Genomic DNA, 72089 nt, shown 5'->3' with positions numbered 1-72089 from the left:
ATTTTCAACCGGTTGAACAAGTTCGGCGCGTGCTGGCTCGCTGAGCTTCCGGCCGTGCTCTGGAGCCTAAGGACATCTCCTAGCCGGGCCACCGGCTACACACCCTTCTTCATGGTCTATGGTTCTAAGGCCATTCTCCCAATGGACCTTGACTATGGAGCACCAAGAATCAGAGCATACGACGAACAGGGGGTCGTGGCATCCCACCAAGACGCCATGGACTAGCTAGATGAAGCCCGTGACATCACCCTCCTCCGTTCAGCTAAGTACCAGTAGGCATTGCGATGGTACCACAGCCGATGGGTGCGGGACCAAGCCTTCAATGTCGGGGACCTCATCCTCCGCCTTGTGCAGAGCAACAAGGACCGCCACAAGCTCTCCCCGCCCTAGGAGGGACCGTACGTCATCACGGAAGTACTTCGCCCGGGCGCCTATAGGTTGAAAACCATCGATGGCGAGGTCTTTACCAACGCCTGGAACATTGAGCAGCTACGTCGTTTTTACCCTTAAATAAACGCATGTTTTTCCTTATCAGTTTTTGTCCTTACAAATCCCCGATCTTTAGTGACATCCAACCCCTGCAAATTGCTAGGGGCCGGACCTCACTTGGGGGCTGATACAAATAATACAAGCACATTCTGCAAACACATCCTGCATTGTCTTTACAAATCTTCATCTAAGTTTTTTTGGTTCTTCTCATAACAAGTCCAAAAAACTAAGATTTTGGGAGCAAGTTCTAAGTACAACTGGTAGGACTATGGGAGACCCATGCCCCAGCGGCTACAACCTCTTTGCTCACCAGCATAATCAGAACTACTTCACCCGCATTCCTAGTCTTTTGCAACTTGGGCCATGGGAAGGCATCAAAACCTCTTCACAAAAAGAGGGAACTGAAAAACTGTTACTGTTTTCTGTAACAAAACATGAAAACTTGTTCATTATTGCACAAATTCACCACTTACAAAGTGATTTCATCACACAAAGGACTAGGGTACTCCTAAAATCCAATGGACTGTTCACTCGGGGGCTTCCCCAAACTTATTCAATTATAGTCTCTGCTTAGCTTTACTATGAGTACTACTACGGTCGCCGCACCAAGCTCTCTATCGGCAGCATCCGGGCATGTACATGGACTAGTTCGTCTACTGCGGCCGCCATGCCAAGCTCTCCATCGGCAATGTCCATGCATGTAGATGGACCAGTTCATCTACTATGGCCACCACGCCATGCTCTCCATTGATGACATCCCACCGCTCCACCGGATCTTTGAAAGCGCCGTCATCTGCAACAACGAGCACCACGCCGGTGACTATGGTGTCCCTCCACCGGGACGCCCAGGGACTACACCATCGTCATTAGCCGCAACCCCGATGACGATGCCTCCGCTAGGACACCTCGGGACTATGCCATCATCATCAGCCGTGTGGGGGTATTAACCCCTATACCCTTACGGCTAAGCTTGGGCCAGCCCGGATCGGTGGGTTCGGTCCACCAAAAGATGACGTGTGGCCCGGCCAACCTGATCGGAGTCCCACGCAAGGAGTCAAGGCGGATTTGGCGATCAATCAAGATCCTGGTTGGTTAGAATAGGAATCCTTATTCGGCTACATATGGCAATTGTAACTGGCTAGGATTAATTTCCAGATCTGTAACCCTGTCCTCTGGACTATATAAGGCGGGCAGGGGACCCCTCTAAAAAACATCTCTCATTGACATACAGCAATACAAATCTGACGCAGGATGTAGGTATTATGCCTTCTTGGCGGCCGAACCTGGATAAAACCTCATGTCTGTCTTGCGTCACCATCTTGTTTGTGGCTTGCGCATCTGTCTGCCAACAATCTTCTACCTTGGGCATACCCCTAGATAGATTGCCGACCATATTTCGTCAACAGTGGCGCGACAGATAGGGGGTGTGCATACTGCTCTCCAAGCAAACAAGATGGTCATCATCTCTGGCTCCATGGCTATGCCGAACGGCCTCACGTTCACCGTTGGCCAGATCACCTGGACCACCAGCTCCAACAACTTCATCGCCATGACCCTGGAGGAGGCATGGATTTAGTCTACGCCGACCACTACTTCACCTGCATCGGCTACGGCTCCGACCACGGTGGATACGGCTCCGACCATGACGGATACAGCTCCGACCATGATGGATACGGCTCTGACCACGATGGATATGGCTCTGACCATGGTACATCTAGCTCCGACCACGCCTGCATCACCTTCAGCCATGCCGATAACTCATCATCTGCTTCCCTGCTACAAAGGGAAGCAGATCGACAACACCAACCTGCTCGACTCCATTGATCGGGTCGGTACCAAACTCGCTGAAACCCTAGCTCGGGTAAGTACGATTCAAAGTCAACCTAATGAGCAGATAACCGCTCCCCACAACAGATCTACCCGACCAGCTCGGACCAGTCATCCTGCACGACTTGGTACAGATCTCGTGGTCACATCTACTCCTAAAGGGCGCTCTACTCGTCACCAGCCAGCCTTCGCGACGGGTCTCTAGCTCTTCGAGTACGAAGCCTCGATGGAGAACCACCAGGTCCATCCCTACGGCCTACGAAACACTGTCTCTAGCTATGCCTACAACCTACAATGCCACTTGGATCTATGTTTTATGCACCGACCTCGGCCAAAGCCACGCAACTTCATCAACATAATCCGGATTGAAGATTATCAAGAAGGATCCATCCACACAGTCTAAGAGGGCGACTCTAGCTCCTCGTCTGGCACCGCATCTAATGCATCTGTCCACACTGAGCTTCAGCATCATGAAGATGAAGGCGACAAGTACGATCTGGATATCCCAGACCACGCCCCGGGGTTCTCACAATTCCTGTCTTTCCCGCCAAGACGAGGGGATTTGATCCATGTTGTCAGCAATAATGAACCGCCAGCAGTTGGCGAAACAGAACAAGAAAGGACTGCACGCGAAGCACACAATATTGACCGGTTTAATCACCGACAAATCGAAGCCGAAGCAGACTAGGAGGCACGACACATAAGGGTCCAGCCATGTGACCTCAACGATGCTTTCGACAGGGTGGGGGACAAATAGGTCTTTAGGACTCCAAGTGCCAACGTAGCCATCACCATGGCGATAATGCAACGGCTACCCAACACCCCGGAAACCCAAGCAGTTCGCGATGAAATACAAGCCTATCTAACGGCTGCTATGGCCCAGACTATGGAGATTGTAAACCAAGCTCGGGCTCCATCCATCTCAGTCGAGTCAAGCCACAGCCGCTAGCACCCAAGTCACTCACAGCCACTCAACCAACGTGGCTCGCGCAACAACGACCCATCAGACAACCGTCAAGGTGGAAACGGTGGCCATGATGGTGGCTAGGATGACAACCGCCATTGGGACAACAACCGCCGTGATGTCCGGGATGATAACTGCTGGGACAACCGCAACAATCGCCACGATAACCACGGTCACAGGGCTAATCTAGATGGCAATCGAGATCGCCGCGATGGCAATAACGATCTCCACCATTACCTCGGTGGACGCAATCTACGTGCTCGCATCAACCAGAGAGCCGACGATCGAGCATCCCACAAAAGTTATCGCCGTATGGAATATGACACTGCCCATGGCCCGCCGAGTTTAAAGCAGTTTACTCCACACCTTCGCCAAGTCATATGGCCCAAGAATTTCAAGCTCGAGAAACTTCAGAAGTACAACGGCAAGGAAAACCCTGAATTATGGGTCATGCTCTACGAGACTGCGTGCAGATCAGCCATGGCTGACGAGCACGTCATGTCTAACTATTTCCCAGTCGCTGTTGGCCATGCGGGTCACCAATGGCTGGTCAGCTTGCCGGCGAACTACTTCGACTCTTGGTAGGAGCTCAAGCAAGCCTTCATCAACAACTCCATTGCTACTTATGAACAACTAGGCAACAAATACGATCTGCAATGGATTCGAGATCAAAAAGATGAGCCATTGCGCGAGTACATCCGGCGTTTCTCGGAGATGCGCATCAAGGTCCCATCAATCTCTGACAATGAGGCAATCGAGGCTTTCATCACTGGCCTTTGCTTCCACGATGCCCTAAGGGACAAGCTCCTCCACAAGAGACCTGAATCGGTCACAGCGCTCCTGGCCACCGCTAAGAAATATGCGAACACCGACGACGCTAAGAAGATAATTATTGAAGAAGCAGCAAGGGTTCCACGCTCCGACCACCCCCACACCGCGACGACTACCACGGCAACCGTGGTCGGAACGACAATTTTGACCGCCGCAACCAGTGCAATGACTCCCGCGACCAATGTAATCAGCGGCGTAACCGTCGTGACGATTACAGGAGCAAGCGTGCTCGGGAAGACGACGGTGAGGTCAACACCGTTAAAAAGGGTGGCGGACGTCGTAACTATGAAGACGACTATGCCAAAGCATTGAAAGGGCCCTGCCAGCTCCATCCTAAGTCAAACCATACCATGGAGAATTGCCACGTCCTCAAGTCTATCTACACGCGTCAATAGGCTCCGGATACGTCTGACAAGCTCAACGACGTAGGGGAACAGAGCAACGAGGATAACGACGATGACGATGCAGACCCTCGTCACAAGTACGTCAAGCCAACCGATCACGTACACACCATCATTGGAGGCAAAGTGTCCATCAAGACCAAACAAGAACGCAAGCTGCTCGCCCGCGCTTGCTTGAACGTGGCCAACACCGATAATCTCCTCACCAATCCGTGGCTCCTTCCGTGGTCTCACCGCAAAATCTCCTTTAGTAGAAAGGACCAATGGGCCACAATACCTGAGCCAGGGCATTTTCCCCCGGTCCTCGATCCTTGTATCAACAAGGTTCAGTTCGACAGAGTACTGATCGACGGCAGCAGCTCCATCGATATACTATTCAAGAACAGTCTGCCCGCCCTAAAGATAGCTCAGGTGGACCTCAAGCCGTATGAGGCATAGTTCTGGGGTGTTCTCCCCGGACAGAGCTCTACACCTCTCAGACAGATCATGCTACCTGTGCAGTTTGGGACCCCAGACCACTTCCGCACCGACTACGTCAACTTCGTGGTCACCGACTTCGACGGCACCTACCATGCTATTCTTGGTCGACCATCGCTCACCAAGTTCATGGCCATACCTCATTATAGGTATCTGGTGCTCAAGATGCCTACCGAGAAAGGAGTTCTAACCCTCCGAGGCAACGTGTATGCAGCTTATACCTACGAAGATGACAGTTTCAAAATAGCAGAGGCTCACGACCTCTCTATTCGCATGGCCGAGACCGTGCTCGACTCCAAGAAGACCTCGACCTACCACCAGGAGATCCCGAAGCTCGAGGCTCCACGTAAGAACATCAAGTCCAAGGAGCACAAGGTGATCCAGCTGATCGATGGTGATCCTAGCAAAACGGCCCTTATCGGGGCCAACCTGGATCCCAAATAGGAAGACGTGCTCATCAGGTTCTTGAGGAGCAACATGGATGTGTTCGCATGGAAACCTGCTGACATGCCCGGTGTACCTCAAAACTTGATCGAGCACTCCTTGAATGTCAATGGTAAGGCCAAACCTATCAAGCAGAAGCTACGACGGTTCACTTGCGACAAAAAGGAGGCGATTAGGGTAGAAGTTACACAACTTTTGGTAGCCGGATTTATCAAAGAAGTGTATCATCCAGAGTGGTTAGCCAACCCGGTTCTTGTATGCAAAAAGAATAATGAATGGAGAATGTGCGTTGATTACACTGATCTCAACAAACACTGCCCTAAGGACCCCTTTGGCTTACCTCGCATAGACGAGGTCGTAGATTCAATCGCCGGTTGTGAGCTCCTTTCCTTTCTCGATTGCTACTCTGGTTATCACCAGATCGCTCTAAAAAAGGATGACCAGATCAAGACATCTTTTATCACGCCCTTTGGCGCCTACTGCTACATGACCATGTCGTTCGGGCTCAAAAACGCCGGGGCCACCTACCAACGCGCTATACAAGCTTGCCTCAAAGACAAGATAAAAGATGACCTCGTCGAGGCTTATGTTGATGATATAGTTGTCAAAACCAAGGAAGCTCATACCCTTGTTGACAACCTAGAACGCACCTTTGCAGCCCTTAATACATTCCAGTGGAAGTTAAACCCAAAGAAATGCATCTTTGGTGTTCCTTCTGGCATACTACTAGGCAACGTCGTCAGTCACGATGGCATACGCCCTAACCCAGAGAAAGTCAAAGCTGTCTTGGACATGAAGCCGCCCAAAAAGGTGAAGGATGTTTAGAAGCTTACCGGATACATGGCCGCCCTCGGCCATTTCATATCAAGATTAGGCGAAAAAGGATTACCGTTCTTTAAACTACTCAAAGCATCCAAAAAGTTTAAGTGGTCGGAGGAAGCAGACGCTGCCTTCACACAGCTGAAACAATACCTTACGTCACCTCTGGTCCTGACTGCTCCAAGAGAAGATGAAATACTCCTGCTATACATTGTGGCTACTAATCGAGTGGTCTCCACGGCCATGGTGGTCGAGCAAGATGAGCCCGGCCACATCTACAAGGTACAGCGACCAATCTATTTCATTAGTGAGGTACTCAATGAGTCCAAGACCAGGTACCCATAGATTCAGAAGTTGATCTACGCCATACTAATAACATCCTGAAAGTTGAAACAGTACTTTGATGGATATCGTGTGGTGGTCATGACTGAGTACCCTCTACGAGACATCATTAGCAACATGGATGCGATCGGGTGCATCGTCAAATGGGCAATGGAGCTATGCCCCTTTTCCTTGGAGTTTGCAAGCCACACTACAATCAAGTCTCAGGCACTCATCGATTTCATTATCGAGTGGACAGACTTAAGCACGCCTGCCTCTCCCGGATCCGATGAGTATTGGACGATGTACTTCGATGGCTCTCTCAACATTGACGGTGCGGGAGCAGGAGTCCTTTTCATGTCACCATCCAAGGAGCAGCTCCGGTACGTCCTCAGGATTTATTTCCCAGCATCTAATAATGCCACCGAGTATGAAGCATGCCTACATGGTTTGCGCATTGCGGTTGAGCTTGGCATTAAATGTCTCTACGTCTATGGAGACTCTGCTCTGGTCATCAACCAACTCAACAAGGACTGGGACACAACCAGTGAAAAGATGGATGCATACTACAAATTGATTAGAAAGCTGGAAGGCAGGTTCTATGGCATCGAGTACATACACGTGGTCCGGGACAAGAATCAAGCAGCGGATACACTATCAAAGTTAGGATCATCCCGAGCAAAAATCCCACATGGCGTATTCATCCAAGACTTGCTCACGCCTTCCATCGAAGAGGAAGATTCCATGGCAGACAAGCCTCTAGACCAGCAATTGGTGGCTATGGTTCTAGCGTCAAGCTCCGCTGAGCCCCCTTCGACCACTCATGAGCCCGACTAGAGAATACCTTTCATCAAGTACCTAATAGATGGCAGCGGTTACACTAATCGGATAGAGAATGAGCGCCTGATGCGTCGCAGTAAGCAGTACCTACTCGTTGATGGCAAGCTATGGCGCAAGAACACAAAGGAGGAAATCTTGATGAAGTGTATAACCCAGGAGGATGGTGAACATCTCCTAGACCAAATCCACTCTGGCTCCTGCGGCAACCACGCGGCCTCAAGAACGCTGGTCGATAAGGCTTTCCGAGCAGGGTTCTATTGGTCGTCAGCAGTAGCCAACGCAGAGAAGCTAGTCCGCCACTGTGAGGGTTGTCAGTTCTTCGCCAAGAGAATCCACGTACCAGTACATGAGATCCAGACAATACCAGCCTCCTAGCCCTTCGCATGCTGTGGACAGGATATGATCGGGCCCTTCAAACCGGCTCTAGGGAAATTTACATGCGTCTTTGTGCTGATCGACAAATTTTCTAAGTGGATAGAATACATGCCTTTGGTACAGGCATCCTCAGAAAAGGCTGTCACGTTCCTCGACCAGGTCATCCATCGTTTTGGCATACCCAACAGCATCATCACTAATCTGGGTACTCGGTTCACCGGGAACGCTTTTTGGGACTTCTACGATGAAAGGAGCATAGTAGTAAAATACGTCTCGGTGGCGCACCCTAGAGCTAATGGACAAGTCGAGCGGGCAAATGGCATGATCTTGGACGCATTGAAGAAGAGGATGTATAGAGAAAATGACAAAGCTCCCGGAAGATGGCTCAAAGAGTTACCAGCCGTGGTCTAGGGACTCGGAACTCAGCCCAGTCGTAACATCGGTGTCTCGCCATACTTTATGGTTTACGGCACTGAGGCAGTCCTCCCTACAGATATAGCTTTCAGATCAGCACGGGTAGAGAACTTCGATGAAGGCAAGGCCAATGAAGTACGGGAGCTAGAAGTGAATAGCATAGAAGAGAAGCGGCTCAATTCTTGTGTACGTACGGCCAAATACCTTGCTGTTTTGTGCAGGTACTACAACAAGAACGTTAAAGAGCGGTTCTTTGTGGTCGGGGACCTGGTCCTGAAGTGGAAGATGAACCAGGCTGGTGTCCATAAACTTGCAACCCCATGGGAGGGGCCCTTCATGATCAAGGAGGTCACACGACCAACGTCTTACAGGTTAGCTCACCTGGACGGTATGGACGTACCAAACTCGTGGCACATCGACAAGCTTAGACGTTTCTATGCTTAACTACTGAGATATGTACCCCTCTTGTACTTTTGATCTACTTCAATAAAGCTATTATGATTTCTCCGACCACTCTAATGTGTCACTTCGACTTTTATGGTTATTCTAACTTAGCCAGTAAAAGCCAACCACCACTCCTTCTACGGTTTTCGGAGCAGGACCTGTCTCCGGTTCCTCCCAACACATGCATGGGATCCGCTCTCTACGTTATGGGTGATCGGTAGGTCCCCCTTGGTTTGACTTGTCCGTGTCTGTGTGTGCACAGGTCACGCACCTCACACTCCGACCACATGGCAAACTAGGGCCGCACAAACTTTTTGGGATGATGTGTCGAGCAATATGGTACAACTAAATAGAACGTTATCATGTTCTCACTTAGTTACACCAACATAAGTTTCAAGCTCAAATATGTTTTATACAAAGCAAACAAGCTTATAATAATATACAGTTACGTTATTACAAGCTTACCTGAAGAGGCCCAAGTTTACAATAACACAACTATGTCCTCCTTCTACAGCTCTAAGTCTATTACATTGGCTAGTCGGGGCGTGCGGCAACTACTGCTCGCTGGTTCCGATATCCTACTCGAGTCTCAGGGACTCTTGTGCTAGTCGAGCTAAAGGGGATGGCCCTGTCGATGCCTAGCTGGTCGAGACCGCAGGCTTCGTCGGTTGGCTTGCAACTGATGGCGTTTCCAGCTGACTTGTTGATGACGTACCCTATACAGGTGCTGTCCCACCTCCACACAGGTTAATGTCGCTAATTATCTTTGTTGATAGGTCCAGTTAGGCCATCCGAAGCTCCTCCGCCTTGTCTGGGTCCACCTCCTTCGGGTATCCAGCCTCTAGGCGCTTGAGATCGATCAGGGGGTAGTGGGCATGCACCATGCTTAGTACATGGGCACCCGTGTACTCACCCACCTCCTTCACGAACTCTTGGAACCATCCCCATGCTTGTCTACATCTCTCGACCAGTCCGAGCTGGGGCATCCTTGACTCTTCCTCTGTGAGCGCCGAGTCGACAAGGTCGAGGATGGGCAAAATGCCAGTTGCCACTTCCTGGCACCGGTTCTTCCATGTGTCCCAATCCTCGGTGGCCTCGAGGCATCGTGCTTTCCAGTCGTCATGCTCTTTCATCATGGCTTCTAGATGCCTCTTGGCATTGACTTTTAAAACTGCACACCGTACAAGACATCAAATGTAACGGCACAACAAGATAAGGCGGGCAACAGAATGAGAAAGGTGGTCTGGAATACTTACTCTTCAGTTCCTCCTTCATTTTGGTGGTGTGGTCTTGGAGTTGAGACTGGTTGCGCGCCAGTTTCTCATTGTCCTCCTTCAGGCGACCACACTCTGCGGTCACACAGCTATTCTCCTCTTGGAGGTGGGTTACCTCAGCTTCTAAGCCTGCATTACAGCTGTCACTACCAACAACGCAACAACACATGTCATACACTTGCTATGATAAAATGACAACTTACTTGTTTTTTCACGCTCTTTGTTATTGAGCTGGCTGACCAGGTTTTGGTTCTGTGCCTCCCACTCTGTCCTCTCCTGGTTGGTGGCTTCAACTTGGCGGCGCAAGCATTCTACCTCGGCCGCCAGTTCTCTATTGTTCGCCGTGATTCCCTCAATCTGGTCGAAGCACCTCTTTCGGTACTTTGCGGTCTTCATCAAGTCCTGCATATAAATAAGCTAAGTCAGACAGTTCGACTACATAACAGGGTCAAGCGGTAAAGCCAAACATACCTGGACTTCTGTCACCAGACGCTTTGCCACTCGTTCAACTTTTAGGGTCTCTTCGATCTCTGGGATTTCTTCATGCATAACCCACTCGTTGTTCCGCCAGTGCGACACATATACATGTTGTTGTTTGTCTTGGGGACGGCCTAGGATCTCTTCGACTTCGTCCTCTTCGGCCTCTTGTTCAGGGGGCGGCGCTGGTCTGGAGTCTGTAGTCTCCGTGACCACTATGGCTTTCCCACAAGCTATAGCATCGGCAAGCGTGCTCTGTGCCAACTCCGGTTGCCGCTCCTCGGCTTGGTCTGGTTCCCTTAGCGCCAAGGTCTCTGCCTCAGTAGGGTTAGTGCTCAGAGCACTTGTACTTTGCTTGGCTGTCTTCTCGACCAGCTACTCGGGGACTATCATCTAGTCGCTCATTTGCTGAGGTTCCAGCGGAATTTCTTCTACAGGTTCCTCCATAGCCGGCTGCTGAGCAGTTCTTTCCGCCAGTACTGGCGAAGCCGTGCCACACCCGGCTAGCTGGTTGGGATTTTTGGTGGATGCCGACCTAATATACCAGAGAAAAGTTCAGAAGACAATAGTATTCAATACAAATTATAAGCTTACATCAAAGTTACAGATACTTACAGCTTGGAAGCATGGAATGATGTGATGAAGGAGCGTCTCTTCGACCGCGTCTGCTCCACGTGCTCGGCGGGTTCCACCGGGTCTTTTTCCACCACCAGTACTAGCGCTGGGGTTTGGTACTCAACACTTCCCCCGCTTGTCCTCTGCGTTGCAGTGGTCGGTGATGCGATCACTGCTGGCACAGAGGAGCCACCCTGCTCTATTGACCCCATTTGACTCCTCCTCTTTCGAGGGATGAGTCGGAAGATGTTCGCATCCTCTGTTTCATCATCTGAAAGGGGGAAGATGGCCTAGCGACGTTTGTTGGTAGCCGGCCGCTTGCTAGCAGCCCTGGCCATTGCATCCTCCCCAACCCCGAGTACCGCCCAGTCGACGTCTTTGGTCCTGGCACTAGTCTGGGCGGTTGAGCCGGCAATTTGCGGCTAATCCACACCAGGGGGTGGAGACACGAACACTGCTGCCCAGTCATGACCATTACTCTGGGAAACATAAAGGAGACAACAGTCAATTTTTTGTTACAACATAATTCTACAGGTACAAGGAAGCATCATTTACCTTTGGGGGAGGTCGGGCCAGCTTGAAGGCGTGCTCGATGTCGTTTAACCTGACATAATTAGGATCGGCTAGGTTGAATAGCTCCCCAATCCTAGCCTTGACTTCTATCTTGTCGAGCACCTCTTTTCTAGTCCTCGTTGGATCTGCACTCCCCTGGTACTCAAAGCCAGGATGTACCCTCTTTTGGTAGGGCTGGATCCTTCGGCTGATGAAGTTCCCGACCACGCTTGGACCATCCAGCTTTCTTCATGGGATCATCCTGAGCAGTTCTGCGATCTGCTCCAAGTGCTCGGGCTTCTCTGACCAGCTGTTCTTCTTCTCTAGAATCAACCCCACGTCGCATAGGGTGATCGTGTTCGGCTCTTCACGGATGTAGAACCACTTCTTGTACCATTCGTCCAGTGAGGTGTTCCAGGGGCAGTGCAGGTACTGGGCCTTCATACCGTCACACAGATTGAGGTATACGCCTCCGGCTATCTTCAAGCCACCGCTCCCTTTCTTCCGCAGACAGAACAGATGGCGAAAGAGGTCAAAGTGGGGCTAGAAGCCACCATAAGCTTCGCAAAGATGGATGAAGGTGGATACAAGAAGAATCGAGTTGGGATGCAGATTGCAAATCCCAATCTCGTAATACAAGCAGAGCCCCTAAAGGAAAGGGTGCACTGGAACCTCAAAACCCTGCTTGAAGAAATCCTCGAAAACCACAATCTCACCTGGTTATGGATTGGGAAAGCTTTCTCCTTTCGGCGCACGCCATCCCGTGAGTGCCTTGTTGTGGAGCACTCCCATGGCGACGAGGTCTTTGATGGTCTGCTCATTGCTCCTTGACTTCCACCACTCCTTCGCCATGACTCCGCCTTTCTTCTAGGTGTCTCTCTTCGCCATTAATCTGCCCTTGCTAAGGGGGTGGATGCGGTGGAGGGGGGATTGGTGATTTTCAGAGGAATAGGGTTTGGCAAGAGGAAGAAGAAGGTTGTGGCGGCGAATAACAATGGGGATCGGTAAAAAGTAACTTACCAGTTCTATATTATAAATAACCAAGAGCTCTATCATTTCATCCGCCTGAGATTCTTGGGAGACGTGCGCACGTGCCGCAGATGGTTGTTTTCACAACCTTGAGATCTATGCCAATAAACGCGCCTCTTCGTTTCCAGTGTACGCGCCTCTTCGTTGATAATGTGAGAGGGCCCACACTGACGCACCTCCATACAGGCGCCAAGCAACTATTTGCTAGAAAGAGTAAGAAGGCAGAGTGATGTGTTATATCTGTCTGCTTTTTTGACTAGACGTGGCAGATTGGACTTGATAGAGTAAGGAGATAAATAAATACACCAAATAATAATACAAGCGGCGTTCGTTTTTTTCGCTGCATGTCTTGTGCTCAATGATGGACCAGACCACTGCCATGCTCGGGGACTACCCAGACCACTGCCATGCTCGGGGACCGCCTAGACCACTACCGTGTTTGGGAACTGCTCCGACCACTGTCGTGCTTGGTGACTGCTCCGACCACTGCCGTGTTCGGGGACTGCTCCGGCTACTAATGTGCTCGGAGATCGCTTTCCTCAGCTACATGTGATTTGTACTCACATACAGTTGAGAGACATTTATTTAGACCTTGCTACAAGGCTCATACTTCGCCTTCCAGCAAGTTCGGGGACTACATCGGTACGATGCACCTACCGGTGCATCTCGTATCGCCTGCACAACGATTGGATTCTTAACTTCAATGGAAATTCTTTAGACCTTGGCACCACGTGCCTGTGTCACCTACTACCCAGCTCAGGGACTAAGTGGGCACACTTCACCTTGCAGTGAATGTGTTTGTTTAATCGACCCTTATGCTTTGACTGATTGTAAGGATTACTATCGTGCTCGGGGACTGTCCCGACCACTGCTCGGAGATCGTTCTTCTTGGCTACATGTGATTTGTACTCACATACAGTTGAGAGACATTTATTTAGACCTTGCTACAAGGCTCATACTTTGCTTTCTAGCAAGCTCGGGGACTACATCGGTACGATGCACCTGCCGGTGCATCTCATATTGCTTGTACGATAATTGGGTTCTCAACTTAACTGGGAATTCTTTTCAGACCCTGGCACCACGTGCCTACGTCACCTACTACCAGGCTCAGGGACTAAGTGGGCACACTTCACCTTGCGGTGAATATGTTTGTTTTTCGACCCCTACGCTTCTGATGATCAAGGACGCTACGCTTCAAGACGCACTTACATTTTTGTTCAGAAATACAAGTGGGCACACTTCCTAGGACGGAAATCTTTTTCTTTTTTCTTAGGAGCACCATACATTCTTTGGACAACCTACTTCTCTAGCGACAGTGGTGGTCAGAGATGTCAAGGACTCAAGCCTTACTTGTCGGAGAAGGTTAAAATGGCATGTCGTAGCATAATACATGGTGCTCGGGGACTAGCTGTGGGGGTATTAACCCCTATACCCTTACGGCTAAGCTTGGGACGGCCCGGATCGGTGGGTTTGGTCCACCAAAAGATGACGTGTGGCCCGGCCAACCTGATCGGAGTCCCGCGCAAGGAGTCAAGGCGGATTTGGCGATCAATCAAGATCCTGGTCGGTTAGAATAGGAATCCTTATCCGGCCACATATGGCAATTGTAACTGGCTAGGATTAGTTTCCAGATCTGTAACCCTGCCCCTAGACTATATAAGGTGGGCAGGGGACCCCTCTAAAAAACATCTCTCATTGACATACAGCAATACAAATCAGACGCAGGACGTAGGTATTACGCCTTCTTGGCGGCCGAACCTGGATAAAACCTCATGTCTGTCTTGCGTCACCGTCTTGTTTGTGGCTTGTGCATCTATCTACCGACAATCTACTACCTTGGGCATACCCCTAGGTAGACTGCCGACCATATTTTGTTGACAAGCCACAACCCTGACAATGGCAACGAGGCAAGAAGCGCCTCTCGCTGAGGGAAGGCCGCAACCAACGGCGGCAAAGTCGACAATGCTCATCGCCCTCCGGCACCTTTTCTCCTTCGGCAGCAGTGACCCCTCCTCAGCATAGGCGAACTGCGCCATCTCATCTACATTGGATGACCTCCAGCTCGACATCATGCTCCAGAATCATGGGCGGACTTATGAGTTCTTCTCTCCCTGACCTTACCCTCTCTTACTCAGGAGCCAATGCATTCGGAGAGAAGAAAGGAGAAGAGGTGGCGGCTCAGAGGCTGGTGGGGAGGTGGGGCGAGAACTCTTCCCCCCCTTTTTAAAGATGGGGCTTAGCAGCTAAGGAAAGGTGAAAGGTTCAGACAAAAAACTTTCTACCTTCCCCTATTCAATGCAAATGCGAAATCAATGCTGACAGAAATTTGAGGGGACGCGCTGGAAACGACGGGACACGCTCTGGTCAACGGGGCACCGCCTAGTAAGCTAGAATGTCACCCGGGCATGGCCCACCACTAATGCGCCCTAGACTCGAGAACCAGGGCACGCTCACCTATAGGCGACAGATCGGGCGGCCCAGGCAAAACCACCAACAAACGACCGATTGAAAGATAAGTACCCCTGTTTACTTACTTTGAGTGTTGAATTCTTTACCGAGCTTCCAACCCCAGCAATGGCAGAGGTACGGACATCGCTTGGGGGCTACCAAGGGTGCCTGTTTGTCTAAAAACACCCTCTTAGCCCGACCCCTCCTTATGTTTAAAAAAAACTAGAAGCACGGCGTATGGGAACAAAACGTGAAAACAACTGGGCAAACCAATAGACCCTACGCCCCGACGGCTATGGTGCTTTTTGTTCACTAGCATAATCACGTTCACAGTTCCTCACATTACTAGCCTTGGCTCCTGCCTTCTCAAAAGGAGTTTGGAGGGGTCCACCTGCAGAGCCCCCCTTCAGGGGGGAAGCTGGTAGATCGCTTAAAAATCAATCGCAAAAACAAAAGTAGCGATACTTATGCAGGTTGCGCCGGCCTCGCCAAAAACATCAGACCTAAACCTGGCTTGGACACGTCTGGTAGGAGCTTCCCATGGCTCATACCACCAAGGTAACGTTATTGACCCCCGCTTTTATTTTGACTAAACTATATGTTAAATTCATACGTCCAAACATTGCATATGCAAATTCTTGCATCCCAATGCTTCATGTCGCGTTGGGAAGCGATAGCCGCTTCATTCAATATGAGCGATGTCTGACCGGGGTTCGAAGGCTGGCCCACGAAGGGCTTGAGGCTGCCTTGTGTCAAAAAAGAGCCAGGGGAGGAAAACCGAAATGAGCCCCAGCGGCCTTGCCCGACCCCATCTAGAAACGAACAAAGACATTTCGACCTTTCTTGTTTGATTCTAACCTCGAGCCAGACCCACAGAATCTCCATCAAGGAGAGGCCAATGGGCTGCCTGAGCCCAATAAACAGCTCGAGCATCTGCCGGGAGGTGGGTTCAGAAGTAGTGGAATGCCACATGAGGGCTCTGCCGACCCTGTCAGCGAATGATGGATCCGGATTCCACATGAACATACCCATCAGCAAGCTCATTGAGCGCAACACTCGAGCCATCGAGGCAAGTGTCGTCAACTCAGCCCCTCCGACCGTGGAAACCGAGGACAGGGTAGCACGCGAAAACACGGCCGACCCCTAGCAGACCCTTAAGGGCTCGGGGGCTCGAGCCACTCGATCCAAGATCAAGAGATCGAGGTTAGGTGGCTGACCAGCGAAGGGTCCGGGGCCACCTCGTGTCGAACAAGAGTTAGGGGAGAAAACACAGATGAGCCTCAACAGCCTTTGCTCGACCCGCATTAAGGCGAATAGGGTCATCTCAACCTTCTTGTTCAATCCAGCCTCTAGCCGAGCCCATAGAAACCCCATTGAGGGGGAATCTATTAGAAGGCGGGCAAATGAGTAACGAAACACCCCCCGAGGGCTTCACTGATCCCGCTGCGAAGCAAACGGGATCAGATTCTGTCCGAACATCCCCGTTAGCGAGCTCATAGCGCATGATCACGTAGCGATCATCGAAGTCCTAGGTAAGAGGTACGAGTAAACACAAACGTAAGTTTGCCTCCCTCGCTCTGGTCTCCAGTAACATCTGACCCCAGCAGCTGCAAGGGGTCAGATCTCACTCGGGGGCTGATAAAGGTATGGGTACCTCCTTTCTTTTTTCGAAAAAACATTACATTAGATCTCCTCCTCGCATCAAGCCTGGCAGCAAGATTTGGGGGAACAGACTGGCAAGATGGCGTCGTTGCCAGGGATCAAACTCGGATCACCCGTGTGAGCCCACGCCCCAACAGCTACGGTAATTTTGCTCACCAGCACACTTAAAATTCCCTCCACAAAACTTCGGGCCCTACGGTCTTAACAAATGGAAGGATTGATTGTCAAAATCTTTTCATCACAAAAAAAGAAGAAGGTAAGATTAAACAAACGAAACAAAAATTACAAAACCGTTTCCAGGACACAAAAGCACTGACACTTGTTCACATATTACGAATAAGTGTTTATCAAACCAATTCCACTAACTACTTCCGCGAAGGGAGAACCTCTTCTTTTAGCTTGTCCGCTAGGTTCCGCGCAAGGGGAGCCACCGCCTTCTCCATCTCATCTAGCTCAGCATCTTCATAGACAAGCGCGAAGCCTTGGCTCATCACCCCCAGGTTGATCTCCTGAGCATAATGGGAATGGGCGACAGTGAAGGCTTGGGTGATCCCGAGGCAAAAGGCGCTCTCCTCAAGCTGGCCCACGCACATCGTGATACCAACAGCACAGACCATGAGGGAATCAGCCCCCTCCCCTTGCGTCACCCGTAGGTCATCATAGACCGCCAGGACAGTGGAAGACAGGCGATCATATTCATCACCTTCAACTTGAAGAAGCCCCCGTGCCTCGGTGAGATCAGCGCATAGACCGGTAGAAACTTCCTTGGCATCTAGCCGTTGGGCCACCTTGACTCCAAGATCCACCTGGCGTGCCTTGGCCTCCCGACACGCTTCGTCGTGCTCTCGGATGGCCCGATCGACCACCATGGCATCTTGGTTTGCATTCTCCTGCAACGTCGCGGACCTCTCCTCAGCCTTCAGCTTGAGGTCTCGCTCCGTCTGTAGCTCCGCCAGGAGCTCGCTGGCCCGCTCACTAGCCACGGCATTCTTCTGAAGCAGCTCATCTCGCTCCTTTTGGATCCTAGCAATCTCCTCCTCATCCAGCTTTGTCCTCGCCGACAAATCCTCAAACATCGCATGGAACTCCTCCACGTCATGACGTGCCTCGGCCTCCTGCCGCTGGACGATAGCAAGCTGCACGCTCACATCTCCTCGCAGCCGAGCCTCCTCGGTGAGGTGGTCCCACTCCGCCTTTCGCTCATGGAGAAACCGGGATTTGTTCCGGCTACGGGCAGCAAGATTCTGAAAAGAAGACTGGTATCTAAAAAAACACAAGGATACGAAAAGGAGGAGAACAAGGCGAATACCTGGCTAGAAGGAACGATGATTTCGCGCAGGGCTCCATTGGCCTGGTTCAAGGCATTGATCACGGCCGAGAACCCGATGTCAAGGTTCTCCCGCTCCACACTCTTGGCAACATCATCAAGCGAGAACAGAGCTGACGACGGATCCCGAGCATCCATCTAATGGAGCGTCAGCTTGCTCCACGTGGGGGAACGGCTACCCCCTGACAATAGGGCTAGGGGCGAAGGCCGACAAGTCCTTCCAACCACTGCCAAGATGCCCAGAGACCCACCGGTTGTATCCTCCCCCGTCTGGCCCACCTCGGAGGCCACCACGGCCGCATCCGACCCCGCCGGGCCTGACGCGGTCGTAGCCTCCCCTATCTGGACCTCCGGTAGTGCGGACTATGCCACTCCCTCGGATGCCACCATGGCCGCATCCAACTCCACCCGATCTATGTCAGGCACCGTCTCTATGGCCACCAGAGGCACAGACTACGCCACCCCCTCGGACATGACCACGGCTGCGTCCGGCTGCTCCTAGCCTAACGCGGTCGCGGTCGCCTATTCTGCAACCACCACGGGCGCCGCCGGACCGGCCAATGAAGCCATGATGCTCCCACCCGAAACAGGGGTGACGTCAGGCAGCACCAGCCATCCTATCTGAAGGGCACGGCCCCATCGCAAGAATCTGCAAAAGAGGAAGAAGCGTAAGATCGGAACAGAAAAATAAAGGGAACAATGAGGGGAGTCGATGACGTACTCTAACGCTTTCGGGCGGCGGGTATGTTTCGGGGATGAACCCCCGGACCCCTGCTCTAACTCATGTGGGCGGGACCGTTTCGAGCCAGCCCCTTGCTCTGAGGCAGGGGGCTCGTCTCCCTTATCTCATGAGGTGCGGCGCTAGAGCCGCTCCCCTCCATCACCTCTTGGGGCACGGCTTCGAAGCTACTCCCCTCCACCGTCTCATGGGGCGCAGCACTAGAGTCGCTCCCCTCCATCACCTCTCGGGGCACGATGTCAGAGCCGCTCCCCTCCACCGTCTCATGGGGCGCAGCACCAGAGCCGCTCCCCTCCATCACCTCTTGGGGCGCGGCATAGGAGCCACCCCCCTCCACTAGCACCATGGGGACAGTCTCAGATTCAACCCCTCCCGTCCACCGATCCTCTACCGGTACCCCGAGGGTAGCGGCGGATCCATCAGCTCCCACCGGACCTAGGGATAGGCCCGGCTCCACTGCTCCCGTACACTCGCTTCCCTCCGCATGGAACGGGAAGGGTCCCTGCGGGGGCAATGAGTCCTCGTTCACCAGGTCACCCCAATCCACGGTGGCTGCTTCCTCATCTGACTCATCATCATCATCATCGTCTTCACTGCTTGTCTCCTCTCCTCGATCTCGAGCTTGCTGCTTCCGTATCGCCTTCCTCTTCGCAAGCTCCTGTGTCTTCTTGTCCCAACCAGTCACGGCGCAGTTCGCTGCCGTCTGGGTTGGGTCCTTCAACAATGGAGCTAAGCTATCCTTGAAGTGCAGTCCCCCTAGTTGGTCCCACCATCCCAAGGTTAACATCAGAGGATCGGAAATTACAAGAGAGGAAAGGAGCAAGAGGCAAGAAAACTTACGAAGTCAACAAACCCCGGTTCCGGTCGCATCAGGGGATGCCCCGGCACCGGATACACGAAGTCAAGGACAGCGCTAGTAGAGTCCTTCATGGGCTCCATCGCCTCCTTGATTTGCTGCGCCACTTCAGAGAAAGAGAGCGCCTCATCAACGAGCACCGTCCCTTCAAACAACGCTTCAGGCACCATCTGATACAGGGGAAGTACGCGCGCCATCAGTAGCGCCACCCTCCTCGCGTGGTAGGCGCCGATGATCCCCGACCCCTTCACACCCCTCTGCTTCAGAGTTTGGATGACGGCGAGAAGGCTGTTGAGTTGCTTCTTCCTCTTGCCCGGGACGCCCCACCCCCACGACCCCGGGGCCTCCAAGATGTAGCGCCTGGTGAAAGCTGGCAAGGGGGGGGGCGGCGGCGTTCTTGATATAAAACCATTGCGAATGCCACCCCTTGTTGGAGGTGGACAAACGCATTAGCGGGTACATCCTCCCTCGGTTGTTGCGGAGGTGGATGCTGGCGCACCCCATCGGCGCATGCAGCTCTTACTGCCCGACCCGCCTCTTCACCAGATTAACGGCAAAGATATACCACCATAGGTCAAAGTGGGGATCGATCCCCAAGAACCCCTCGCATAGGGCAACGAACGCCGCAATGTGCTGGATCCCGTTGGGGGAAAGGTGCTGCAGTTCCACCTGATAATAGTCTAGCAATCCCCAGAAAAACGAATGGGCGGGCATGGCGAATTCCCGCTCATGGAAGTGAGCAAAAGACATGACGTACCCTTCAGGTGGTTGTGGCTCCTCCTCACCGGGCAGTCGCCACTCCTCGGCAGCGGTCAATGGGCAAAGGAGGCCTCGGCGGATGAGGCCCTCCAGGCGCCAAAGGGAGATGTTGGATTTGTACCCCGGGTCCATTGCGACAATGGGAGTAGCACGGAGAAGAAGGCAGCAGCGAGTTTGACGGTGGTGGCAGCGCGGGTGCAGGAGGCTAGGGCGATTGGTGGTAGAGGTTTCAGACATGAAGGCAAGGGGGCAAAATATGGAACCCTAGGGGCGAACCCCGTGGTTTTATAGGGGCGACGGATGCGAGAAGGGCAACCATCTGCCTCGATCTCCGGGCCTGCCACGCGCACCATCGTGTCACGTCGCGGGACACGCTCTCACAATCCCTATCCTCTCCCACCAAAATCGTGCTAGACGGTTCGCCTTCCCGAAGCGACCGGACTCTTTTCCCGTAGAGGGGATGTAGACTAGGAAAATCTCTTCTCTAATTCGTCTAGGCCCATAACGACTGGGGGTCAGCCCAAACCAACTCAATGGCCGCCCCAACAAAGGATGGGCCCACAAGAAACTAGAACTCAAAGACGCAAGTGTCACCATGGCCTTGATCCACAATCAGGACCAGCTAGGCCAGAACTGAGTAAAATTCTCGTGAACGGAATACCACGATTCCCTTAAAAATATCCCGTCAACAAAAAACCAAGTTCTTCAACCTTACCCATGAAGGGTTCAATACTACCCCCCGGGTGACTCTGCTCGAGTCACCCGAGGGCTCAGGGGCTACACCCATCGGGTGTGCTCGCGCGCACCCTCTGGCAAATTAACTCCAACAAAATTGAAAACACCCCCCAGACGATTCTGTCCGAATCGCCCGAGGGCTCGGGGGCTACTATCGGGGACCTAACACCAGGGTACCCCAGGAGGTGGAATCGATAGTCATCGAACGTTAAAAACTTCTAGATGGACAAGGGCGCCGCTGCGTTTCTTGCCCGAGTGACGGGAGTTTGGTTCCGCCTTGCCCGACGCCTTTGGGCTAGCTCTACCTCGCCCGAGGGTTTAGGGATAGACTCCACCTCGCCCGACCCCTGAGGGCCAGGCTCGGTCTCGCCCGAGGGATAAGGGCCAGCTCTACCTTGCCCAAGAGCTTAGGGATTGACTCCGCCTCGCCCGACCCCCGAGGGATGGGCTCGGTCTCACCCGAGGGATAAGGACTAGACTCCACCTCGCCCAACGTCCGAGGATGAACCTCGCCTCACTCGATGTCCAAGGACTGGTTTTGTCTTGCCTGACAACCTCTCCCCGTTCCCTCATGATGATAGGTGTGGGGTAGGACAAGACGTTCGGGTCAACCGCGGCTTCAAGGACCATACCCTGTGCCCCGGTAGAAAAAGTACTGCCAGGGAACGACGGGATGGGTGCTCTAGACCCTCCTAGACATAGCAGAATCTGAAAAGTGTTGCAGGTGCGTGCCCTTCGCCTTGTAGAGTTATAGGCGCCGCCTTCGGCTCTGGGACACGGAACCCGATGTAGATATGCGACAACCACTACGGTCCAGGAAAGGACTCGCGTCCTCCACAAATGACGGATGTGCGGTCACCACGTTATGATCATAGGGGAGCGGCATCCGCTTCTCGGCCCCTCGGGTCCACTAGATCAGAGAGCTCGCTTCAGCCTCCGGACGCCCTCTCTAATCGGAAGACCTTGCCCACAGCGCTACTCTGGACCCCGACCCCACGTCCCTCCGACAGGGACTCATAGGAACCAAAAGGCGTGCGGAGCAAGGTTGGGCAAGGCTCATAAGTCAAAACCACTGTACCAGAGTCCATACCCTGCGCGGGACAGTACTCTGTAGCCATCCTGACATTCTACAGTGGCATCGACAGTATTGTAGACGCTTATCATCCTTTCGCACCTACCGGAATGGACAACAAGGCTTGGTAGACGTGAACAACAAGGCTAGGTAGCGTACACACCCAAGACCTCTCACTTGTAAAGCCGTCCCCTTCATCTATAAAAGGGGATGTGCTTCCTCCAACAAAGGGACCGACTTTTGACAACACAACACAGACAGTCAAGCTGTTACCATGCTCTTGGCATCCTTTCGACCCTTCCATCAGAGACTTGGGACCAGTCCCTCTCTCGATCATTTGTACCCCCTACTACGAACTATTTTTCAGTGCTAATAACACGAGCAGCAACAGACTGGACGTAGGGACATTCGGCCCGAACCAGTATAAATCTTGTGTCCTTTAGTGCACCATCTGGGCCTAACGCGCATTACTATAAATTTACTTGCCGGTGCTTGTACGAAACACCGACAATCTAGCAGTGAAGGGGGATTTTGAACCGCCAGTGATATCGAAAACTGGGGTAGTGTTTGGTTTATGGATGAGGTATGGCAAACTGGTTCATCCTAGTTTTTTTGGATGAGATGATCCTATTCATACGTGTGTGTTTGTTTATGGGGATAGTGTCACCCATATCGTGTTTGGTAGTAGGAGGACCAGGGAGGGTGGTGGCAGGGCTAGGGAGGGACACGATGAATGGCGTTTTCCAGATCTGTTAGTTACCGTTCGTGGCCCCAAGATCTCGGCCACACAAAACAAAGAAGAAGACCATGGCAGCCTTGTCTAGAGAAGGGAAGAGCTCTCAAGGGCATGGGGCCAGAGACTGGCGTGCGTCACCTTGTTCTGAGCTCGTGGTAGAGTGAAGGGGCCTGCCCAATGTAACTCAACTTGCGGTAGGATAGAGGCTCCCGACCAGCATGACCCGACTAATGGCCACAAATGGGGCTTGAATAGCACCAGTAGGCCGAACTGATGGCGGTGTGGAGTGGTCCACTTGTCGTAGCCCGACCAATAGTGGTGCTTGGACAACAGGGGTATGCCGCAACATGGTCGGATCGACTAGTGGTAGAGGTGGAGCTCGGACGCGAAGGAGGAAGAAGGGAGAGGACATCAACGTGCAAACGGAGATCGAAGGTGTCAGGAAGGGATGAATCGGCCTCAATTTTGGAGGGAGGAGGAACAATATCTTAGAGGAATATTTTCTCTTAGGACGCTTCTATATCCTACATGTCTCCAAAACATACTCTAAACTTGTAAACTCGACATACTCACCCCTATACATACACTGCAAAATACTCATTATTTTAAAATGACCCTCAGACTACGAGGACATGGTTTTCTTACTATAAAGGCATACACACATATTAACGAGAGGCTTGCAAATTTAGTATAAATACAAATGGTGAAATGTATACTCCAACTCTGTTTACTATGAGCTCTCTTATTGACTATGGATATCGCTGTTGGAGTGGGAAAGGAGCACGGCCGTGCTACCATACTCCCTCCATGTTCCTAAAAAAGTTGTTTTGGACGGCGACACGGTCTCCAAAGCATAACTTTGACTTCTTATTTTTATAAAAAATATTTATTGAAAAGTGATATATGTATATTTTTATGAAAGCATTTTTCAAGACAAATCTATTAATATGGTTTTCATATTTTCAAACTCAACAACTTAAAAGTTATTCACAATTTATATTGCTAATGATCAACCCAAACTTTTTCTTTTAGGAACATGGAGGGAGTATGGCCTGTGCAAAATTTTTGAATGAACCGGTAGAATATCATATTAATTTCAATTGATGATAAGGATTAAGGAAGGAAGCATATACAACCTCTGGAGGCCAAAGAAACACTAATATTATATTTGATTTCAGAAATGAGATAAAGTCTTACTACTGGTACAAAGAATGAAGTCAATATTTTACTAAATTTGAAGAATAAATTTATGATGCATTCATCTAAAATAGAGAGATTTCTCAAACCAAACATCTTACCTTGTTCACGGGTTGAAACCAGTGTATTAAATCGTGGGCTTGAAACCAGTGTATTAAATCGTGGGCTGTGCCATTTATATAGCGACTTGCCTCCTCAATAGCCAAACACAGGCTAAATCTTACTATAGCGATTAAATTACATACATTGGAGCAAATAACTAGACCGGATTTATATTGTGCCTAGCAGAATTGTGCCTGATTTTATTTAAATTTTGTCCGTGGGAGTATGCGGCATTGATCAGGCGGCCATCCACTCATCAGTCAGTATACTCGGTAGTCACTGGTTAGCACAGGCAATCAACCAACCCAATAAGGACATTTTCGCTTATCTTATAATTTATTTTTTTTTAGTTTATTTTTTTTAGCTAGAACAATGTTTTCTCTCAATGTTTTGATTTATTTTTTCAGCGAAGTGAACGGGCTCAGTCTGCCAGCTCCAGATTCCGGTCATGGTCACACTCAAAATCGCAGGCGAATACGCATCCATCCATCCCTCTGCCGCACCCGCACGCAGCCCAACCACCTTTGACGTGTGCCGCACTGGTGTTTATCGCAGCGGACACCGGCGACAGCGGTGGACCCGCGAGGATTCCCGGCGCTCCTCCACTGGATCTGGCGGGGCGGCGGGGCAAAACGAAAACGAAGCCAATCCCCCGGAATGTGTGCTCGCCGCAGCCGCGTTGGCGTCGTCGTCTCCCCTGCGTTTGTTTTTCCTGGCAGCACCGGAGCTTCACCGCAGTCCGCACACCATCTTCAACAGGGACAAGCACTTTTCTTGCACCCAAACGCTTGGCCCATGCCATGCCCCAGCGCACGCACTCCCAGAAGGAACCGTCGCGCCTTCCACTATCAGTGAGGACTGGTCTTGGCAGGAATGGCCGGTGATGCTACGGGGCAGTCGCGCAGGGCCATACACCTCGGGTCGGCTGGCTCATCGCCGTCGTTGCTGCACTGTTCCAGCTGACTGAAGGTGCATGCGCAGCACAGTGAGTTTTCTACCAGCTCGGTGTCCAGCCAACTGCGGTCATCCTGGGGCTTGTTCGGCTAGCTTTAAAGCCGCTGATGCTGATTTGTATATCTGATTTTTTAAGAGAGAAAAATACTATATCATAGCTTGTAAGCCAACGAATAAGCTGACTGATAAGACCAGCCGAACACTCCCCTAAAAAGGGCGCTCGTTAAAGCACGTTGTCTGTATTACATATTTCTACCTTAATTATAAAGATACATAGATCTTTTGTGTATTCAAGAAAAAAGAGTTTTCTACTGGCTCATCTCCTGCGATGCATGCGCGGGCGCGGTCCTCGTCACTCATGCAGCATGTTCGTCGTAAACAATCGTAAATTTCCAGCCATAACATTATTTTTCTCTCACACCAAACCAGCCAGTAGTAATAATCCACGATCGTATACGATCGTTTCAGCCCCAGGCGAACAGGCTGATGAGCGCCATCGTTGAACAGACAGGGGGCACTACTCCTGGTCGTTCTCGGCCGTCGGATGTGAAAACGAACGCACCGTATCGACTCGCTTGGCCGGCCCACTGTCCTGTAACAGTGTCACGACTAGGACGACACAGAACACTTTGCCTCGACATAGCGCGTGTTTAGTTCCCACCCTAAATTTTCAAAAAGTGCTACAGTAGCCATCACATCAAATATTGCGATACATGCATGGAGCATTAAATGTAGACGAAAAAAAACTAATTACACAGTTTGGTTGGAAATTGCGAGACGAACGTTTTGAGCCTAATTAGTCCATGATCGAGCATTATTTGCCAAATAAAAACGAAAATGCTATAATAACCAAATTTCCAACTTTCACCCAACTAAACACGCCCATGCTGCAATACCCGTACCTTTTTACAAAAGCAAGGCGCACAAGATACCTGCAACTACAAAGGAATCATTTCGATTTCGACACAACAACGCGGCGTAAGCAAGAAGCAGCTAGGCGACACGGTCCAAGGCGGTGACTGACAACCGTTTCGTGTTCGTGCCAATCCGGGCGACACCATCCCCAAAACCGCCACGAAATTCCCAAACTTCGCTCGTGTCACCTGGCCAAACGTACAACCTCCTCCGTCATCACAAGGCAAAATCGTGTTTTTACTAAAAAACAAGGCACAATCGTCCTCGTCTGACTCTCGTCCGCCCGCCCGCTCGTGCGCCTTCCTTTTAAAAATCCCCACCAAGAGTGACGACTGACGAGAGGACGGTAAACAATGGCGGCACCAGCTGCCTGGTCATCGTCAGCGCCTCCTCTGCGCGCCTGCTTCCTGCCACTTCTGCTACTCCTCGCGTCCTTCTCGGCAGCACCAACCTTAGCAGCAGCGCGGCCATCGTCGTCCACCCCCAAGAAGCCTGCTGCTTTCCCGGCCGTCACTCCTCTGCACCTGCAAGCTCTGCAGCGCCAGCGGGCAAGCAGCAGCATCAGGGGCGGCGGTGAGCTCGTCGCCGCAGCCGCCAATGGTGGCAGCGGCGCGGCCAACGGTACCGCGGCGAAGAAGCCCTTCACGGCGCACTACTTCGCGCAGGAGCTGGACCACTTCACCTTCACGCCCAACGCGTCCATGGTCTTCCGCCAGAAGTACCTCCTCAACGACACCTTCTGGCGGAGGCCCAGCGGTGGCAACGACGCCGGCGCCGGGCCGCTGTTCGTCTACACCGGCAACGAGGGCGACATCGAGTGGTTCGCCACTAACACGGGATTCATGTTCGACATCGCGCCCAAGTTCGGCGCCCTCCTCGTCTTCATCGAGGTACCGTACCAACTTGTAATTGTAACCATGGTTGCTTACTTAGCAACCACTACTAGTGTCGTAATCTTGGATGAATTAGCTAACATAGTAAAAAATCTTCGGCTCCACAATCCACATCTACCCAAGACAAATCTTTCGCTGTCGTAACACTGACCTGACATATTCTTTTGCTGACGTTAACATTGCTTTGTCATATACAAGGAGCTGGAAGAAGGGAAAAAAAAGTCACAGAAAAACCACACTAATCCAGCATCACCCAAGCACTAGTTTCTCAGCTCGTCTGAACCGTGCGCTAGCTTGCTTTTCTAGTGATGGAGAAATTTCTAAAGGTGAGCCGAATCCCAACAGTCTCTGGAAATGCTCTCTATTTTTTAAAGGCAGCTAGACTTTCTAGCCATCTCTAGAAATAGAGGAATTTCTATATGTGGCTGAGAATCTTTGCCGTCTCTAGAAAGAGATTTTTAGAGATAGTTGGTAATTTGGTTTATCTTTAAAAATAGGTGCATCATAGTAAAATATATAATTTTTCTGAATCAAGTCGAATGAAGTCAGATTTTATATAAAAGTTCTAGTTCTCGAAGAGATCTACAAATTTGCAGTTAATGAGTTTTTCCATTTGAAATTATTTAAGGACAAATTTTTAAAAAAAATTCAAATGGCTTCAGATGGAGAAACTATCTAAGCTAAAGTTATAGTACTCAAAGAGATTAGCAACTTTGTAGTTGACTACTTTTTCATTTAAAATCGTTAGTGTTAGAAAATTCTCTTTAATTTTAAGATTTTGAAAATTAGTTTTTATTTTTTTAAAGTACCTCAGATGAGAAATAACCTAAACTAAAGTTGTAGTACTCAAAGATATAGAACTTTGTAGTTGACGACTTTCCGTTTGAAATCATTTAATACCCAAAAAATCTATTTTAGATTAATGATTTTGGTATTCATATTTTTTGAATTTTTCAAATGACTTGTAGCACCGGTTTTAAGAACAAAATCAGATACGCACCATATGTGAGCCCAGAAAGTCAAATCTCACATATAGCTACAAATAAACGTAATATCAAACGACAATGCTTAAATACATAGCGTATTAGTATAAAGATTATAACGTCAGAGTATAGACGGCGGAAAGACGACTCCGATCTTCAGGTGAAGACTCCAAATACATAGGGATAACTGACTGGTTGATCACAAGCCTAATTCCTCCAAACTCTAGCAATCTGGTACCCATCCGAGATTTTTATCCAAATAATTAAAAAATAAAGCAAGCATAAGTACATGTCGTACTCAACAAATATAACATGGGGTTCATGAGGCTCAACAGGCTGACACTGGTTCACTGCGATTAGCTTTTAATGAGTCATCTTTTAGCAATTGGGTGGTAACAAAGTTATCATAAGCCCATAAACACATGATCAGGTAAACATGAGTAATGAATAACATAAACAGTAATCATTAATGAGCATATTCATCATCAGTATCATCCGTGTTTATCATCATTAACCATTAGTGATCATCTATTCCGTAAGGGTTCTAAGGCCGCTCGTGACCGTGAGCACGGCTGATATACCAGTTTTACACTCTGTAAAGGTTGTACACTTTCACTGTGAGTCATGATTTACCCTTTCGCCCGAGACGGTCAACCTCTTGACCCACTACCAAGGAAGGTCGGCAGGGTTCACTATAAAGCCTTTCAAAGGCTCGTCTAACAAGTTAGGGCCGCTAGGTTTCTGTGGCCTACGAATGTAGGGCTCCCTTTTCGACAGGCACAATGATGCGCAGCCTATACACTGACGGACAGAGGCCACACTATATTCAACTCGGAACACACCCCTCTTGCGCCATAAAGGTAACCTTTAACAAGCTAGAAAAGGTCCTCATACTGAGCTAAAGCCAGAGCCATATAGCCCTCACAGCTGTACTATAAGTCACAGATAATCACTTACAGATAAGTCCTTAGGGAGAGGAATCTAGAGCACTATAAAATAACCCAATACTCTAGCCCCTTGTTCCATGTTGCTAAAAAGCATCTTTTAGTGTTTATTGCATATAACATTAGTCAAGTTACAAGATCATGATTGTTGTTGAGCACTAGCAAAGCTACCCAATGCAATACCCAATAGGAATCAAGGTACAAATACAAAAGACTAGGATATCCTTATTGGTAGTCAAGGTAGACACATGCAGCATAAATTAAATGATTAAAGGTGTATAGGACAACAAGGATGATCCCATGCTATACTTGCCTTAAACACCGATTCTTCGGTAAGCTTTAATCTTCAACGTTCTTCTTTTTATTCTTGATCATCACGTATATCTCATCGACTGGACGAAATCATAAAGCACCACACAAGCATCCATACAATCATACACGAAGCAAACAATAGATCTAAATTAGAACAGTACACCAAACATAAAATCAAGATGAAAAGTTTATAAAACGAATCTACGTCTCACTATGAACACACAAACGCGAAGCTAATCGAAGCTACGGTTGAAAAGATACAACTACCGGAAGATCTGCTCATAAAACTATTAGCTTCATGTGTTTTAATTATATAATAACATATATAAGATATTTTATAGATACTATATATGGAATTAAGTCAAATTTAGATTCAAATTATAAAACTAAAGTAAAACAAATCATATTTTATTTACAAAACCCAATTGCATAATTGTTATTTAAGATATGATTTAAACCATGAAATTTTAGTATTAGTGACATGATAAACATCATTACTAACGCATAGATCTTGTTGCTATGAATCTAACGCAACTTGAATGGACTAAAACAGAATTAAAACGCAGAAGATATGAAATAAACAAGATTTCATTTAATAAAATAATAGATTAAATCTAGCCACGAATTTTAAAAGTTAAAAACATACTTAACAATAGTATTAACATGTAGATTATGAAATTACGAACCTAACGCAATTTGAACGGGTCAAATCAGAGTTAAAACGAAGAAGTTATGACTAAAACAAAATCAGTGGCAAATCTGTAAATAAGTGAAAACGTATTTTGGATCTAAACCGAAAAAACTACGCTTTTCGAAAGAAGAAAACGTATTGCGGGAATACGTCATGGACTGCGGATTAATTTACCAAAATATACACGGGCTCTTTAGCAAAAAGAACAGCGAAGGGGTATGTTTTAATCTGGGCCATAGATCTTAGATTGGACGGCTCAGCATGATATATATATGGCTAGCAAAAGGGGCTTACGTGGCACACAACTGAAAAAAACAAAGGGGAAACAGTCATAAGGTGGCTGATTGATACAAACAATGATGCTAAGATGTAGAGAACGAAGAGAGGTACCTTGTGATGGCAGTGGCGTGCGGCGACGACGACGATGACGACGACGGTGACGATGACGACGAGGGAAGGAGGGAAAAATATAATTTACTACACGAGGAATTTTTCAAACTAGGAGCTCCCCATACGGTAGTTTTGGTGTGCTTTGCCCAAGGGGTTGATTGATATATATAGGAAGAAAAACTCCCCACATCCACGTCAACTAGCGATATGGTAATAATTGATGTCACCTCCTCCACATTTACTAATGGGCCTAAATAATCATTAAAGCCCATTAGTAAATAAATGCATGGGCCTTTAGAATTTATTAGGATTATTGCACATGGGCTTTGAGCGTTGAGAAAAATGAGAGATTTATTATTTTCGGAATTAATTAATTTTATGGATAAAATAATTCTAGAAAAGTCCAGAATTAATATTTAAGCCATGAAAAATACTCCGAGACCTCCAAAAATTTGGGGAAAATTTTCAGAGACAATTTGGAACATGATGAACCCAAATAAAGTATTTGGAGCTCATAAAAATATTATTGGGACCTTGGAACATAAAGATTAAGGTGAAGGAGGTAGGAATTAAATTCCAGAAAGAAGCTGGAAAATTCCTAGAGATAGATATTCGTCTCCTAAACGTATAAAAAACACACATTTTGCATATAAAAACACGAGGTGCGACCGGCATGAATGCAACAAACATGTTTCTACCTTATGATAAATTTTAAATTAATGAAATTTTTTATTTTCCTATGTTTTTATGTGCACAAAAATTCACAAATAAATAATTTTAACTCTATTTTCAAAAATAGCAAATTTTGGGGTGTTACATGACTATAGACGGAGAAACTACCTAAATCAAGGCTGTAGTACTCAGAGACATCTTCATTTTTCTAGTTTAAAGTTTTTTTATTTTGATTTGATCTATGGTCTCAAATATGCATTATAATATTTACTAAAGTGAATAATGTATTAGTTAGTTGGTAAAAAAAAAGTTTGAGGCAAAGTGTTAAGAGGCAACGTGCGAGGTCTAAGATCATGAGTTGGATCTTTTGCGGCCTGTCACACCTGGTGCGCCAACCACTTAAAGACGAGCCATGCGTTAGAGGAAGGCGTATTTCTATTATTATGTAAACGTGTTTGTATGACGTGTGGGCCACTGGCCAAGACTGGGTATTAAGCATGAGTTGTATCCGGTTTGGAGAACGATTGCTTATCTGATAATAGAACTCGGCTCAGGGGAGATTCCTCTGCCATTCTACCATCTCGCAATCCCTCTCGATCTCCTCATGTCGATGGCCTGGCTGGCGGCAACGGGGCGTGACAAGTGGTATTGGAGACTCCCTTTCCTCGGCGTGGGTGGCAGGCTTCATCGGCCAGCTCCGACGCTAGTTAACCGGTGGCGACCCAACTCACGTGGCGGCGCCATCACCGACGATCTACATTAATCCACCACCATCGTACCTCAGATTCACTACATCCCCACTGGCTCACACTCGATTTCAGCGATTTCGACTCCGATTAGCTTAGATCTCATTTCGTAATTCCGGGTGGCGGGTTGATCCCCGACGGTTCCCAAGCGGAGCTGTGCAGGAAGTCCCATAGGTCCACTCTTTGGTTGATTCGAGGTCAGCTTCGGTTTCGTCTTCGTTTACTTCGAGATCCAGCGTCCCAACACCTCCATGTACGGTAACTCATCTCGACTGGGGTTCAGCATCGACTTTGGGATCGGTGGCGTGATACGGGGAAGCGTATCATTTAGGCTCCCAAAATTCGTTTTAGCACTCAATCGAGGGGTGCGAGGGTTGCAGGACAAGTTCTCATGTAAAATTCCGTAGCATCCATATTCGATTGTTGTTGCGGTGGTGACGGCGGGGACGTGCTCACTCACTCGGGTTGCGGGACAAGTTCTCATGTAAAATTTCTTGGTGGTGCTGCGTGTCTAGGTGTAGTCTGCAATTTGGTGTAGCAGTTCACGGGGAGGCGTTTGCTGAACCAATTGCTTCACCAGCTTCATTGGATTTCTCGATTTGCTCAAGACGCCCCCCCCCCCCCCCCCCCACCCCCACCCCCAAAACCTTCGGTGCATACCAAGTTCATCTTAGACACTATGTCTACCAAGACCGATGACGAGAAGGGCCGATATGAGCAGATTATGGAACATTTTGATTTGTTGTTTGCCCGGGTTAATGACATTGGAGTCATTCAACAGGAGCACAAGAAAGAATTGACTGAAACCAAGCAAGATCAGAAGATTATTTCCCAGCAAGTACAAGCTGTAGCTTCTCTGACTCCGAAACAAATGGAACATGATATGCAGTCTGATCAGTCTGAAAGCCAGTCAGTTTTGTCTGATGAAGAACAGTCATTTGACAATATGTTTGCCACCAAGGAAACTGAACACAAGCCAGGTACTTCCAGGAGGCCTAAGAAGCATACTCACAGAGACACTTTGCCACACCATGCTCTACCCAAAATGCAGTTTCCCACATTTGATGGCTCCCAACCAAAGATCTGGATTGATAAGTGTCTCAATTACTTCAACATCTACAAGGTTCCTGACAGCCTTCAGGTTGAAGCTGCAACCATGCATTTACAGGACAATGCAGCTAAATGGTGGCAAGCTTACAAGCAGTCCCACAAAATTCCTACTTGGTCCAAGTTCTGTGTGGTTGTGCAAGAGAAGTTTGGCGCCGATGATTTTAGGTCAGCTATCAATGAGTTGCTGGAACTGAGACAGACCACAACAGTGGAGGAATACACCACTGCTTTCCAAGCACTGCAGTATGATATTACTATGCACAACAGTGGATATGATGAGCTGTTTTTTGCCAGCAAATATGTAGCAGGACTCAAGGAAGAAATTAGAGCTATTGTGGAGCCTCAAGTGCCAGTGACAGTAGACAGGGCTGCTGTCATTGCAAAAATCCCGCAAAGAACTTTGGAACACGGCAAGAGCAAGTACAATAAGCATAATCAAGCATCCAATTCAGCTCTGGCCAAGAAGGACACCCCCACCCAGCAGTCTGCTTATAACATGCAAAGAATTAGGCAATTGAGGGACTACAGGAAAGCTAAGAATCTTTGTTATGCTTGTGAGAGAAAAATATGAACCTGGCCACCAGGAGCATTGCACCAAACGTCAGAAGCCTCAAGTCCATGCATTGGCTCCCAATGACTAGGACAAAGAGGAGATCACTGAAGAGCAACTCAATCAGCTAGCTATAGAGGATGCATTAGCTGAGAATTTCTGCCAGCTATCCCTGAATGCTTTATCTAGCATGGACACAGACAACTCTATGAAGTTGAAAACCCTGGTGAAAGACAAAGTTATGCTGATTTTGTTAGATTGTGGCAGTTCACACAGTTTTGTAAGTTCAGTTTTTGTGGAGCTAGCCCATGTACCAACAGTTCCAATCCCTCCAAGGAAGGTGAAATTAGCTAATGAAGAGTGGTTAACAGCAACATCTAAGGTTCCTGACCTTCAGTGGTATATCCAGGGGAACACATTGTCTCATGACATGATAGTGTTGGACATGAGTCCTTATGATGCCATTCTAGGATATGACTGGTTGAAGATAAACAGTCCTATTGTCATGTGGGGCCAGACGTACAGCAGGCGACGGCGCACCAGGGACGTGCGGCGTGCTGCCGTGCGCGTTGATCACGCGCGGTTGGGCCAGGTCGAGCCAGCCACCGGTGGTTAGGAGGAAAGATAGGATTAGTTGCTATTCTTAGTCCTTAATTCTAGGAGCCGATTGGCTCTAGTCAGTTAGGCCTCAGGCTATATAGATTTGTACTAGACACAATTAAAGGAATAAGAAAGATATTACCATCTAATCTCCTATCTCCTCCTCTCAACTAAGCCTGCGGCAGGGAGAACCTCGCCGGAGAAGACGACGGACCGAGGCTACGAGTTGCGTAGCCGAGGGCCAGCTATCCGAGGGTTTCAGGCCCTTGACAACCTGGTATCACGATCCCGGCGATCCTCGTCGTCCCGCCCCACCTCCCGACCAACCGCCGCGCCCTCTCCTCCACCACCACCAGCCGCCGCGCCAACACTACCTCCAGCCACCACGCCAGCCTCCCCGGCCTCCTCCTCCACAGCCTCCTGTGCCGCACCCATGGGAGACAACGGCGACCTCAAGACCACCGTCGAAGCCCTCGCCAAGGCCGTCGCGGCCCTGCACGCCACCGCTGAGACCAACGCCAAGGTGCTGGATGCCAACACCAAGGCCATCGCCGCCCTCATCGCCGAACGATCATCCTCGTCGGGCAGCAAGCCGTTCTCCGGCGAGCACCACCAGGATCGGCCACCGAAGTTCCAGAAGTTGGACTTTCCGCGGTACGATGGCAAGTCTGACCCGCTCATCTTCATCAACCGGTGCGAGTCGTACTTCCACCAGCAGCGGATCATGGAGGAGGAGAAGGTGTGGATGGCGTCCTACAACCTTGAGGAGGGCGCCCAGCTGTGGTACATCCAAGTCCAGACGGACGAGGGTACTCCGTCGTGGCGCCGCTTCAAGGAGTTCATCAATCTGCGGTACGGGCCTCCCCTCCGCGCCGCCCCCCTCTTCGAGCTCGCCGATTGCCGTCGTACCTCCACCGTCACAGAGTACCAGGACCGCTTCCAGGCGCTCCTTCCCCGCGCCGCCCCCCTCGACGAAGCGCAGCGGGTGCAGCTGTTCATGGGTGGCCTTCTTCCTCCGCTCAGTCTCGACGTGCAGGTCCAGAACCCGCAGTCCCTCGCGGCTGCCATGAGCCTAGCCCGCCAGATGGAACTGTGGGAGTAGTACACCGCGATAGCCGCGGCTCCGCCCAAGGCCGCAACATGGGGCTTCCTACCAGCGCCACAGCCGCGTCCCGCGCTGACCTACCCGCAGAGCTCCAAGCCGGCTACGCCCAACGTCACCGTCGAGGGCCGGCCGGTGAAGCGGCTCAACCAGACAAAGCAGGACGAGCGTCGACGCCTCGGCCTGTGCTTCAACTATGACGAGAGGTACAGCCGCGACCACAACAAGGTGTGTAAATGCCTCTTCCTCTTGGACTGCGCTGTGGACGACGACGACGACAACGCAACCACGGACGAGGCCATGTCGGACACGGAGTCCCCGGTCTTCTCCCTCCACGCCGTCGCGGGCGTTCCGGTCTCCGACACAATGCAGGTCCAGGTGTCATTGGGCACTGCGACCTTCATTGCCCTCCTCGACAGCGGCTCCACCCACAACCTCATCGCTGAGGAGGCGGCACGCCACACTAGGCTGCCTGTCCAGCCCCGTTTGTGCCTGACGGCGACTGTGGCTAATGGCGAGAAGGTCGCCTGCCCTAGCGTGATCCGGCACGCCCCGGTCTCCATCGACAACACCTCCTTCACCGTTGATCTCTTTGTCATGCCACTTGCAGGGTACGACATTGTGCTGGGCACCCAATGGATGGTGACCCTGGGCCCCATCATCTGGGACTTCGTGGCGCGCTCCATGTCCTTCCAGTACCACGGGCGCGCCTTCTGCTGGTCGGGTGTGCCGTCGACCACCACGCCACGCCTCCGCGCCACGACAGCGGCCAGTGAGTCGATACTCAACGAGCTCCTGGCCGCCTTCGGGGACGTCTTCGCCGAGCCTAGGGGGCTGCCCCCGCAGCGCGCCCGCGACCACGCCATCGTACTCAAGCCGGACACGGCCCCGTCGCTGTCCGGCCGTACCGGTACCCGGCGGCCCACAAGGACGAACTGGAGCGGCAATGCGCCGCCATGATCGAGCAGGGCATCGTCCGCCGCAGCGACTCGGCGTTCTCCTCGCCGGTCCTCCTCGTGAAGAAGGCCGATGGCTCGTGGCGTTTCTGCGTCGACTACCGCGCCCTCAACGTCCTCACCATCAAGGACGCATTCCCCATCCCCATAGTCGACGAGCTCCCCGATGAGCTTCATGGCGCGTGCTTCTTCATCAAGCTAGACCTGAGGTCGGGGTACCATCAGGTGCGGATGCGGCAGGAGGACATCCATAAGACGGCGTTCCGCACCCATGACGGCCTCTACGAGTTCCTGGTGATGCCGTTCGGGCTGTGCAACGCCCCAGCGACATTCCAGCCCTTGATGAACGACGTGCTGTGTGCCTACCTACGCCGGTTTGTGCTTGTCTTCTTTGACGACATTCTGATCTACAACACTACTTGGGCGGACCACCTGCGACACCTCCGCATCGTCCTCACCGTCCTGCGCCAGCACCGCCTCTTTGTGAAGCGGTCCAAGTGCTCGTTCGGCGTCCACTCCGTCGCCTACCTCAGCCACATCATTTCTGTGGCTGGCGTCGCCATGGACCCCGCCAAGGTCCAAGCCATCCACGACTGGCCCCAGCCCCGATCTGCACAGGCCGTGCGCATCTTCCTCGGCTTGGCGGGCTACTACCGCAAGTTCGTCCACAATTACGGCACCATTGCCGCACCCCTCATGGCTCTCCTAAAGGAGGGGTTCGCATGGACGACCGAGGCGGCGGAGTCCTTCAGCGCCCTCAAAGGGGTAGTCACGTTGGCCCCGGTGCTGACCTTGCCGGACTTCACCAAGCCCTTCGTCGTGGAGTGCGACGCGTCCACCTATGGCTTTGGGGCCGTGCTCATCTAGGAGGCTCACCTGATCGCTTTCTTCAGTAGGCCGGTGGCGCCCCGCCATCGCTCCCTCGCCGCTTATGAGCGTGAGCTCATAGGGCTTGTCCTCGCTGTGCGGCACTAGAGGCCGTACCTGTGGGGGCGTCGTTTCATCGTCAAGACGGACCACTACAACCTCAAGTACATCCTCGACCAGCACCTCGCCACCATCCCTCAGCACCACTGGGTGGGGAAGCTACTCGGCTTCGACTTCTCCGTCGAATACAAGTCGGGGGCGACGAACACGGTGGCCGACGCCCTCTCGCGCCGCAACACCGACGAGAATAGCACGGGCGTCCTCCAGGCGATCTCGGCCCCCAGCTTTGACTTCATCGGCCAGCTGCGCCATGCCTAGGCCACCGCCCCCGCCCTGGTCGCCATCCACGACGATGTACGCACCGGCACGCATGCTGCACCATGGACGGTGGCTGATGACATGGTCCTCTACGCCGGGCGCCTGTACATACCGCCGACCTCGCCACTCTTGCAGGAGATCGTGGCAGCTGTCCACGAAGATGGACACGAGGGCGTCCAGCGCACCCTGCACCGACTCCGCCGCGACTTCCACTTCCCCAACATGCGACGTCTTGTGCAGGACTTTGTGAGGGCATGTGCCACTTGTCAGTGATACAAGTCCGAGCACCTCCACCCGGCCGGCCTCCTCATGCCACTACCGATCCCCACCGTCGTCTGGGCGGACATCGGCCTCGACTTTGTGGAAGCCCTGCCCCATGTTAACGGGAAGTTGGTGATCCTCTCCGTCGTTGACCGCTTTAGCAAGTACTGCCACTTCATCGCCTTGGCCCACCCGTACACCGTCGAGTCCGTGGCGCAAGCCTTCTTCGCCGACATTGTGCGCCTCCATGGTGTGCCGCAGTCCATGGTGTCCGACCGCGACCCGGTGTTTACCTCGACGTTCTGGCGTGAGCTTATGCGGCTCATGGGCACCAAACTACACATGTCTTCAGCCTTCCACCCCCAGTCGGACGGACAGATGGAGGTGGCCAATCGCGTCATCGTCATGTACCTGCGCTGCTTCACCGGTGACCATCCTCGACAGTGGCTGCATTGGCTGCCGTGGACCGAGTACGTGTACAACACGGCCTACCAGTTTTCGCTCCGGGAGACACCGTTCTGTGTGGTGTACGGCCGTGACCCACCCACCATCCGCTCGTATGAGCCTGGTGAGACACGGGTCGCTGCGGTCGCGCGCGACATGGAGGAGCGCGAGGCTTTCCTCACCGACGTGCGCTATCGTCTGGAGCAGGGGCAGGCTGTTCAGAAACGCCACTACGATAAGCAGCACCGCCCGGTTTCCTATGAGGTGGGCGACTAGGCGCTTCTTCGTCTCTGCCATCGCGCCCCATCATCGCTTCCCCAGTCTACAACGGGCAAGCTGAAGGCTCGCTTCCTCGGGCCATACCGCGTCGTCGAGCTCATCAACGATGCCGCCGTGCGTCTGGACCTGCCCCCGTAGGCTTGCATTCATGACGTGTTCCATGTGGGCACTCTCAAGAAGTTCATCGGGACACCTCCATCAGCCCCGCCACCCCTGCCAGACATCTACCATGGCGCCATAGTGCCAGAGCCTGCTCGGGTGGAGCAAGCTCGCTTGGCGAGAGGTGTTCGCCAGGTCCTTGTGCATTGGCGTGGCGAGCCGGCGACCTCTGCTACATGGGAAGACGTCGATGAGTTCCGCGCCAAGTACCCAGATTTTCAGCTCGAGGACGAGCTGGACCTCGAGGGGGGAGAGATGTCATGTGGGGCCAGACGTATAGCAGGCGACGGCGCACCAGGGACGTGCGGCGTGCTGTCGTGCGCATTGATCACGCGCGGTTGGGCCAGGTCGAGCCAGCCACTGATGGTTAGGAGGAAAGATAGGATTAGTTGCTATTCGTAGTCCTTAATTCTAGGAGCCGATTGGCTCTAGTCAGTTAGGCCTCAGGCTATATAGATTTGTACTGGACACAATTAAAGGAATAAGAAAGATATTACCATCTAATCTCCTATCTCCTCCTCTCAACTAAGCCTGCGGTAGGGAGAACCTCGCCGGAGAAGACGACGGACCGAGGCTACGAGTTGCGTAGCCGAGGGCCAGCTATCCGAGGGTTTGAGGCCCTTGACACCTATGCAGTTGGATTAGAACAATAAAACCATTCAATTCAGTCTCAACAACAAACCAATCACAATCCAAGGTTTGCAAACCCCACCCATAAAACCTTAACCTATCTCTGCTACCCAACTCTACAATGACACTTGGGCCTTTGTCATTGTGGATTCCACCCCAACAACCATCCACCCACTTCACCCACCAGCATCTAACCCACCTCCACCAATCCAACACCTACTTGACAAATATAGCCAAGTTTTCCATGATCCACAAACCCTACCACCACTCAGAAGCTATGATCACTCTATCCCTCTCCTACCTGGAGCCATTCCTGTTAGTGCCAGACCCTATCATTATTCTCCACAACACAAGAATGAAATTGAAGACCAAGTCAAGAAGTTGTTGTAGGCTGGTCTGATTACTCATAGCCATAGTCCCTTTGCCTCACCTGTATTATTGATCAAAAAAAGAGATGGAACCTGGAGATTCTGTGTTGACTACAGAAATTGAATGAAATCACTATCAAGAACAGATTTCCAATGCCAATCATTGAGGAGATTTTGGATGAGTTAGAGGGAGCAAAGTATGTCACCAAGTTGGATATGAGGTCAGGGTACCATCAAGTGAGGATGCTGCCAGATGATGAATACAAGACAGCATTCAAAACTCACCATGGCCATTACCAATTCAAAGTGATGCCTTTTGGCCTCACAAATGCTTTAGCCACATTCCAGTGCATCATGAATCAAGTTCTGCAAAAATTCCTTAGAAAATTTGTTCTAGTCTTCCTGGATGATATTCTTATCTATAGCACGACTCTGGAGGAACACCAGAGACAGATAGAGTTAGTGCTACAGACACTGCAAGAAAATGAGCTATACTTGAAGCTATGCTCTTTTGCTCAGCACCAGTTGGAATACCTTGGCCATATTATCTTTAGAGGGAGTAGCCACTGATCCTGAGAAAGCACCAGTTGGAATACCTTGGCCATATTATCTTTAGAGGGAGTAGCCACTGATCCTGAGAAAACAGCAGCAATGGTACACTGGCCAAGACCTATAACAGTTACAGAGCTGAGAGCCTTTTTAGGCTTGACAGGTTATTATAGCAAGTTTGTCAACCATTGCAAAACCTCTCACAAACCTGTTGAGGCATAAGCAATTCCAATGGAATCCCCAAGCCTAGGAAGCTTTTGATGCACTTAAGCTGGCCATGACTCAAACACCAATGTTGGCTCTTCCAAATTTCCAAGAGCAATTTACAGTGGAAACAGATGCTTGTGCACATGGTATAGGCGCTATGCTAATGTAGAATTGTCAGCCTGTGGCCTATTTGAGTAAAGCCTTGGGGGACAAACACCAGCACCTTTCCATCTATGAAAAAGAGTTCTTGGCTCTCATCATGGCTGTAGAAAGGTGGAAACATTACTTACAGAGACAAGAATTTATAATTCTAACGGACCACAAGTCATTAGCATATCTGCAGGAACAGAACCTCCACTCTAACATGCAGAGGAAGGCCATGACTAGACTGATGGGCCTCGAGTTCAAAATTGTTTACAAAAAACTTGATCCGCAGTGGCTAGATAGCCCCCGGGTATTTCGGCTTATGAAGAAGATCTTCTCACGCAGATCGAGAAAACCCTTGAACCCCTGCCCCACCCATACACAGCGGCACCATAGCTCCATGAGATGAGTTGGCCATAGACCTGTGCTTTGGATGTGGGGCAGACGAGGGAGTTTTTCCCCCCTTGGTCACTGTAGCCGAAGCCACGAATAAAGAGTGAGTCCCTTAGGACTCGAACTCTGACCACCCCAAGGGGGACAGACTGAGCCTGCACTGACCACTCGGTCAGCCAGGCCGTTCCCAAAATTGTTTACAAGAAAGGGAAGGAGAATGTGGCAGCTGATGCTCTTTCAAGACTCAGCCATCTCAACAGCTTACAAGCAGTTTCCATGGTCAAACCTGATTGGCTACAGGAAGTCCTTCATTCCTATGTGACTGATCCAAGAGCTCAGCAGTTGTTGCAACAATTGGCTATTACCAGTCCTAATGCTTCAGGGTATAGCTTGCATGATGGTCTAATCAGATACAAAAACCAGTTGTGGATTGGGCATAATTCGGCTTTACAGACCAAGCTCATTGCAGCATTCCATTCCAGTGCCATTGGAGGTCACTCAGGCACTAAAGCAACTTATCAAAGGGTTAAAAATCATTTCTACTGGAAAGGCATGAAGCAAGCTGTTGAAGATTTCATTAAGCAGTGTGCTACTTGTCAGCAAACCAAACACCTCAACCAAGCCCCAGCTGGTCTTTTACAGCCCCTGCCTATTCCAGAAGGTGTTTGGATGGACCTGTCCATGGACTTCATCGAGGGATTACCTAAGTCCCAGGGGTATACTGTCATCATGGTGGTTGTTGATCGGCTCACTAAGTTTGCACATTTTGTGGCAGTCAAACATCTCTACACAGCTTCATCTATAGCTCATCTTTTCATGGACAATGTGGTCAAGTTACATGGACTGCCAAATTCTATTGTCACTGACAGAGATACAATATTTGTCAGTCAGTTCTGGAAGGAGCTCTTCAAGCTATACAGAGTGAATATGAAGCTAAGCACTGCCTACCATCCTCAAACCGATGGACAGACCAAACGAGTAAACCAATGCTTGGAGATGTTTCTACGCTGTGCAGTCCAAGATTCACCAAAGACATGGTCCTCATGGATCTCCCTAGCAGAACTATGGTACAACTCCACATTTCACACATCCATCGGCTGTTCCCCCTTCAAAGCTTTATATGGCTATGAACCCAAAGTGGGTGCTGCACCAGTGTTACAACCTACTACTCCACCCACCATAGCTAGACTCGTGGAGAACCGAGAATTGCATTTACAGTCTCTGAAAGAACATGTGGCCAATGCTCAGAATCGCATGAAGCTCATGGCTGACAGACATCGGTCAGATACTGAATTTCAAGTGGGCGATCAAGTGTTACTGAAGTTGCAGCCCTATACTCAGAGTTCTGTGGCCAACCGACCCTACCCAAAGCCTGCCTTCAATTTTTTCGGACGATATACAGTGCTGGAGCGAATTGGCAAGGTGGCTTATCGCCTGAATCTGCCTGATGACAGTAAGATTCACAACGTCTTTCATGTTTCACAACTGAAACCATTTGTGCCAGACTATACTCCAGTCTTTTCTGAGCTTCCGGTCACCACGGACATCGAAGCGGCAGCTGCCATGCCTGACAAAATCATCCAACGTCGTCTAGTGAAAAGAGGTAACTCTGCTATTCCACAGGTCCTTATTCAGTGGACAGGACTACCGGCGACGTCGGCAACCTGGGAGGACTACAATGTGCTCCGTCAGAGGTACCCTCAGGCACCTGCTTGGGGTCAAGCAGCAAGTTCGGCGCGGAGGGGGGGGGGGGGGGGGGGGGGGGGGGGGGGGGGGGGGGGGGGGGGAGGAGAGAGATGGTACACCTGGTGCGCCAACCAGTTGAAGAAGAGCCGTGCGTTGGATGAAGGCGTATTTCTATTATTATGTAAACGTGTGGCCCACTGGCCAAGACTGGGTATTAAGCGTGAGTTGTATCTGGTTTGGAGAACGATTGCTTATCTGATAATAGAACTCGGCTTAGGGGAGATTCCTCTGCTGTTCTACCATCTCTCGATCTCCTCGCGTCGATGGCCTGGCTGGCGGCAACGGGGCGTGACACGGCCGCACACGTACATATTTTGCGTGAAAAAACAGGTCTCTAGAAATCGTTGATATAAAGAGACGCATCATTATAATCCATGTACAACCTCTAGAAAAGCTATCTGTAGTAGTGAAGGGTACTATATAATGCTACTCCATTTGGTAATGAAAAACACATTGTTTAGGACAAGATTTGGTTAAATCTTAAAATTACGAACACTAACTTTTAATTATGGAATTAGAAAACATACAAGTAATATGTGTATATTTGTATTTGAAAATACTTTTAAAACCTCATAAACATGTAGATTTAAGGAATAAAGGAACCAAATGATAAAGACGTACATTGAAGATTGCACAAGTATTTTTAACCCAAGAAAATAATCAAGCTTGACGAACATTTCTCCATGATCAGCATCGGTACTACGGGGAGTCATTGCCGTTTGGGGATGACTCCTACAACTCAGCGGAGACAGAGGGTTACTTGACGTCAACGCAGGCGCTCGCCGACTTCGCCATCCTCATCACCAGTCTTAAGCGGAACCTCTCAGCTGAGACCGCACCCGTAGTCGTCTTCGGCGGCTCCTATGGAGGCAGTAAGTCATTCCTAAACATCTACCTCTTATAATTACCAGACATGCACATGATGAATGAGCCTACCAACTTATTCTGAAAAGATCAATGATCCATTAGTTTAGTTATATGTGGATGGCCGTGCAGTGAACTAAGTATGTCCATATTGTGAGCTAATTAAACTCACCCATTTTTCTATGTTGCGCCTGATCGGCTGATCCAATGCTTGTTTGCAGTGCTGGCTTCTTGGTTCAGGCTCAAGTATCCCCACATCGCAATTGGGGCCCTGGCATCCTCTGCACCAATCCTGCAGTTCGACTACATAACACCATGGAGCAGCTTCAGTGATGCCGTCTCACAAGACTACAAGGTACTGTTTTTGTTTCAAAATGTATGTCTTCATCGTGCATTGATTTGGTGCCGTTGATAATAATATTAGGATAAAACCAAAGCAACTTTCGTTTTAGAATGGAGTACTAATGATTGATATATGATAACATCATTACTATACTCTAGACAAATCTAATGTGGTACAAAACAGTGTTTTTTTCCTTTTTGGGTTCTATAAGAATGATATCCTGTCATATCTGGCATTTCATTCGTGAATAATGTAAAAAATCAAACCAAATGGCTCATCTTTGTCTGATTGATAATGGTAAGGTTAGTCTTCGTCTCAAGCTAAATAATGCCATCTTCTATAGATATCAACTGATTTTGGCCTCAGAATTAATTTTGCAGTCTGAGAGCATGAACTGACAACTGATTGTGATTTCCAATTAATTTTGCAGTCTGAGAGCTTGAACTGCTTCAGTGTGATCAAGGCAACCTGGGATGTGCTTGATGAGAGGGGATCCAATGACAGAGGGCTCCTGGAGCTCAGTAAACTGTTCAGATCCTGCAAGTAAGTTCATCTCAAACTCAAAATAGTCATGATTAATCTGGGGGGGGATTCTGTGAAAGCAAAAGGGAATCAGTACTAGTCAAATCATATAATTAGCAGCAAATAATCTAAATACATTAAATTCATAGTGAAACCTTAGTGGTAAATTGGGATAAATGAAAACCAACTTTATATTTAATCCTACATCCAATTCGTGCCTGTTGACAGTGTAGTTACTAGCCCGTATGGAACCACGGGTTGATGGGCCCGTGTATCTTTCAGCCTGCTATACTATATGACATTGTTTTTCCACTCAATTTTAGGACCGTGAAGTACGCTGATTCAATTGCAGGCTGGCTACAGACAGCATTCATCTACACTGCCATGGTGGACTACCCAACACCGGCCAATTTCCTGATGAATTTGCCTGCCTACCCCGTCAAGGAGGTTCTCCATTTTACCCATGCTCCGCCAACACTTCTCTCGTTTCAACCAATTTGCCAAACTGAACCCTCCATCTGCATGAACAAAAACTGCACTTCTGTTGTACTGAACATGTTATTTCTCACGAAAACCTATCCAGATGTGCAAGATCATCGATGGGTTCCCCGCAAATGCGGACATCCTGGAAAAGGTGTTTGCAGCGGCGAGCTTGTATTATAACTTCACAGGAGACCAGAGTTGCAACCAGATAGAGGATGACGACGACAGCTCCAGTTCTCTTGGTCTCAGTGGCTGGGGGTGGCAGGTACATGCAATATATAAAACTGAAAGATAACTAGTACTGTAGAATGTTAGTGACAACACTGAGAACCAGAGATTGTGACATACTCCTGTGTATGTGTATGTAGGCTTGCACAGAGATGATCATGCCGATGTCGGACTCAAACGAGAGCATGTTCCCACCATCCACCTTCAGTTACGAGGAAAGGTCCAATACCTGTTTCCAGTTCTCTGGGGTTCGGCCCAGGCCGCATTGGATCACCACTGAATATGGTGGATATGTAAGCGTCGTTTTCAGAGTTTCAGTGTACACATATATAAGCCCTCGGTGGAAGGTATTGCTGGTATATATATTTAAATTGTTCATCTGGTGCTGCGTTGCACAACTTCGTTCCTGCAGCAAATCGATAAGGTGCTGAAGAGGTTTGGGAGCAACATCATCTTCTCCAACGGAATGCGAGACCCATGGAGTCGAGGCGGGTAGGTCCATCTGTCCGTCTCATTATCTGATTATTCATCAGCATGGTTTCAGTCTGTCAGATAACATATGTGCTGGAGTACACCGCAATGTTTCACTATTCTATTGCAATCAGGGTGCTCAAGAACATCTCATCCAGCATCGTTGCCCTTGTCACAGAGAAAGGTGAGCATGGTAACTTCTGGAAGAAAATGTAAGATCATAATGGCATTTTTCGCTGTTCACTTATGTGCAGTTGCTTTTCACGATGGCCAGGGGCTCATCATTTGGACCTCAGATCTGCAACCAAGGATGATCCAGACTGGGTTATAGAACAAAGGAGACAAGAAGTTGAGATCATACAGGGATGGATAGATCAGTATCATCAAGACATGGCGCAAGTATCCTAATGGTGCTATATGGCTGTGTTACAGTCAAGACAAGTTAACATCTAGTCTTTGAAAGAAATAAAAAGGAAAATTTCCTTATAACGCACAGGACGATCACAGGGACAGTAGCAAGTAAGATGACAAAAGGCGAAAAGCCACTTCAGTTATTTCACTTATCAACAGAAACTATAAAACTTAAACACTCTTGGACAAATCATGAATGAAAGGTTGCTTAATGCTTAGTTTCTGTTTCTGAAACTGACCAGTATTTCTTCTGATTGCGATATTGAAAAATAACATAATTGCTATAAGATGCTCGGTAACTTTTTTTCTTCCTAGCCCCCAAAATATTTTGTTTTTCTTTCTTCTTCCAGAGTATATATGTAGCATATACAAAAAATGGGAAACAAAAGTCAGGTGTTTCTAAAGCCTTGAGCACCCAAATTCATTTCACACCTTTGTTATAGTTAATTCATACTGTTTTTATAGTTAAGTTATGTACACTATAGTTGTATTGATTCTTTTAGAGTAATTTCTTAGTAGAGATGATGTAACTAAAAGTTTATGAGTTGACTCCACTAAAATACCCTAATTTTTGCAACACTTCAATTTGGGTGTTAAACATATTAAAAAACTGATTCTTTATTTCACGCATGCTCACAAATTTGGTTGCTGGATAGACTAGGAGATATTGGATATGGATCCTGCAGGGTCCAAAATTCGGATGTGAAGAGGAGGTGAAAACTCCAAGGTGCACTATAAAAATGAAGCCAAAAATGAAACAGACTGAGAAGAACATTTCAAATAGTTACCACTATCCATCACACATACACAAAAACTGCCTTTGCCTAACATAACTTTCTTTGTTGGGATCCCAACTATTTAAAAGGGACCTATAAGAGGGCTAGGTGATTTTCCGCTATTAAAATTGTTTTTCCACGAATGTATAAGAAATAAATCTTTATCAGTTGAATGATCGGAGGCTATGGATGCGTAAAACTCGTCAAATGAAGCCCATTTAAGTACTCAAACTCACCAATTGGAATTTCGATTGCAGAGATATTTTAGGCCCTGTTTGGCATGGCTTCAACTCTGGGTGGAGCTGCTCCACTCCAGAACTCCAGGTGGAGCCAGCTCTGGGTGAAGTTGGAACTGTCTGATGGAGGTGTTTGGCTGGGAGGGTGTCCCTAGCTCCAAAAAAGAGGAGTTTGAGGGTAGATTGCCATTCTTGCCCTGCTTATGTGGGTCCCACTATCAGTGACTGCATCGTGTGGCGCCGGCCATCTGGAAGGGAGGAGCCGTTGCATCCGCGCCACGTTCTCGCACCGCCGGCCATCGGGAAGGGGAGAGCCGCTGCGTCCACGCGGCCCCTGCGCCGCCGGCCATCGGGAAGGGGAAGCCGCCGCGTCCGCATCGTGTCCGCGCAGGATCTGCGTCGCCGGGCATCGGGCCTGTGCGCATCCGCGTCACGTTCTCGCGCCGCCGGCCATCGGGAAGGGGAGAGCCGCTGCGTCTGCACGGCCCCTGCGCCGCCGGCCATCGGGAAGGGGGAGCCGCCGCGTCCGCATCGTGTCCGTGCGGGATCTGCGTCGCCGGGCATCGGTTCTGTGCGCCAGCCGGTGAGCTCGGAGGAGCCACTCCCATGCTGCGCTCGCCGGAGGGAGACGGGCGGGCAGCCGCGGTCGCCGGAGGGGAGGCGGACAGCCGCGCTCGACGGGAGGGAAACAGCCGCAGAGGAGCTCGGCGGCGAGGGGGAGGGCTCGGTCGTAGAGGAGCTCGGCGGCCACCCATGGCGGCGGGGGAGGAAGACGACGACGCGGGAGGGAGAGAGTCACTGCGCGGGGGGCTCAGGAGAAATAGAATCGAACCGTTTTTCTGTGTAACCAGTGACAGTGTGGGTAATTTCCCACCAACTCCACGAGGAGGTTCATATTGAGTGGTTTTGGAGCTGCAAAAGAGGTGCTCCAAAACTCCACCTCCATTTGTACTATAGCTCCATGGAGTCGGCAGCTCCATAGAGTTTCGGAGTTGAGGTGTTTGGCTGGATTTTTTTATGGAGTTGCTGGAGTTTAGGAGTGGAGCCATGCCAAACAGGCCCTTAGTCACTAGTTTGAACAAGGAAAGAAAAGAAATGACGCTAAGGTGTATTTGGTTTAATAATACAAGTCAACTGCCAAGCAACAATCGTAACCGCGACCAAATCCAATGGCCTAGGAAAACTGCCTGGCAGGCACCTCTGCCTGGCTTTTGAAACAAGTACACCCCAAGTAAGTACGTCAGTCCGTGGGTAAGTACGTTAGTCCATGGGAGAGTCCTTGTCGAGTCTTTGTTTTCTTTTTTTTTCTCCTTTTTGTGTCCCTCCGTCCCATGATCTAGTTGCAGCCCTTTAACCGCAACCTCTATGTTCAACGCATAAGAGAAAGAGAAGCAGTGTCCCATGATCTAGGTGTGCCCCTTCAACCGCAACCTCTATGTTCCACACATAAGAGAAAGAAGAAGCACAAAGGGAGAAAAAGAGAGAGGAATTATGACTTTCTATTTCTCTCGCCATGCTCGTTACTCTTCAGAAACTGGTTAAGCATCATCTAGCTATGCCACGTTTAGTGTTGATTGAAATCATGATAGGTCTGTAGTAGCTAAGATTGCCATGAGCTGGAGAAGAGAAGAAGAGAAAGGAAGAAAGAAGAGAATTGCTAGGGGTTTGTTGTTGTACCTTTAGTGGTTGCCCAAGATGAGATGCGAAATCTTAATGTACATTTTTTGTCATTTTTTGGATTAAATCATTTGATTAGAAGGGATTTAGTTAGAGTAATTCCTAAATTAATCTCATCCATGTTCTAAAATTTATCATTATATAGTCTCCAGTCATCTTAATGCCTGTAACAAATTATGTTATTGCGGACAAAGTTGTAGATGACGTCAATACCTTCCATTTGATACCAAGATCACCAATAGAGATGTTGCAATTTAATAGATACAATCATTACAAGATGACTGTTTTTTGGGACGAGAGAGAAAGTTTCAAATACGAATCCGTTTCTGGCAATCTTCATGGAATAATTTCAGCTTTCTAACTTAACAAAAGTTATGTTATTTCTCATAATTTTTCGGATTGAATCAGTATATCTCCAATTATGGATTTTAAAAGTATGCAACCCTGTTATGTTTGTTAGAAAAATCTAGCTAAGTTTAGTGGTTGTTTACGCCATATTGGAGAGATCTTATTCAAAATTATATTATACCAATATTAAGATAATATTGTTTTGTATCATTTGGTAAACTTTAAGAATTTTTTGGATGAGTGGTTGGAAGTCTAAAAAAGAGAGACAATGTTGATGTCATGAACGGTACTGCATTGGAAATGGCTTAATTGTCGAGTTTGGGTGTGTTAGGGTGTTACTCTATGATGGTGTTCATACTAAACTGTGCTTGTGATCGGGTGGCTTGCCTTCAGAGCGTGCCTAACTCTATTTAGCTTGATCATCGATCAAGGCAAGTAGACGTGGCGCTAAGGTCCATATGTCTTAAGTATGTTGTTAGAAATGTCTTCACTAAATCTCATTTCCTCACACTAGCTAGATATCTTGAAATAGTTGAAGTTATTTCTTTGATTTTATAACTTGTGGTATTGCTCTTTAATTATGAATTTTAAGGTGTTTGAAGTGCATGTATTGCATTTGCACTCTTCCCGTTGATGCGCATTTGAAAAAGCATAGTTTGATTGGTATGATAATGTGACAGAACCGCCCGAACTAGCATGCTTCCGGAGGCGCTCGTCTCCCACCAGACAGTAAGCACTCCAAAAGTAAGCTACATCGGACGGTTCTATCGAGCACACCCCGAGGGAGAACTCGAACAATCCACGTTTTTCACCTGGGATAAAATAATGAGAACAAGTTTACATCACTTAGTTCATTTCATACAACAATAGTTCTCGAAAATACATTATTACAATACCAAGTTCAAAGTGCGGAATTTAAACAGCGGAATTGAAATAATCATCTAGCGATAAGATACAAGGATGCCCACCAGAAGAATCCTCCACACAACAGTCAGTCCTCAAGCTGCACCTGCAATAGGGGTAAATAAACCTGAGTACACAATATACTTGCAAGACTTACCTGACTAGTGGGAATAATTTCCCGACTCCAAAGGATATGATAAGCTTTATGGTTTGATGGGTTTCTTTTTTTGTAAAAAGCATTACTAATAATGAATCCTTATGTATGTGTTTTATTAGCCATTATGATTAGTTCATTAGCTAACCATTCTATGTAAGCACCTGTTTTATTTTTAAGCAAGAGTTGAGCAATCAGATCCATTTCACCACCTTTCATCTTCCAGTTCTTACTACGGTGCTAGATTGTTGACAAGTCATACCGTATTACACGGCGATTCGTGAAACAATGTAGCCTACCCCAAAACACAAGCCCGCTTGTACCTTAGGCACAAGCAAGACCAACCCACCACTCTCCTGTCAAGGGGTCTAGGTCCCTATCCAAACTTGGACTCTAAGCCCCCACATCTGAGTCCCGGACTTAGTGTGGTGCTTAGACCTCCACTATCCCCGCCTCCAATCAGTCGGTCCGAAAAAGAGCCAGAACCCACGACAAGAGAGCAACGAGCCTTCTTTGCTCCCATAAACAAGTATATGCTCAGGATAATAATTCTGTGACCTAACTAGAATCCAATGCAACAACCAGCCCTTAATCGACACGGCCTGTACCATATTTCTGCCCGGTCTCTATTTCCTTTCACCATTTTATCATGAGAGTGATAATAATAATCACCTATTGCGAATAACGACAGGTTACTTACGCTACCGATAGCCTAAGCATAGTAGCTACTCGACCTATGCTAGTAGGACTCATAGGTAGGTTATCTATGCATGTAGTTTCAATATAAATCCTATAACGTAAATGCACATCACATATATATATCCAGTGATCATTCAAAATAAGGGTTATGCACCGGGGCTTGCCTTGGGCAGGCGCGGTGTCAGCTCAGTTAGTCAGTGATGGCTCCGGGACCTCCTCCTACATGAGGATCTCCTCCTCGTACTCCTCGATCACCTTCTCGAACTCATGGTCTCTGATGGTCATGATTTCTATCAACTCATTCTCTACGTGCATGTGATGATGATGCAACACTTAGTATTTTAGCAACAGCAACTCCTAAATTAAGAATACACATGGTAAACTACTAAGCTAGCTCTAATGACTAAGATTCTAAGCTAACTATCATCTTCATCAAGTAAAGTGTTGAGTTCAACTAACAAACACCTAACTTTACAAATGAAGGATATATCTTTAATTCTACTAATGATTTAATGTATATTTGAAACAAAGAGCATTTAACTACCCTTATGTTAAGTCTATTCTAAAGCTACAAAAATTACAGTGAGCACATAATAATACCATGAAGCTACTGTAAAATTTTCAAAGCTAAAGCTATCATCATTTTACCACAAAAATTCCTCCAATATTTAACCAAATAATATTAAGCACTCTCAAATGATTTAATAGCTCCTTGCATCGACAAGTATATATATGAACTACATACACTAATAGATAGAGCATAATTTTAGGAACTTAACCAAATTGGTTTCATAATTTTTGGATACCTACACGATTTTATATGATTTACCAAAGTTTAGCTCAGAAATACAAATGAAAAACTATTTCTATTCTCCACGAAAAAGGTAAACTAATTTCGGCCCAAAGCGACCCACGTGGCACAACGCACGTGCATGAGTGCACGGTGGGCCACAGGCGAGGCGCGGCCCATGAGCAGAGGTGGCCCGCGGCGAGGAAGCCCGCACGTGCTACGAGGTGAACAGCGGACCGTAAAGGCACGACTACATCAGCGGCGAGGAGGCGGCACTAAAGCTATGACTAGCGTGCGCACGACAAAGAGGGAGCCAAGGCTAGCTAGTGGTGCAGAAGAATTGGCATGGGATGAAGTGGTGGAGGCTGGCCACGACGTTGGCGGTGATAAGCCTTAACGGCACGGCGGCGGGCAAAGGTCCAAAATTGGAGCTCGGCATGATGCGAGCCAAGACGGGGTGGGGTTGGCTGGAGAGGGGGCATGAAGGCGGAGACACGAGCATGATGAATTGATGAGAGGCGCTCGCTCTCTGGCTTCATCGTGACACGACGCGACAACGGCAAAAAACAGAGGGAGAAAGAAGGAAAGAGAGAGACGGTGCCACAGGTGGGCTCGGCTCGCCGACGCCTTGGTGGGACGCGAGTGGCAAGCATGGGAGGCCCACGTGCCAACACTATGGATAACATATGCGTGCGTTCGACTGGTGTGGCTCGCGTGCCGCCGTGCCATAAATGGCATGGCGACGGCGGCTCACCCATGTGCGCGCGGCAGAGACGACACGCACAGGGCCGACAACAGCACAGAGATGCTTCGGACCGGTGTGGACACGATGGCAGCGCAGCGCGGGACGGAGTAGGTGGTAGCAACAGCGGCTCCGCGCGGTAGGCCAACAACAACCGAGCCATGGCCAAGCTAGAAGCGGCCATGGCTAGCCACGCGCACGCATGACCAACGCAAGGACGCCAAGCGCCCGAGCACGGTGATCGTGGCCGCGCGACCAACCAGCCCGAAACTGGTAACGCGCATGAATTTTAAAGCGCTCAACATGACCAAACGGTTGCTCCTAAACCTAAAGTGTCTTCATCGTGCTCAAGATGGCACATGAGACTACCTGTCGATAAAAGATGCTCAGTAGTCCACCGAGGGGTATCCCGCGATCGTAGATTTGTTGGTGGAGGTGCATGTAATCAGGAACCGGATGGTGACACAAGGCGCAGAGACAGCGATTTAGACATGTTCAGGCCGTTCGATCGACAAAATACCCTAGTCCTGTGTCTTTGGTGTATTATATTGGATATGAGTGTAAGGAAAATAGACCCTAGGCCCATTTACTTTCGATTTTGGTGTTTGATTACTAACACAACCAAATTAGACTAATAAATTTGCAAGTGTTTGTTTTGTAGTTCAATAGGGTGCAAGACGTGACTTGGACAAAGGCGACGTGATCCGATGATTAACACCATAAGCAAGATCTTAGGAGCACAAGAAAAGACACAAGATATCAAGCAAAGTCCAAGCATGAAGATAGGAATCAAGTCGAACGCAAGATCGTGAAGAAACGAACTCATAGAGGGCACAGGACGCTGCACAGGACGCTGCACCGGACGCTGCATAGGACACTGCGATGCACAGGACGCTACATTGGACACTGCACAGAACGCTGCACCGGACGCTCCGATCAAGCAATAGCAGAGTCAACAGCAGCGACCGGACGCTGCACAGGACGCTGCACCGGACGCTCTGATGCATAGGACGTTGCACCGGACGCTGCACAGGATGCTGAGTGCCAGAGTCCGGTCAACATCAGTAAGGTTCTAGAGAGCCATTTTTGTGACCGGACGCGTCTAGTCAGTGCTGACAAGACGCTGGTCAGAGTCCGGTCAGTAGCAGAAAAGCGGGATTTCATCCCCAACGGCTACTTTCTCAGTGGGGCTTATAAATAGACCCCCCAACTAGTCATTTGAGGTGTGTGGAGCTGAGGAAACATACCAAGGGTGTTGATACACTATTTTAGTGATCTCCACTTGCATAGTGCTTAGTGTTTCATCAGGTGATTAGCGTAGGTGCTTTGTGAAGTGCTTAGGTTGATTAGACCACCGCTTATGCGCTTGCTCTAGGTTTAGGCCTAGTGTTTAGTGAGGTTTGCATACCTCTTACCACCCGGTGCTTGCGAGCACCATTGTTGTACATCGGAGGGGCTTGAAGTCTTACGAGATCACACCAACCGTGTTTGTGGTGTGGCCGCCACCGTGTATTGGAGGGAACAAGGCCCACGGTGTTTCAGCCGGAAGCTTGATAGTGAAGACGGCAGGGAGCATCCAAGAGAGGCTTGCCGGAAGGCACGTCAGAGACCCACTTGCATGTGGGGAAGGCCCAAGGCTATCCACAGAGTTATCCGACTGGGAGCTTGGCCCTTACGAGGGATTCCTTGCGAGGGGCTCCAACGAGGACTAGGAGGAAGCTTGCGCGCTTCTCGATACCTCAGTAAAAATACCAGAGTCGTCAATGGGAGTTTGCATATCTCTACCTTGCTCTTTAGCTTCCGTATTTACATTGATTACTTTACTACATTTGCGGTAGAGATAGCAACACACTAGCAAAACCGTAGTTGCACATTTAGATAGTTTATCTTTTGCATAGGTTTTGCTAAGGTTAGAAAAAGAGGCCATAGTTTAGAGTTAGAATTTTTAAGTTTCCTAATTCACCCCCCCCCCCTCTTAGGCGTCATGGTCCCTTCAATTGGTATCGGAGCCGGTTGGCTCAATTTGGACCTTTGGCTTAACCGCCGTTGAGCCGATGCTATTTAGAGTGGTTGGGATGGATACCGCTAGGCCTCCGCACTTTGACGGTACTAACTTCCCATACTATAAAGCTAGAATGGCTTGTCACCTTGAGGCGGTTGATTTGGGTGTATGGAGAGTCACTCATGATGGGATAAAACCCATCAAGAATCCCGAAAAACCCACAAAGAGTGATGAAAAAGAAATGCACTTCAATGCTAGAGCTAAAAATTGCTTGTTTGAATCACTTAGTATGGATGTTTTTAACCAAGTATTCACTTTAAATACGCCACATGAAATTTGGTTAAAACTCCAAGAGCTCCATGACGGCACAAGCAATGTCCATGAGCAAAAACATTGTCTAGCAAAGCAAAACTATGATTCCTTTACTATGAATGATGATGAGCTTGTTCGTGATATGTATTCTCGTTTGAATCTAATTATCAATGAGCTCCATTCTATAGGATTATTAAAGCTAGATGATGCGGACATCATGAGGAAGATCATCTCCGTACTACCGTAAAAGAAATATGCAAGCATCATCACCATCCTTCACAACATGGAGGACTTGAGCAACATGACCCCAGGCATAGTCATTGGTAAGTTAGTGGCATTTGAAATGTCACATAAGATGGGTCAAGAAGAAGCCTCTTCATCAAGCAAAGGCAAGGCTCTCGCATGTAGCAAGAAAAACAAGGTGAAGGGCAAGCAAGTTGAGACAAGCTCAAGCTCAAGCTCCTCAAGTGAAGATGAAGAAGAAGATGACGACGACGACGATGATGATGATAATGAAGATTCAAGTGATGATGATCAATCTTCCTCCTCCACCTCCGACCTTGACGAAGAATCAATCAAACTTATCAACAAGGTGGAGAAGATGATCCAAAGGCTAAATGTCAAGGGTGTGCCCATCCAAATCCAAGATTTCATTTTCACAAATCAAAGAAATGAGCAAAGAAAGAGAGGATGCTATGGATGCGGCGAGTTGGGGCACTTTGTGGAAGTTTGTCCAAACAAGCCCACACCCAAGACAAAGAAGAAGGCATGCAAGAATCAAGCTCTCACATCAATAAGGTCATGGGATGATTCTTCAAGTGAAGAAGAACCCCATCACAAGAGGCGAGGCCACAAGCACTCATCATGAAGCTCTTCTCGTGTGTGCCTTATGGCACGAGGTAACGAAAGCACTTCCTCTAGTGAGAGTGATAGTGGTGATGATATGCCTTCTTATCATGAAATTGTGCAAGAAAATCTTAATTATGCTAAAGCTTGCAATAGTCAACAAAAGAAGCTCAAAAGTTTAAAAGAAAAGCTAGATAGTTCACAAAAAGCATACAAAACCTTGCTTGAACAATATGAGAACTTTTCTAATCTCAATGTTGAACTATCTACTAAAATTGAGAAACTTAAGGCTAGTGCAACAACAAATGCATGCACAATCAATGATGAGCAACTTGTAAAGAAAAATGAAAAATTAAAAGAAAAGTTAGCTAGCTCACAAGAAGCATATAATAGTTTGCTTGCTAAAATGGAAACCATGTGCAAACATTGTGATGAGCTAACTAATAAAGTTGCCAATCTTGAAGCCGTTAGCACAATCCCCACCAAGGCATCTAAAAAGAAAAGTTCTATCTTTAACTTGTCTAAAAAGGATGCCTCTACTTCTTGTAATGATTTATGTTTAGACTCACCTTTGTGCAACCAAGTTTGTGTTGAGAAAGTTGTTGTAGATATATGCACACAAGAGGTTGCAAAGGAGAATGAGCAACTCAAGCAAGAAGTAGCTCGCCTCACCAAGGACTTGACTCAAGTAAAAGGCAAGGCGAAGTAAACCCAACTTCATCAAGATAACATCATCAAGGGAGTGAAGAAGCTTGATGAAGGACAAATTGTGGTTTGTTACGTGTACCACAAGGAAGGTCACAAGTCCTATGAGTGCAAGGTGAAGAATGGGGGAGGAGCAAAGAAGAAAGAGAAAAAGCAAACAAGCAAGCTCTCCAACACCTACACCAACAAGGTGGACAAGAAGGCCTCTACACCTTATCTCTTGAAGAAGAAGAAAAATGATAAGGTGGTGGCCATCAAGGTGAACAAGCAAGCCAACAATGGGGTCAAACGCTTTTGGGTGCCAAAGGAAATCATTTCCAATATGAAAAGCACCAAGAAGGTTTGGATCCCGAAAGGGAAGTGAGAAATCCAATGGACTTCGGGGAATTTGGAGACTTGGCAAAGTATGGGTGTATTTTATGGGGTGCATCATGATGGACAAAATCATTGCCAAGTGGGTTAGTGAATACTATAGACCCAAATTCCCCTTTCCATGTTAGGTAACTAGATGTTATTACTCTTTAATTGGTACTTCTTTCAGTTGGTATTTCTTACAATTTGATATCTTAAGCATACTAGTTACTATTCATGCCTATGTTTGCATTTGCATGTTTATATTTTTGTCATGCATACATTAGGTATATCTTATGGTAGGCTTGCTCGGTCTCATTTTTAACCCTTGGAGCAAACCTACATGGTTTAAAATTGTCTAGGAGCACGACACATAACTTATTTTAGAATTGTTCATCTAATATGTGCCAAAGTCCAAATTGTAGATAATCTCTCCCGAATATCATTTTTGAAAATGATTCTCGCATTCATGAGATGTCATCTTTCAAGTGGTATTTTGATTCTAAAATCAATGTGCATGATTCCTACAAAGTATTCTATACTTGTGTGCACAAATTTAGGGGGAGGATTACTCTACAAGTTGATGCCTTGAGACTAATACCTTTTCAAGCTTATCATATGTGTAGTAGTCTCATTGCAAGGAAAATGGAGTCCCTAGAGCTAAGCATCATACTTCAAATATCCACCACCTATTGCAAGTGGTAGAAATCAATTTGGTTTTCACATGTGGTATTTCTAAACCAATATAATCATGTTAATTTCATTTTGATTTTATATGCTTTCTCCATAGATTAAATTCCCTTGTGCAATAATGTGCTAATTATGCATATACTTTGCTTTCTATCATATGTATGCATATATTTAGGGGGGGCTTAATCTATATAATGTGAGAGTCAAACTTTGTGATCTATTCCACTCTACATATAAAGGATCACAAAGTTTGACCTTCCCTTGTGCTACTAATGTCTTCCTTTTCGGTGTTTGATTCCAAAGGGGGAGAATTTAGAGAACCAAAAGCAAGCATTATTTATTGGACCTATTAGTCTACAAGTGGTAATGGTTTGAGAAAGGGAGGATAGTGGATTATGGATTAGTCTAAGTAATGGGGAGAACTTGTAGGAAACAAGGCTTAAATCCATAATGCCACATGGGGACATTTGCAAGGGCACGATAAGGTTGCATATAGTATCTTTTAGCATCACATAATCTTGTCCCTTGCATTGCATCCTAGCAAGTAGATAGTTTTTCAATTTCAAAAATTTTATTATTTGCTTGCTTTGGTCGTGTTGTCATCAATCACCAAAAAGGAGGAGATTGTAAGGAAAATGGACCCTAGGCCAATTTACTTTGGATTTTGGTGTTTGATGACTAACACAACCAAATTGGACTAATGAATTTGCAAGTGTTTGTTTTGTAGTTCAATAAGGTGCAAGACGTGACTTGGACAAAGGCGACGTGATCCGATGATCAACACCATAAGCAAGACCTTAGGAGCACAAGAAAAGACACAAGGTATCAAGCAAAGTCCAAGCACGAAGATAGGAACCAAGCCGGATGCAAGATCACGAAGAAACGAACTCAGAGGGCACAGGACACTGCATAGGACGCTGTGATGCACAGGACGCTGCATCGGACGTTGCACAGGATACTGCACCGGACGCTCTGATCAAACAACAACAGAGTCAACAGTAGCGACCGAACGCTGCACAGGACGCTGCACCGGACGCTCCGATGCACAGGACGCTGCACCGGACGCTGCATAGGACGCTGAGTGCCAGAGTCTGGTCAACATCAGTAAGGTTCCAGAGAGCCATTTTCATGACCGAACGCATCCGGTCAGTGCTGACAGGACGCTGGTCAGAGTTCGGTCAGTAGCAAAAAAGCGAGATTTCATCCCCAACGGCTACTTTCTCAGTAGGGCTTATAAATAGACCCCCCAACCGGCCATTTGAGGTGTGTGGAGCTAAGGAAACATACCAAGGGTGTTGATACACCATTTTAGTGATCTCCACTTGCATAGTGCTTAGTGTTTCATCAGGTGATTAGCGTAGGTGCTTTGTGAAGTGCTTAGGTTGATTAGACCACCGCTTATGCACTTGCTCTAGGTTTAGGCCTAGTGTTTAGTGAGGTTTGCATACCTCTTACCATCCGGTGCTTGCGAGCACCATTGTTGTACATCAGAGGGGCTTGAAGTCTTGCGAGATCACACCAACCGCGTTTGTGGTGTGGCCACCACCGTGTATTGGAGGGAACAAGGCCCGTGGCCTTTTGAGCGGAAGCTTGATAGTGAAGATGGTGGGGAGCATCCGGGAGAGGCTTGCCGGAAGGCACGTTGGAGACCCACTTGCACGTGGGGAAGGCCTGAGGCTATCCACGGAGTTACCCGACCAGGAGCTTGGCCCTTGCGAGGGATTCCTTGCGAGGGGCTCCAACGAGGACTAGGGGGAAGCTTGCACGCTTCTCGATACCTCGGTAAAAATACCAGAGTCGTCGACGGGAGTTTGCATATCTCTACCTTGCTCTTTAGCTTCTACATTTACATTGATTACTTTACTATATTTGCGGTAGAGATAGCAACACACTAGCAAAACCGTAGTTGCACATTTAGATAGTTTATCTTTTGCATAGGTTTTGCTAAGGTTAGAAAAAGAGGCCATAGTTTAGAGTTAGAATTTTTAAGTTGCCTAATTCACCCCCCCTCTTAGGTGTCATGGTCCCTTCAATGAGATATATCGAGATGTCGACTAGGGGACCCCTGCCTCTCCTTATATACTCTGGAGGGGTAGGGTTATAAGGAAAGTAACCTATTTGGTACTATACAATATCTTGCAATGCACGCCGAGCAGCGCTGTGCACACCTTGATCTTGTGTGTCGGGCCACCTCTGATGGTGCAGCCCATGTCTTGTCTTATGGATACCGGGAGCCATATCCCCACACTACCAAATCGAGCTATAACACTACACCACTCCTTAACCCAATCAGGCAACCAGTCCACGAGCAAAGCCCTGAAATGAAAAGCGCACATTCACCGCAAGGTGAAGTGTGCCCACTTAGTCCTCGAGCCTGCTGGAAGATGAAGAATGGATCTTGTAGCAGGGTCAAAGAAAAAGAAGTCTGAAAACTTGCCAACATCGTCAGACATGCATGTATCAAGACCCCAAATGTGTTGCCCAAGATTAGCACTCTGATCCAAATAGCATGGAGCAGCTTGATAGCACACCAATGAGACATAGCAAGATCCGACCATCAAGGTAGTCCCTGGCGTAGCTGGCGATGTCTGAGCATGAGGAGCCCCGGCGTAGCTGGCGATGTTCAAGCACCGAGGAGTTCCTAGTGTAGCTGGCGATGTCCGAGCAACAAGGAGTCCCCGGCGTAGCTAGCGATGTCCGAGCATCGAAGGAGTCCCCAGCGTAGCTGGCGATGTCCGAGCATCAAGGAGTTCCTGGCGTAGTGGGCGACGTCCGAGCATCGAGCAGTCCCCAGCGTAGTGGGTGATGTCTGAGCACCGAGGAGTCCCTGGCGTAGCTAGCGATGTTCGAGCACTGAGGAGTCCTCGGCGTAGCTGGCGATATTCGAGCACTAAGGAGCCCCCAGCGTAGCTGACGATGTCTGAGCATCGAGGAGTCCCCGACATAGCTGACGATATTCGAGCACTGAGTCCCCGATGTAGTTGGCGATGTCCGAGCACCTCGGTGGGGTGAAGTGTGCCCACTTAGTCCCCGAGCACAAAGAATCCAAGCATCGAGGAATAACTGGCATAGCTGGCGATTAAGCACGAGCGGCGAACAGTTTGGTCAACTGGTCAGCGGTGAAGTGAGCATTGAGTAGACGTGACCGGCGAACAGTCTAATCAACTGGTCAGCGATGGAGTCCATGAACCTAGCAGTTCGACCAGTTGATCGGTGGAGAAGTCCGAAGGCCAGGTGGTCCGACCACCTGGATGATGATCCTGTAATATAAATATATAGAACGGGTAGTACATGATATAAAAATATATGAAATCCAGAGAAAAATCAGCAATGGTGATGAAATAGCATAAGTAGCTCAGCGATCAGTTGGTGTGAAGATGTATTTAACATAAACCGTCCGAACAGTTAGTGTGTAGCTGAGTCTCTAGCCCTAGCTAGCCCGTCAACCATAACGTCAAGTGCGGAGCCCGTGCACGTGTAGGAGAAATAGGCGTCGTTAAGGAGCCGCTGCCAACCACCCATAACGCAGAGCGCGGAGCCCATAGCATGTGTATGGAGGAGACAGAGACAGGGCCATCTCTAGAGGCGTTCAAGCATCAACATGACTGTTCTAGGGTTTGGAAAATCATTTGGAGAGCAAACATGGAGAAAATAGCTCGGAGAAACATTATGGCGATATACAGAGATTGGAGAATATTTATAAAAATATTAAAGCGTGACTTAGCTTTAGACAGAATGTTTGGTCAGCGGTGTATGGCGTTATCTGGTCGGCGTTGACGAAATTGCTAGGCGCTCGAGCTGTCGTCATGGAGGCGATCGCAATTGTCACGGCACCGTTCTTCGTGGCGATCATCATTGCGACGCGGTAGGTGGTCGGAGCGAGTAGTTCTTGGTCATCTTGTAGGTTGTTGTCGTTGTTGTAGGACCTCGTGTTGAGTCAGATCGCCGGATCATGCATAGAGGTTGTGGCAGAACCGCCTAAAATAACACGCTTACAGGGTGCTCGTCTTCCACCAGACAGTAAGCACCCTGAAAGCAAGCTACAACAGGCGGTATCCATCGGGCACACCCAGAGGGAGAACCTCAAAAATCCACATTTTTCCCAAGGATCCAATAATATGAACGAGTTACAATACATGTTCATTTCATACATCAGGAGTTCTTAAAAAGTACATTATTACATTACCAAATGTCAGAGTGCGGAATAATAAACAGCGGAATTTAAAATAAACATCTAGCAATAAGAACGAGGATCCGTCAGAGCCCACCAGAAGAATCCTCCACACAACAGTACTTCTCAAGCATCACCTGCAACAGGGGTAAATAAACCCTGGGTACACAATATACTCGCAAGACTTATCCGACTAGTGGGAATAAATTCCCGACTCCAAGGAATATGATGAGCCTTATGGTTTGTTGGTTTCTTTTGGGCAGAAAGCAATACTAATAGTGAGTCCTTACTTATGTTATTATTATTAGCCGCATTAAGTTATTATCCATCTAGTCTATATAAGCACTTGTTCTACTTCCAAGCGAGAGTTGAGCAATCAGTTCCTTTTCATCATATTTCATCTTTCAGTTCTTACTACGATGCCAGAGTTAAGACAAGTTGTACCGACTCGGCGGCGATTCACGAACCAATGTGCCCAGCTGGGTGCCCCAAAAACACACGCCCCGCTTGCACCCTAGGCACAAGCAGGACTAACCCATCACCCTCCTATCTTGGGTGTCCAGGTGTTAACACTGGATTTTGGTCGAGTCTGGAAGATGACAGGTAGACCCACATGCGGGAAGAAGGGTGTTCGGCAAACAACGCAAGCGGTCGGCTAAATGCTTGTGCGGTCGGTTATTCTGGAAGGCGGTAACTCCATTCGGGAAAACAGAAGATGGCAGGCAAGACCGATCGGAAAGATGAGAGTTGTATTAATAAAGGAATCTATAAGTTTAGGATAAGGAATCGTAAGTTTCCAAGTTTGTTTAGAAGTTCCTTTGTAAATCGTAGTCCTTTAGGACTCACATTTTGTCTAGGGTATAAATATTGACCCTCGACCATTGTAATAAGGGTTCACAACCAAATCAATACAACCGGCCCCGTGCCAACTTTCGAGTCCTCTTGTCGTGTCGTCGAGTTCTTCGAGAGGAATCATCGATCCGTCGACCTCCGTAAGTTCCGACAACCTTGTTATCATGTTTAGTATCATGCGGTGGATTTAGACATGGTGCAAGTAGTCTTGTTTGTTTTCAATGGTCGTGCGGCGGATCTTTGCTTGACAATCAAGAAGTCTTCGCTTATGCTTCATTTATAAGTAGATACTGTGCGGCAGGCGTTTACTCATATGCTTAGTGAAAGCGAGATAGTTATCGGCTCTATATTAGATATGGCAAATCTAAATAGATTCATTAAGTTATCCAGTGTTGCATATTTTAAATCTCTTATATATTTGTAACACACTTCTGTCCAATCTAGATTGACATTGTTCGGCCTTCTTTCTCTTGTGGTTTTATTCGTGCTTTAACGATCATTGTTTATTTTTATATTACCCTTGCAAAATAGATAACATGCTCATAGTGGCTGAATTGTCTTAATCTAGATTGTCACATGTTGCGGGTTCATGCATGTTAATCACGTTTAAGCTTTAACGAAACTAGGTGTCGTGCGGCAGATGCAGGTTTTAGTTTAGTTTAATCGCTTTTATTTGTACGTTCCTTCTTCATGGATCCCAATTCGGCTGGATTGCCGAGCTTGGTTATGCATTAACTCATAATTAATTTCACTTGTTCAAACATGTCTTCCCATGCACATGCATTCGGCAATTAGGTCTTTACGTGCATTTACCCTACGATTAGCTGAATGGTTTATGAACTTGTTGGCAGACAGCTCTCTATAGCCGTATGTCATTGTAAGTGGCTTCAGGGCCGTATATGTGGAACTGTCCGGTATTACCCGACATGTTCCGGTTTGACATTTAATTGTTTTATCCCTTGTTAGTTTTTTCAGGTCAAACTGACTGGCACGCTTCTGGATCACGAAACACCCGGGAACCCGATTGAAGCCACGCTTTTTCGGCTTGCTGTGTGTGAGGCACAGTACGTCACATTTTGTGTCAACACACTTTTTGGCACGCCCGGTGGGACAATCTGTTAGTTCAAGATGGCATCTGAGATCAACAATGATCATGTTCTGGATGTAAGCATGGCAGAATTGCCAGATAATTACAAGGATTTAGTGCTTCAAGCATGTGAGCAATACCAACGGAAGTGTTTGATGTCTTTTTCCAAAAACAAGAGCAATAAAGTGTTTCAAAAGCAGTCAATGCTAAGGGTTCTTCTTCCGCATCAAACTGATTACACTGAAGAGGAAGATGCTCAGAAGATGGCAGCCCTGGTCTATAAAGCCATGGGAGAAACCATGACAAACCATCACACAGCTTTTCTGAATACCTTTCGGGCGATTATGATCAGTACTTTTGGTCCAATGGTTGATAAATACTTCGAAGAAAATGTTGGACCACTCAGTGGGCCGACGCTTTTCAATGTTCCAAAGCATCAAGAGAAGCCTGTTGGGAAAGAAGTAGCGTCACCTTCAAATATAGGTGGATTGACTCATACTGAAAAGCAATCACATCCCACCTATGGCCAGATGACATTTGGTACCACAGGGGAAGTGCCACCTTCAGCTTATAGAGTTTCTCCAATATCAAACAGATTGCAAAAGAATATGTATGGTGATGGGTATCAAGAATTTACTGATTACAGTGCTATCAATGCTGTGCCAAATCCAGGGTATAGAAGTGTTTCAGGATTGCCTTCTGGAGTGCAAGTACAAGGAAATCAGGATCCAGGCATTGATGTTTTGATGCACAGGATGGCTGATATGATGCAAAATCAGTTCGGCTTGAAGCCAAAGAATCAATCCTATTCATACAAGTCTCCTTATCCAGAATGGTACAACAGAGTGGCGTTACCTCCAAGGGTGAAGCCTCCAACAGATTTAACTAAGTTTTCTGGTCAAGATGATACTAGTACCATAGAGCACGTCAGTCGATACTTAATGCAGCTTGGAGAAGCTGCTTCAGATGAAGCTTGGAGGATTCGATATTTTCCTTTGTCTCTTACAGGACCAGCTTTCACATGGTTCACGCCTCTACCAGCTCATTCCATTGGTACATGGGCAGAACTAGAGCAGAAGTTTCATTCATATTTCTACACGGGTACTAATGAGAAGAAGTTGGTTGATCTCATGAGTCTGAGGATGAGAACAAATGAGACACCATTGGAGTATCTTCACAGGTTTAGGGAGACCAAGAATATGTGTTATTCTCTAAATTTACCAGATGATCAACTACCTGGAATAGCTATAGCAGGAATGTTGCCGAATATCAGGGAGAAGTTGTTCGGTTTAGAGTTTGATGATCTTGGTCAACTTGCACAGCGTTTAGCAGCTATGAGTAATCAAGCCCAAGGATTCAGGAGAGATAATCGCTTTCAGAAGAACAGTGCCACTAATGAGGTGTATCAAGGCTTTCTGGATGAAGCGACTGAGTATATTGATGAAGATGAGATAGCTGCAGCTGAGTTAAATTGGGCAAAGGAACCCACTCAAGTTAGTCAACGCTGGTTGAAACAACAAAAGGGAACCTATGATTTTGATGTTACTAAGGCAGACAGACTTTTTGCATTGTTGATAAAGGAAGGACGCATCAAGCTACCAGAAGGACATCCTATGCTACGTCCTGAAGGAGTGAAGGACAAAAAGTATTGTGGTTTTCATAACACTAATTCTCATTCTATTAATGATTGCCGAGTGTTCAGAATACGAATCCAGAAAGCTATCCAAGAGGGACATTTGAGGTTTGATGGTAAGATGAAAATTGATGATCAACCTTTTCCACAAAATATGATTTCTTTCTCTATGAATATGGTCTCTGCCAATGATCTCAAGGGTAAGGGCAAGGTGAAGGTGTTGACTTCTGATAGAGCAAAGGAGAGTGGTGCTGTTGACCCGGATCGGCAAGTCACCAGTAGAGAGCTGCAGCAACGAGTTCGGTTTCAGAATAGCCGAACCGAGAAAGGTCAAACTTCCAAACCCAGAGTTAAATCACGTATTTTGCTAAACAAGTGGCAGAGGGAACAAGAGAAGGAATACTGTAAGAAGCAATGGTTTATGCAAGAATACCGGAGGTATGAGGAAGAAGTATACCGAAGGGAGCAAGAAGAATACATGACAGAACAGGAGCAGTCTCATTGGGGTTGTTCGTTCTTTAGGCATTGTTGGAATGAAGGTTTGAGGTTGCCTGCAAGAAATAATTGTCCGGAGTGTAGTGTTCAGTACTCCGAGTATAGGCAATCTCGAGTCAACCGCTGTCCCGTCTATGAAAGACTTGGAACGAAGGTTCCTGAAGATGATCGGCGCTTAAATATAGGTGGCTTTGAGAATCAGCAAAGGAAAAGAGTTGCAGGTTCAGGTTGGATTCATAATAGAGTGCATGATGAGGAAGCTGACTTCTATAAATACGTATGGCAAAAAGGACAGTGGTGTCCTCCAGGCCTGAGGAAAAGTCAGAAAAGAAGAGTGCAACGGTTGAGGAATAGGGAGCTGGAATTGGAAGTTGCCGAAACAAAGCAAATATGGCGTCCTAAAAAGAAGCCTGATGGATGTGGTCCTTCGGCTAATGCTTGCATGGCTTTCTTCCTCCCATCAGAGTTTATAGCTCCCGAAAGCCAAGATGTCCAAGAAGAGGTGTACTCTGATTTTGATGAAAGTGAATGTCAGGATTTGATGGCTCAGCTTGTATTAACACAGCAGGCTGTTTTTGATAAACCAATCAAGAATCGTCACTTGAGACCACTCTATTTAAAGGGATATGTCAATGGCAAGCCTTTAACTAAGATGTTTGTCGATGGAGGGGCTGCTATCAATATCATGCCTTATACTACCTTCAGGAAACTTGGGATGACTAATGAAGAATTGTTGAAAACTGACATGGTGCTCAGAGACTTTGCTGGCAATCCTTCCGATACCCGAGGTGCTATCCATGTCGAGTTGACCATTGGATCGAAAACTCTGATTACTACCTTTTTTGTCATTGATGGCAAGGGGGCATATAGTCTACTCTTGGGCAGAGATTGGATCCATGCTAATTGCTGCATTCCTTCAACCATGCATCAAATTCTCATTCAATGGATTGGAGATGATGTTGAAATTGTACATGCTGATGATTCGGTAAGTGTTGCTGCCACAGAGTCTACCTATTGGGAATATGAAGGCGTTGATTGTTTCTCCGGAAAAGTGTGGAAAGAAGGTCCTGTGAATGTTTTCAGCGAGGACCAACAGCCGATCCAAGCAGTCGGCTCTCATAGTAATTTTTAATGGGAAATCCTGTTGATGGCAACAAAGAAAAGTTGGGACGCGGTTTTATGTCGGCTGATAAATTGGAAGAAATTGATGTCGGTGATGATTCTAAGCCAAGGCCGATGTATATTAGTGCGAAGTTAGACCCAGAATATAAATCAAAGTTGATAAACCTGTTGAAAGAGTTTAAAGATTGTTTTGCTTGGGATTATACGGAAATGCCTGGATTGGATCGTTCCATTGTTGAGCATCGATTACCCATTAAACCTGGATTTCGTCCTTACAAACAACCTCCACGGAAGATATACAAAGAGGAGGTATTGGCCGATGTAAAGAAGGAAGTTGAAAGATTAATAGAAGCAAACTTCATTCAGCCATGCAAGTATGCAGAGTGGATTTCGAATATAGTACCGGTATACAAGAAAAATGGAAAAATGAGAGTTTGTATAGATTTCAGAAATCTTAATAAGGCAACTCCCATGGATGGTTACCCAATGCCAGTTGCCAATTTGCTGGTAGATGCAGCAGCAGGTTATGAGGTCATTAGTTTTATGGATGGTAATGCTGGCTATAACCAAATTTTTATGGCAATAGAAGATATTTCGAAAACAGCTTTCAGATGTCCTGGTCATATTGGTTTGTTCGAGTGGATAGTCATGACATTTGGGTTAAAGAATGCCGGTGCAACTTATCAAAGAGCTATGAATTATATTTTTCACGAGCGTTCGGCAAATGGTCTCCAAATTGGGAAGGTCCTTTCCGAATAGTAGAGTGTGTACCTGGCAATGCATACATATTGAAGACTTTATTTGGGGAAGAGTTTACCAGAGCTATCAATGGAAGATTTCTTAAGAAATACTACCCCAGTGTTGAGGTTGGTTCGTGAATGTAGATCAGAAAAAACAACAAGGAAAAAATTGCCTTTAGCCTAAAGATCGAATACAAGATTGAGAATAGCCGATATTGTTTATATCGCCTTTAGCCTAAAAATCAGATACAAGACTGAGAATAGCCGATATCATTCATATCGCCTTTAGCACAAAATAGCCGATGTAGTTTGCATCGCCTCTAGCACAAAAATGTTTATCTGAAACTGGGTTGTTTTCAGCATTTTTTCTGACAGTCGCAAGTGGAATTTTACCGAAAAGAATCAAAGAAGTAAATATTATTCCAAAGGACGAGATTATTTATAAAAGTTCATCCTAATACAAACTACTCCTCAAATAACTTGTTGAGGACGGATTGGGGGTTTGTGATTTCGGCAAGGGCAGCAGCATGATCGTCGTAGGCCTCCAGACGCTCATCGATGTCGTCGACTTCGTCCGGGCGACCTCCAACGAAGCCAACTGGCTGGGAGGAGTAGTCCTCGTTGGTTTGGGAGGTCATTGCCGCCAGCCCAAGAGAAGCGCCGAGGTGCACACCTTGGATGACGGCCTGATCAATGCGGCCGTCCACAGCATCAAGGCGTGCCTCGGATGTCTCCCCCTGAGCATTCACCTTGTCGGCAATCTTGTTCGCCGCCGTCTTCAAGCGGTCATTCTCCGCGGAAAGAGCTGGGCATGAAAGAAGAAATGGGTCGACAAGCAAAGGAAGTCAGGATGATAAAACTAAATGAAGATATCAAACCGGTGATGGCGTCGCAGAATTGTTTCCGCTGATCCTCCCATTCGGCTTGATCAATGCCGAACTTCTTGGAGACGTCGCCTAGCTCCTCCCGGGCTTCATCCCTCTCCTGGCGAAACTTGAGCGCCTCCTCGTGGGAGTATGGATGGTGTGCATCTGCTGGCTCTGCCGAACCCCAAGGGTTGGAATGGTAAGAGCTTGAGGAGCTGGAAGACCTGGAGGAGCCGGATGATGGAGTTCCCGGTTGAGCTGCTGACACCGGAGGAAGGAGATGGTATTGGCTGGAGCTGATGACTCTTATCCTGATGAATGAGGAAGGAGAAATCGGAATTAATAGATGAACGAGGAAATTGCAAAGGGGGCAAAGAACCGAATCATACCCACGACGCCGGCAGCGCGATGCTCTGCTTCCTTCAGCCTCTCCGTCGGCAGGACGCTTGCCACGGTTGCCACTGTTCGTCATTTGCTTTGATGGAGATTAGGGTTTCCTTCTGGAATGAATCGAACGAAGGAAGTGGAAGAGACGGATGTGAGAACGCTGAGGCAAAGGTAGTGATGAAGGCCAATGGAAAGGTCTATTTATAAGCCGAAGCGAAAGATCGTGGCGAATTCCACGGGGTTGTGGGACGAGAATCCCGAACGGCGGAGTAGGTTTGTTCCCTTTCAGCTGGGTCGTTATTGGACTGGGCCAGGCCTGAGTTAAGTTGAACGTCGCTTGAATATCTCCATGATTTATTGGAGCCAACATTGTTCGGCTATACCCTCACAGTATTTGGATTGGATTCGTTCGGCTATCGGAAGAATGGAGACAATCGGCTACATTCTAATCGAGTAATTTAAGGGAAAATGGCCGATTGCTTTTTTCCGAACGAATGAAAATAAGTGAACATAAAGTTGTTTAATCAAGGAAAAAAGGGTATCACACTTAAAGTTTATTACAAGCCTAATGTCTACTGGTTCAGAAGATGATTGATTGCTTCTATGGCCTCGATCCTGATTCGGCTAACATTATCTAGCACTTTTTGATCTTCATCTTCAGAACTCTGGATGCTGGATAACTTATTTTTGATCTGCTGGTCTTCTTTGATGGTCGAAGCTATCTTTAGTGAAGTTGCTTCTATGTTCTTCGGCAGATTGGCTATATGGGCCCTGTGAGACTGAATTTTGGCATTCAGTTCGGCTAGTTGAGCTTATAGTCTGATTTTTTCATCCTCCATGGATTTCAGTTCAGGCTCCAAGGTTGCCAAGGAATTTCTCGTAGTCTGGATATGAGAGTGAAGATCTTTAATCTCCAGCTTTTTCAAAGATCTATCCTTCTGCAGAGCGGCCCTCGAAGATATGTTCTTGGTTGCCCTTCTCACCATAGCAAAGTGATCATCAAGATGGGCTGCAGATTCTAGGGGAGCCTTGAGAGCAGAAGGGATATCTTGATCAATGAGTTCAAGGAGGTCTTTTATCTGGTCTGCATCCTGAACCAGACTAATGGTATCCTTATTCAGCAGAATAATCACTTCTTTTAGCCGAGTCTGATTCTCCAGTGATAAAGTTTGATGAGAAGTGATCTCTTCACCTTTCTCAATAATGTAGTCCTCAATAGAGAAGGAGTAACTGGTGGTCGGTTTAGTGATGTTCTTCTAGACAAAGAGGAAGAAAGAAGGTGTTAGCCGATTGGGTAATTTTGCTAAAATATAGTATGAGACAAGGCATTACCTGTTGGGCTGATTGGTCATCAGGATGGGTTATACCCTGGCTTGCTGGAGGACTTGATTGAAGGTTCAGAAGAGACGGGTCTGGAGATTGATCAGGAGAAGTTTCCCTTGCCAGTTCATCTAAGATCTCATCTATTCTCAGTAAAGTAAATGATAATGAGCATAAGAGATAGATGTTGTTAAAGAGAAAGGAGAGGAGAATTGGTTGAACAATGTTACCTATAGTCTCATCAGGTTTATGAGCCTTTGAACCTTCAGCTTCATGGGTCTCTGAAATTTCGCTATCATGGATTTCTTCATCTTCAGTAGAAACTTCAGGGGTTGGTTCTGCAGGCGCTGAGGTATTACCCAGTATGGGAATTTCGACTTGTGGATGCAATGGAAGAAATGAATGTAGAGGTAGTCAGGCTTACTGCTAAATGAGATGGTTGACCTGATAAGAAAACAAAAGGTTCATGCCTTAAGGGATAATCTGGCTTTCTTGGTCCTTGGTTTCTTGGGTAAGAGAAAACTTTCAGGTGTTTTCCTTTTGCTTTTTCCTCTGGAAGATGCAGTAGCTGAAGTAGCAGGAGTTCTCATGAGTGCCTTTAGAGGTGCTGAATCCAAAGTTGCAGAAGTTTTTATGAATTCCTTTAAGTTTGGAGCATCAAACCCCAGAGCAGATTTGGGACCAGCCGGATAGTACTGAATTGCTTTGGCAGGGGGAGTAAACTCAAGATCCTGTGCATGACTAGATGTTAAAATAAGAAGTGGATTCAAGAACAAGAGATGATGGGCATAATGAAATTACCTCACTGTCAGAAGCAAAATCGGGTTGCAAGTTTTTGCATAAAGAATGAACTGATATATTGAAGATATGAGCATGCCATTCTTGCCACCAAGAGACAAAGAGGGGATGAGCAGCATCTATTAGCCCAAATGGAGATGGTTCGTATATTGGTAATTCCCATCCTAATTCAAAGACCTTCTTGGCTTCCATTCCTTCTGTTATTACTTCCCTTGATTTTATGATTGTTGAGAAGAGGAATTTTGGAGGCAGTTGGCCGCATCCTAATTGTCTGGCCACCATGTTTGGATAATAGAATTCATAGGTGGATTGTACTAATCTCCCATGATGAAATTCGGCTGGCAAAGTGCAAGGTTTGATAAAGGAGTTGAAAATCTCTGTGGATTCTTGGCCTGAACAACCAATTTCATAGCTAAACTTGCAGGGCAAAGTCAGATCTTCATTTTCTCTGTAAGGAAACCAGAGCACATTGCCGAATCCTTTGAAAAATAGCTTGAAGAGATGACCAATGTCTATATCAATGCTTATAGATGCTGCTGCTTCCCCATAAGTCTGACAAGCCTTAACCTTTGTTGTGCTGCCTTCAGCATAGTTAACTGAGGGGAAACTTAGGTTGAAGAGGCTCACAGGGGTTATCTGATGCATATATAGTTGGAGCCACATTTGAATTAGCCACCAGGGACCATTCACACAAGAAATTTCTCCACCTTGGTGCATCTAAAGGGTGATCTGATGCATCATATGATAAGCAGACCCTAAAAGATATTTGCCTAATGGGATCTGGGTGCCTGCAGCTAAGTCTTCAGCCATTACCATGTGATTCAGGGTTGGTTCATTGGATTTTCCACAGAAGATGAATCTGCATAGCCACATATTCATGAAGGCTTTCAACTCTTTGTCAGAAACGGTGCCAGATGCATTCATATAGTTCTGGATATGTTTGACCCATCCACATCCAGAACTGACGGCTCTTTGATTACTCTTGCTCTTGTACTTATAAGGATATACTGGCAATGACACATTCAAACCAGTCATCATGAATACGTCGGCTAGAGTGATGGTCATAATACCATGACCAAAGATAAAGGCATTGGTAGCGTCAGACCAAAAATGAGAAGCTGCTATCAGAAGGGAATCATTCCTGGGTGTCTCTGCTAAAGATAACTCCAGACAATGACTGATGTCCTGACTTTCCCAGTGGCTGTTGCTCTTCTCCAACATTCTCCTGTACCAGTTGCGCCATCCGGTGATTGGGGGAAATGGCCAATTCTTGAACGTGTTTGGCCATCGGTTTGGTGAGGTAATCCCAGACTTGAAAGGAATTCTTTGGGTTTCCTTCTCAATGATTTCAGAAGGGTCAGGATTTCCCATTGGGCCGAGGAAATAGGAGTCGGGGTTGGCAGCATAAGGGATCAAAATCTGGCTCTTGTACTCCTTTAGAAGATGATTGAAATCAGAGGGGAGTAAATCAAAAGAGGAGCGGAAAAATGAGATGAAAGTTGCCGAATATAAATAAAGTTTACGTCTGGAATTTCATCCTGGGTCGCCATTGAAGATTTGAAGGAGGTCCGAGGTTGCGCTGAAAGCTTGAATTTT

The 72089-nt window shown here is 47.9% G+C and overlaps 1 protein-coding gene across 1 annotated transcript; it reads left to right on the top strand.

Moving 5' to 3' along the window:
- The first annotated feature begins 26347 nt into the window (after positions 1-26347).
- Positions 26348-46043, top strand: LOC136528235 (uncharacterized). Its single transcript, XM_066521167.1, has 10 exons — positions 26348-26985; positions 43161-43341; positions 43555-43688; positions 44107-44219; positions 44522-44645; positions 44782-44946; positions 45050-45202; positions 45322-45401; positions 45515-45564; positions 45655-46043. Exons 1-10 carry the CDS (start codon positions 26449-26451, stop codon positions 45786-45788), a joined length of 1671 nt encoding a protein of 556 aa, XP_066377264.1. The 5' UTR covers positions 26348-26448; the 3' UTR covers positions 45789-46043.
- Positions 46044-72089: the final 26046 nt, after the last annotated feature.

Source organism: Miscanthus floridulus, chromosome 19, assembly GCF_019320115.1.
Source record: "Miscanthus floridulus cultivar M001 chromosome 19, ASM1932011v1, whole genome shotgun sequence".
NCBI classification, from domain to species: domain Eukaryota; kingdom Viridiplantae; phylum Streptophyta; class Magnoliopsida; order Poales; family Poaceae; genus Miscanthus; species Miscanthus floridulus.
This window is presented reverse-complemented; position numbering and strand designations above follow the sequence as displayed.

What these genes read in the sequence shown, in the direction of transcription:
- LOC136528235 (XM_066521167.1), top strand. Translation starts at nt 26,449, where the DNA reads ATGGCGGCACCAGCTGCCTGGTCATCGTCAGCGCCTCCTCTGCGCGCC. An exon ending in GACCCATGGAGTCGAGGCGG is followed by an intron (nt 45,402 to 45,514) that starts GTAGGTCCATCT and finishes TATTGCAATCAG; the next exon opens with GGTGCTCAAGAACATCTCAT. An exon ending in TGCCCTTGTCACAGAGAAAG is followed by an intron (nt 45,565 to 45,654) that starts GTGAGCATGGTA and finishes CACGATGGCCAG; the next exon opens with GGGCTCATCATTTGGACCTC.